The following is a 72089-nucleotide window of genomic DNA, read 5'->3' on the forward strand; positions in this document are numbered from 1 at the left end:
AGAGCAGCTACATAGGGGGCACAGCTGGAATAGAGATCTCAATGCTTACTGAAGACTCCACTGATAAGGCAAGCCTTCCCAACCCCAACCCCCCTTAGTTCTAGTGCCTTCTCTCTGTTAATTATTTCCTATTCATTCTCTATATAGCTTGCTTTGTATATACTTGTCTGTACCTTCATCTTTTGCCTCTTCTTAAATCCCCAGTGTTTAGCACAATGCCTGGTATTTAGTAGGCACTTCATAAATATTTGATTAATTGGTGGTGTGCCTCAGAGAAACATCTGATGCTTGTGTCTTTTCATAGCTAGGACATTCACACAGGAATATGTGATGAAAGAAAGTCCTCTTAAGTGTCTGGGATCTCTCAATCTAGATTACTTAACTCTCTCAGCACTCCCACCTGCTCACTTTTCTCCAACAGTGATCTGTATTCTCCTTGAACTTCATCTGGCTTCCTGACATTAACTCAACTCTATACTGAACCACCTCCCTTTGCCCTGCAATGTCTAGACTTCCTGGCATTTCAGCTCATCATTCTTGCTCATCCCTGTCACCATGTATTCCCTAGATTTTATCTCCCAGTGAAAGAGACTTACAGTTGGTGGCCCCTTTGAGCTGCCCTCCTCAAGAAATAATTTCCAAGCTTTCTGCAGCTACTGTCATAACGCTTCAGGCTGAATTAAGCAAGTTTTGAAATAGGTGGCCCTTTCTGATGAGCAAACTTCCACGTGAGATGGGAATAGCTGATCTCTCAGAATGACTGGCTTTGAGAAAAAGCATCTGGGTTTGTGGCAGTACCTTCTTTTCTCCCCTTAAGAATATGTAGGGTTGTAGGATGGGCCAGATTCTTTTCCCCCTTCCCTATGCAGGTTAGTTTACAACTCTTTTCTTAAAAGCCAAGGAAGTGTCCCCAAGACTGGATTCGCTAGGAGTGGGAGTGGAGATCAGGGAGAGGTTCACCTAAATCTGAAGCTGCTTAGCTATTAATGCAGCTTCTGGGTGGCTTCAGGGATATTGGAGAGGTTTCCTGTTCACTTCACATAAAGTGAAGAAGAATTTATTAAGCACCTACGACGTGCCAGGCATTGTGCTAAGTGTGGGGACTACAAATAAAGGCAAAATAAAATAAGTCTCTTTACTTTCGAGAAGTACACAGTCTAAGGCGGAAGACAACAGGCAAACAACAATGTACAAACAAGATATATACAGGATAAATTAAAAAATATTAGTATTAAGGAAACTCAGGAAAGATGCCTTCTAGAAGGTGAGATTTTAGCTGAGATCACTCCCCTCACACCTCCAAGGCAGTAGTTCACTATTCTGCGCTACTGCTGACCACAATGACCAAACACTAACCTTACCCTCAAAAGCGAATGCAGTGAGCACCATGAATACATAACCTCCCTCCTTACCACACCCACAATTACAGGATCAATGTATTCCCAGGGGCTCAATCCTTCTCAGGGCGTGAAACTCACCACGATGTGGGAAATCATAGGCACTAATGCTAAAAAGGAATTAATTCTCATCTTCTGCCTCCATCTTTTGTTTCCCAATACTGTTAAAAACAAAAGCAATGATCTTCAGTTGTGCCACAATTATTAGACCATTAATGCCACCATCATTATCGGGGCCTATATCCACTCTTTTTTGTTGCTGATTTTCTAAACCTCTTGAGGCAGGCCATGATTTTCACCATACTGAAGATCTAAAGAACATATGGCCTACTTTGTATCAAATGGAAACACAAATAGAAGATGCTCTTCCAGACCCAATTCAGGCAATAAGAATACTTTGTCAGGCCCTTTGGGCTCGATGATGATGATGATGATGATGAAATAGATAAGAATAATCTGGTGTATATATCACTTTACAGTTTGCAAGGCACTTTCCTCACAGCCACCTTTGAAGTAGTAAAAAGTATTATCCTCATTTCATATTTTTTATATTATTATTACTTCCCAATGACCCCTCTCCTCTCAAAGAATAATTCTCCCTTGTAATAAATAGAATAAAACAAATCAACCTTTAATCATGCCTGGAGGTATATGTGTCATTTCTTATCTATCATCTACTACCTCTCAACAGAGATGTGGGAAGAATGTTTATTGTCAGTTCCCTGAGGTCATACCTGCATTGCACTGATCAGAGTTCTAAAGCTTTCAGAGCTGTTTTCTTTTACATTATTGTGGTGTGATAGGACCAGGATTCTCTCCCCCCTTCCCTTCACCCCTTGCTCCATTAACAGGGAAGTTTTTCCTAAAAAACTAGAAAACTGATTGGCTCCCATCTTCCTTAACACAGCTTCCTGGTCATAAGGGCATAAAAATCCCATTCGTATTGAATTGTGGTCCCTCTCACATGGTAGATTTCTAAAGACCACAAAAGTCAGCACACTCTGCTTTGCTGACATGGGGCATTCTTCCACATGGAGACAAAGGTGGGAGGGGGAACATGTCAATAAAAGCTAAATGCCCTGTATCCTTGTTGCATATTCTTGCTGTGTTTGAGCTAAGTCAACCTCCTTTTGATAACTTTTATCCTGAAATCAAACCTGAAGAGAGTGTCACCGTGAGGCCAGACCCCTAACATGGTAATCATTTAAAGCAGGGCTGTCCAACCTTAGGTTTTTATTGAAACAATAGACAATATATTTTGATTTGCCATTTGAGTGAGAGCTCTGCGGTAGCTCAGCTTCATTTACTAAAGCATGTATGTAAATTTCTATGCTTGTAGGCAGGCCGCATAAATTGCACTGTGGGACAGCATTTTGGACAGCCCTGATTTAAAGTATTCTCCTGGAGGCAGCAAGGCAGTGCAGTGGATAGAGCACCAGTCCTAGAGTTAGGAGGACCAGAGTTCAAATTCAGCCTCAAACACTTGACACATACTAGCTATGTGACCCTGGGAAAGTCACTTAACCCCAATTACCTCAGGGGGAAAAAATATTCTCCTGGTTCTACTTAGTTATACTCTGTATCGATTCAGTCAACAAGCATTAATTAAGCACTTATTTGCCAGGCACCGTGCTAAGTGCTAGGGATATAATAAGAAGAAAAATTTCAAAGAAAAATGCATACCATATAAATGGAAGGCAATTTCAATGGGGGTAGGGTTGGGTGCAGGGTGACAAGAGGAAAGACGTTTTGCCGAAGTTGAAAACTAAGCTTCATCTTGAAGCATGTCAGGGAAGGAATTGCAGGCAGGGAAGGCAAGTAAGGAGAGAACTCTAGGCATGGAAGACAGTGGAAAAAGCCCAGAGTAGGGCTGTGGGGTGTCCTGTGTGAAGAACAGCAATTAGGCTAGTCTAGCTGGATCATAGGGCGTGAAGTATAAGAAAACTGGAAAAGTAGGAGGAAGCCAGATTATGAAGGGCTTTGAAAGTCATAGGATTTTATATTTGATCCTGGAGGTAATAGGGAACCCCAAGAGTTTATTGAGGAGATGCAACATGGTCAGACCTGAGCTTTAGAAAAATCATTCTGGCACCTGAGTGGAGAAGACATCTGAGCCAGGGGGACCAATCAGAAGGCCACTGTGATAGTTCAGGCATAAGTGGATGAGGGCTTGTACACTGGGTGGCTGTTAGAGTAGAGAGAAAAGGACACATTCAGGAGATATTTTGAATATACAAACAAGACTTAACAGATTGGATATACAGACTGTCTCAAAAGTTGTAATGCTTTAAACTCTATATAAACTTCCTTTTAACCTTATTCTGCTTCTCTCTGGAAAACTCATCCTTTAACACCATATCTAGTTCAGAGTCCTTCTTCCATGTCTCCCAACATCTTGGAGCACTTGGCATATATTTTTTACATTTAAACTTTAAAATTGCACTCAGAGTTTTGTATAGTACGGGGTGTTTCTAAGGTTTGGACACATAGGAAAAAAATGCATATTTTCAAGAAATGAAATGAACAAAAATTTTATTTAATTGGAATATTAACAAATAACATCTTTAATATGATTTCCATTATTTGTGATGCAAAGGTTGATGCGCTTTGCAAGATTCACATGAACTCGATGCAATAACTCCACGTTGCCGTCAATCGCCAATGTGTCCAGACACCCTGTACAAACAAGGCTTCTCAGGTTTCCCTGAATTCATCTTCTTTATAATTTCTTGTGGTAAATTATCATTTCATTATAATCAGAGACCACAATTTATTCAGCCGTTCCCCAGTGAGCACCCTTCCTTACTGCAGAATGTGCTGCTATATTTTACATATAAGGACCTTTCCCTCAGTCTTTGACCTCTTTGTTGTGCCAAGCTCAGAAAACTTAAATGCCTTGTTCAAAGTCACACAGCATGAAAGTATCAGGGGTAGGAACTCAAAAGCAGGTATTGTTTCCATAGTGCTTTTTAAAAATCTCACCACTTAGTTCTGTGATGAACCTACTACAGTTTGCTGTTTTTCGGTACTCTAAGACTTGCAAGACTGTGATGCGATGACATAGTTGGCCATCGTAATCTATTCAGAAGATTCCAAGCACCACACCAACTAATTTCTGTAGTCCTGACCTGTCTTTACAAACACTGCTTCTACATAAAGTTAGAAGGGTATCTGCTCCACACAGAGAGAATTTTGGGGCCAGCAAAGAGTCAGGATGATCTCAGTGGAAGTTCATGGTACTACTATGAAGCACTCCTAACATTGTAAAGATAGGGCTATTCTGGGGTTTGTGAGAATACTACATTTGTCTTAAAATATACTTAAAATATAAAATAGACCTTAGACAAAGATCTAGTGCAGTCCTAGACTGTATGGCTGAGTTCTTAAAGTATCCTTATACTTGGACTCCCCTTGAACTCCAGGATGAGGAACTGGGAGCATTTTCCACATGCAGGCTATCTTCTGGGTATTTCTCATTCCCCACAATCTTGGGACATAGCCATAGATTTTGTACCAAATGTTAATTTAATCCAGTGCCTGGGGAGTAGACCTTCAGATGTAACTCCAGCACCTCAGTGTTTGGAAAGCAAACACCATGTCCCTATCCGTCATCCCCAGGGACAGAAGCCTTGACCAACTGGAACTTCTCCAGCTCTAAGGCTAGCCAATTCACATTCTCTTGCTCCCCCAGTTTCTGTGATTCATAGTAAGTCTTCCAAGGTGAAAACTCCCTCGCCTTGTCCATAGTCTTGTCCTCATCTAGCTCAACCGTCCCTTCTCTTTTTTTTCTTCCCTTTCCATTGTTCCCTCCTTTAGATCCTTTGCTCTATAGTTAACCCTTCTTTGGATCTTAGGAGTCTTAAGGATGCCCAGTTGATCCACTGAACAATCAACCAAAAGGCTTTTTCCAAAAGCAATGGCAGCATTGATTTGATTCAGGATGAAGTGGAGTGGTAGTGGTGTTGATGATACTGGTGGTGATGGTGGTACACGCTCTCAGCACCATATTCAGCCTTGTTTGGCTTGGTTCAGTTTTAAAATTGAAAAGAAACAACAAGCAGAAGACCTTATCTTGGAGGTTAATAACCTTTAAATGTTCTCCAGGCCCAGAATTTCATGGCCAGCTACATAGTCTCAGTGAAATCAAGGTAAGGCTATATAGTAATGGTGGCAACAAGAACAATGTGCAGGCTCTTGTATGCCAACTCTACCTTCAATCCTTTGGAAAGACTCCATTTCAGACAAGCTTCTACAAATAAGGCCTCATATAATGAAGCAACAGGTGATGGACAGACAACTATATTCCATCTGTCCCATAATAATCAGACTACTGGACACAATGGAGTATTCAAAGCCCCGAAGTCGGTCACTTGGGACTTTGGGCAGCCACACATCCACAAGATGTTGGCACTAAAGATTTGGTTGGAAAATAGATCAGGCTTCCTATCAACACAGAATCCCTGGTCTTCCATATGGACAAATGCTATCCTAGGTCTGCCGTCTACTTTGGGACATCTAATTCAATTCAATAAATATGTATTAAGTAACTACAATGTGCCAGGCACTGTGCTAAGCACTGGGGATGCAAAAAGGGACAAAAGATAATCTCTGTCTTAATGGAATTTACAATCTAATGGGGGAGATGACATGCAAATAAATATATACAAAGTAAGTTACATACAGAATAAGAATTAACGGAAGGAAGGCATTAAAAGAAGTTAGGGAAGGCTTCCCATAAAAGGTGGGATTTAAAGGAAGCCAGGGAGGTCAGTTGTAGAATCAGAGGCGGAAGAGCATTCCAGGCATGAGGGACAGCCAGAAAAAAATGTCTGGAGCCAAGAGATGGGGTAGAATAGCCAGGAGGCCATTGCTATTGGATTAAAAAGTACCTGTTGGGGAGTAAGGAGAAGACTGGAAAGGTAGCTGGTTAGATTGTAAAGGACTTTGAATGCCAACAGACCATTTTGTATTTGTTCCTGGAAGCAAAAGGAAGCAACTGGAGTTTATTGAGATCTTTGTTTATATGAGACCTTTGTTTTAGGAAAATCACTTTAACGGCTGAATGGAGAATGGATTGGTGTGTGAAGGAACTTGAAGCAGGTAGACCCACCAGCAGGCCATTTCAGTAATCAAGGCATGAGATGATGAGAGCATATACTAGAGGGATGGCAGTGTTAGAGGAGAGTAGGGGGATGATACAAAGGTGAAATCAGCAAGTCCTGACAATAGCTTGGATATGGGAGCTGAGAGACGGTGAGGAATCCAGGATGACGCCTAGGTTGGAAGTCTGAGGGACTGGGAGGACAGTGTTGCCCTCTACAGTATTAAGGCCGGGGTGGGGTGGGGTAGTTTTGGACATATTGCATTAAGATGTCTACTAGACATCTGGTTCAAAATGTCTGAAAGGCAGTTAGAGATTCTAAATTAGAGGTCGGCAGAGACTTTGGAGAAGGAAAGATAGATTTGATAATCATCAGCATAAAGATGGTCATTAAATCCATGGGAACTGATATCACCAAGTAAAGTGGTATAGAAGGAAAAGAGGACCCAAAACAGAACTTTGAGGGACACCTATGGTTAGAGGGCCTGATCTGGAGGAAGATGTAGCAGACTAAGAAGGGGCAGTCAGATAGGTAGGAGGAACACCAGGAGAGAAGGGTCCTGAAAACTTAGAGAGAAGACACTATCAAGGAGGAGAAAGTGATCAACAGTGTCAAAGAGAGATCAGGGAGAATGAGGATTGAAAAAAGGCTATTGGATTTAGCAATTAAGAGATTATTAACTTTGGAGAGAACAGTTTTAGTAGAATGAGAAGCCAGATTGTAAGGGGTTAAGGAGAGGAAAGTGGAGGCAATTACTGTAGGTAGCCTTTTAGAGGATATCTACAAAGGGCAGAAGATAAATAGGACTATAATTAGCAGAGATAGAAGGATCTAGTAAGGTTTTTTTTTTCCATGATAAGGGAGACATAGACATCATTGTAGGTAGTAGGAAATGAGCCATCAGAGAGACAGATTGAAAGTAAGTGAAACAGTGGGGATAACATAGGGAGAGATCTGGTGGAGGAGACAGGATGGAAACACAATCACCAGAACAAGTAGAGAGTTAGCCTTGGTAAGGAGTAAGGCTATTTCATCGTGTGAAAAAGGAGAAAGTGGTGACAGGAGATGATGAAAAGGGGAGCAGAGTGGTATTTAACATCTTGATGAAAATGGCTCCTATTCTTCCCAGTACTACACCCATATCTTCTTTCAAAAGAATGCATTTGTTCCTCCAAGCAGTCTTCTGGTTTTTGGAACTTGCCATTCACTTCAAACCATATTTCCGAACCATCGTTTTTATTGCCCTTTCAAACAAAAATTCACTTATCACCTGTCATCCCCAATCTGGGTAGGCAGAAAATTTGTACTAATCATACCCCCCAACAGAATGTCTGCATCTTTATTTCATACAACTAATATGACTGACCTACTTTTTTGCCACCACAAACTTGTGTTATAGCAACACTACTCCTGCACCAGACACAACTTCCTTGTTCCAAATTCCATTCCCAGTTCTTCTCTGCTCTCAGCACTTGGACCAAAGTCCTGGAAATGGATGACTTTCTGGAAGAACTGGAAGCCACTCAAGTTTATCTTCAGAATATCCTAGAGGTCACCAAGGCAAGATACGTAAGTCAGCACATTATGCACAAATAGCTGTCTCCCTTCCTTTGAGTTATTCCATTTGGGATTGGAAGGAAAGGAAAATATGATCTTTGTATGTACCGTAGAATGTACCTCTAGAAAGGGTACCTGGTAATGTTTCTATCTGTGGGTAACAGGAAGACACCAGAGAACTGGTGCTGGGCTGGTCAGATTGCTAGGGGGTAACAGCTGCTGATAAGAGCTGGCCCCAGAGTCAACTAATTAGGTTCTTGTCTAATAGTGTGGCTTGGAGGCTTGCCTGTCCTTATTCTCAAGGGAAGAGAATAGTATCCTCTCAATTTCACTCCTAATCTACATTTACAGCAGTGTTAGGAATAAGAAAAATGAAAGGAAATTAAATTTAATTAGATAATTTAGTATTTATTGTAAAATGTATGGGAAGGAATAAAATGATTAACATTGTTTTTAAAATTATATGTGAGTTATTGAAGTTATTCCTCAACTACAATATCATGGAAAATCATCTCCAACTAAAACTTTCATTGATTCAACAAATAATTACTAAGTACCTATGTATGATATATATGGCACCGTACTAAGCATTAAGGGGAAGAGGGCAGGAAGCCAAGAAATATGAAAATATCCTTGTTCTCAAGTTTACAATTTAGTTGTAAGCAAACTCACATAAATGAAAACAATTTAAAATGTTTGTAATCAAACTAGCAATAAGGTTTTTACTAAATTTCTTAAGATATAAGCGAGTTTACAAAGTTCATTACCGGAGCCTAGGTCTCTTGTCATAGGTTTGTAAAGGGGATGAATACAGAGCAGAAGTCTCAATGTTCCACTGTCCAAGATTTAAAAAAAGAAAATCTATAGGGAGGCTTAAAATTTGAAGCCAAATGCTATTTAGTCATCAGTACAGAAAATTTCAAGTTCATTCCAGTAAAGGTAAGATACAAGGTGTCATAGTCAAATTTTAAAATCCCTTTTGTCTCTGTTAGAGGTATTAAGTCCCTCCCTGTGTATATTTTTACCCTTTCTACCTACCTCAAATACAACACCCAGTTCTTTCTGACCTATGATTTCTAACCTACTCCAATAAAACAATCAAAACCTTAGCTACATCATCCAGGCTCCTTCTGCTCAATTGTTCTGCCGACTGACCTTTGTACTTTTTTTTAGTGCCTGTTCTCTCGTATCTACAGAGGCATCCTAACTGATTTATTTTAACTTATTTGTGCCTTTTGCACAGCTATTTACACGCATGGAGAGCAATATGCTCTAAACTCATTTTGTCTCTACTCTTATTAAGGAAAGAGACTGCCGTTCAACAATGACTTCTTGTAAATTGCACAGGAAGATTACCTGACAAACTCTGGTTGAAATTCAACAGCAAATTTGTCCATTTCTTTCTTTGGACACTTATCAATTAAAGTGTTCCTACAATAGTTACTTATTTGTTCCTTAATTGTTCCAGCCAGAAGTCCGCCAACTTTATTAACCTGTCTAAAAAAATCAATGTCTAACAAATAAGTGAGGCATTAACTGTTTGAAAGATAATCATGTTAAAAAACCTATTTGGCTTCCTCAAATGAGTTGTCTAATATCCTTCTGTGGGCTGAGTACAAATTGCTTTTCCCATCAAACTACTGGAATATTCTGAGGAGTCATCTTGATTTATGGGTAGGAAAACAGACCTTAAAAAGGAGTTTCAAGTTGAGAGCAACTATCTTGAAATAAGTATAAAAAAGGAGGTCTAGGTTCTACCTAGACAAGCTTTTAAGAAGAAAAATAAAATTCATTAAAATTTAGATTCAGGAAAGCTGCCAGAAAATCATAATGTCCTTGGGTCTTCTGGAAGAACCTTGTCTTTACTAAGTGGATAAACCAAATTCTTTTCCACTTTTCTAAGATTTACTCATTTCAGTTGCATTTTGGCCGTAATGAATTCCAAATGTTCACTTTGCTTCTTCTTGGGTCCTTGGGACCGAAATACAAGGCCAGTAGGGGACAAATTCTTCTTCTGACCTTTCTCCTCTCTGACTGCTGCTGACCAATTTTGAATTGTAAATGAGTATATGTTTGGAACCCTGGCACTGCCTGCCCTTCTAGCTTCCTACATAGGCTTGCAGGTCACACAGTGACAGGCTCAACTGGTTAGACCGACATGGTAGTACATGTACTCTTCCTTATTTTCTCTTCTTATGGATTACTTCTCCAAATAAAGTCTTTGAATAATGCAGAAAAGGTTTCAGCAATGATGATAATAATATCTTGTATTTGTATAGTATCAGGCACAAAGTACTCTCATACTCATTATTTCATTTGGTAACTAGTATACGTCAACACCTTCACTTTAATGCCAGTGAATCTTAACAAATATCTGGTGAACCTCCAACAGTCGTCTATTTTTGAAAAGGAAATGGTGTTTACGGTTTTATTTGTAAAATTCCAAATAAATTGGGATAAGACTAGATGATCATCCTTAGCCTCAACCCTATAAAACAAAATTATGAACTACGCTTATCCTGAGGAAGAATATTGGGTATTCCTGAGCAAGTGGTATATTCATATTTAATTTCTACCTTAGCCTCATAACTGCTATATACGCTAGAACCAATATCTAATTTTAGTCTGGGTTCCCTTAACCTGTTGTTAGTGAAGGCGGGGCCTCTGTCCACCACGAACCACTTGTTAATTCATTTGAATCCCACCACTGCATGTAACATTATTTAATGTTCACTAAATCTTCACAAGATACTATGTAATTTTTAGAAGAAATTAAAAATACCCTATACTTGATGCCGATATTGGTTAAAAAACATATTAAGTTTGAGAAGGCCAGGACAAAGTCTAGGCCAGGAAGATTAGAATTCTAAACCCAGGAACAGGGAGAGAGAATTATAATCAAGTCTAGGGGCAGGAAACAGGTCAAGGAATGTGAGGCAGGTGGAAGATACTATCATATGAATCTTTCATAAGAAAAAATAACATAATTTACTTGTCTGATGTCATACAAGAAGACAACAGAATGACTGAGAATGCTTTTCTTAAATTTCAGTTAAGTGTTGTCATAGTGAGGCTAGACTTTCCTTCCTCTTCTCTTTTCTCCCACTCTGTTTTTTCCCCTCTCATTTTTTTGAGTCATGTATTAGGCTTGCCAGTGGTACCCCATGCTTAGGCCCACATGGCTCAAAGACTGCTCAGCTGTGGTTAGTCACCAGATCTTGAGCCCAACAATACTGGACTTTGGCCAGTTAGGCCAAAATATTAATGTGACTTTATAGCAGATTACCAAAGTTTTAAAACGATACTTTGCATAGGAAGAGGAGGCAACTGACACTATCAAGGGTAGTGGAGTGTGTAATATGAACTCTTTCTTTAGCTTCTGATTCATACACACGGTACTCTCATGATTATGCTCCTGCCTCTTTCACGGCTCCTATCTCATTTTCAGGCTCCTCATCCTTCTCTGGTGTCTTAACAATATGTATTCTCCAAGGTTCTGCCCTTAAGCATGCCTTCTATTTTTCATGACCTCATCTGTACCTGAGGTTTCAAATGAAGTAATATCGTCTGAGAGACTCCCCAAACATATATAACCCTAATGTTTAAATACATAACCCTAAATTCCAGAAGAATTATGCCATCATACATTTAGAGCTGGAAGGAGCCTTAGAGACCATCTAGTCCAATTTTCTTACTTTACAGATGAGGACGAGAACAATCAACTGACATTCCCAAGATTACAAATGGAATGGTGGTGGCAGAGCTGGGTTTCAAACCCAGGTCCTCTGCCTTGAAATCCAGCATATTTTGTTTTGTTTTTTACTGTACCATGACTGTTTCCTGTTCTTCTATTCACATCAATCAAGTTCCAAGGCCTGTTATTTCTACGATGTCTTGGACTCCTACTTGCAAACACACTGGTTTGGATCCTCATCTCTTTTCAGTCTGACTATATTGACAGCCTCTTAACTTGTTCCACTTGCCTCATTATCCTCAGACCAGTCGCCAGGCTGACTATTCTTACTAATAATGTACCACCATAAACATGTCATTTCTTTACTTTCAACGGCTTCTCACTGCCTACCAAATAAAGTTTAAACTACTTATGCTGACATTGAAATTGCACAATCTGTCTCCAACTTACCCATCCTGCTTGTGACTTACTACTCCTTTTCACGTATTTTATCTTCAAGTCAAACTATTTACCCTACGCCATTCTCATTAGTTCTCTTCTACCGACCCACCGTACCCAATTTTTTGGAAAAGAAACACCCTGCTCCCACCTCCATCTACTGAAGGTCCACCCCTCCTTCCTTTAAAGTCCAACACACATGTTCCTTTTCCACAAAGCCTTCCCTCTTCAAATTTCTCATAACACTTGGCCAAGATTTCCTTTGACTCTAATATATCTCACCTTGTAATATACTTGTGGACCTATGTCCTATTTCTGGCCCTGTCCTCTTCCTCCCCCAGCCCCAACTACGCTACAAGCTCCTTGCCCACAAGGACTGTCTTTTTTCATTTGTTTCCTCAGTGCTTAGTCTAGTGTCTTGCGTACTGTCAGTATATAATGTGAAATCGAATTTGTTGAGGAGTAGGTAGCGGACTTGTGTTGGTCCATTCATATTCTTTTGCTTCAATGATTTACAGCACATAATAAAGACATACCTGTATGACCCTAAGGTCTTGGAACTGAGTTTAACTATCTTAATGGTCTGGACTCACTAGCTCTAACTGAATGAGTTGCATCTTCCCACTTGGGAAGTAAATTTGTTGGACTTGGGAAGAAATTATGGGGGTGGTGTCAGGTAGGGGATTTAGGAGAGATGTGAGGGGATATGTGGGTCAGCCTCTCTTCAACCTAGGGCACTGATATGTTGCTTTATTTCTGGAGTAAAATTCTACCTTTCGAAGCACTTTAAAATATATTTGCTCATTTCATCTTATAGTGAGGTAAGAAAGGTGGGGATATACAGTTTTATAGGTGAACAAATTAAAATACAGAGAGGTTAGATGATTTACAAATCTCTTCTTATTGCATTGGCCCAACTACACTTTCAACATCATTTTTTTCAAGGCACGTTTTCTCTCTATTCTTCCACCTGAAATATAGGTATAAACTGTATTTTCTACACTGGGAAACCTCACCTGTTGCTGGAGTTACCTATTTATTCCATTTAGACCCTTTCAATCTGCCTTTCTGTTCCTAACTTCTGTTAACCTTATGACATCTTTTCTTGAAATATTGTTAAATTTAACTTTGCACATGTCTACCATGTCTTTATTTTCTCCATCAAATTGTGATAAGCTCCTTGAAGGTAGCAATCATCTTAATTTTCTAAAACACAGGTTCCTCCATATCACCTCAACCCACCTCCCCCTTAATGAACTCCAGTAGTTCCCTATTGTCTTTAGCATCAAATGCTAAATTCACTGTTTGGTATTCAAAGCCCTTCATATCTTAGCCTCCTCCTACCATTCTTCCTATACTTTACTCCCTGACTGCACTCTTCAATCCAGGGACACTGATTTCCTGGCTGCTCCATGAATGATACTATAACTCAGCTCTGGGAATTTTCTCTGGCTGTCCTCCATGCCTAGAATGCTCTCCTTCCTCACCTCAGCCTACTGGCTTCCCAGGCTTCAAGTCTCAGCTACAATTCCATTTTCTACAGGAAACCTTTCCCTACCCTTCTTAATTCTGGTACCCACCTCTGTTAATTATTTCTTATTTATGCTGTACATAGCTTGCTTGGTATATCTGTTTCCATGTCGTAAACTTCTTGAGGGCAGGGACTGCCATTTGCCTTTTTTTGTGTGTGTGTGGTATCCCCAGAACTTAGTGCAGTGCCTGGTCCCTAGTAAGCTCTTAATAAATGTTTTGTGATTGAGATTGCGCCTTACCTCCCACAGTACTTATATTACCTTGCAAACTGCAAATGCTTGATATTTTGATTGTTAAATTTGTCTGTTTTCCTAGCCAACCACGGCACTTTTAGTAGGGCCGCTTTCAACAAAATATAATAAAATATAATGCCTTAGCTCTTCCCAAAAGTTTAATATACGGGCACCCTTTTAAATATAGGGCTCATTTTCTGTACAGATTTGAAAGCATTCCATTAGAAGATGGTATATCTTTAACATCCTTTGTTACATTTCTAAGGCCTAGTATGAAACTAGAAACAATTTAGCATCACTTTATAAGAGATAATTTAGGCCTTTTTAACATTATTCACTTTGAATGAGTCATTTTCTCAGAATTCATTTAGTTGTTAAGGGTGATTTAAACATCCCACAAGGTGAACCCTGACCTCAGGGGAAAAGGAAAAAACCACTAGATTGGGCTCATTAGTGTTAACTTTTGACTGGTTCTACAACTTTACCACCATTCCCATACTGTGATTTCCAGGACTGCTCAGAGGCCCCAAATACTGTGACTGGTGCCTGTAGAAAACCATGGGCTCTTGGTATTACATAATACTAGAGTAGATGTAGCAAGTCTATAAAACCACCACTATTTAGGCAGAGGTATTTATAAAGGCATAAAGTAAAAGCTGGGCCTCTCATTCTTAACTACCTAGGCGAGGGGTGGGAACCTGCAGCTTCGAGCCCACACGTGGCCTTCTAGGTCCTTGGGTTCGGCCTCGTGACTGAGTCCAAGTTTTACAGAACAAATCCTTTTATTAATGGGATTGTTCTGTGAAGTTTGGATTCAAAGGGGCGAATCTGAGGACCTGAGAAAGCCACATGTGGCCTCGAGGCCTTGGGTTCCCCAACCCTGACCTAGACTCTTCGTGTTAAAGGTTCTACAGACCATTCTGAAACAACAGAGCAGGAAGAGTTCTTTCTCCCCTAGGACTCCATCTATTATGTTTAAGTATACGGAAGCAAGAGTCCGATTTTATATGTGGAAACGGCTTAAAACCCCCTAAACTCTCTGCTGTAGTCCAACAGAAGGCCTGCTAGTTCGGGTGGCACCAATACCACTTCCTCCCACCGGCTGCCCTTTTCCTCTGACCCATCTTCTCAATATTTCCTGCGGCCCCTACTGGCCCTAGGAATCCCAAAAGCCTTGGCCTTATCCGGCATCCCTGCACCAAGAGGCCTAACGGAGGGAGATGGCCCTAAAATCCTCATCTACGATAAACGGACCCCACAACGCCATGCTCAGGGCCAAGCTACAGGAAGAGACTCCCGCCAACTTCTTCCTCCGGCTCGCTTGGTTTTTCTACCAAGGACTTCCCTAACGTTCTTAAAACGCCGAGTCTGCTACTGCCCATCACAGCCTCTGCTTTCCAGCCCAGGTAGGCTCGGGTCTTTTCGGATTCAGAGGCCCTCTTCCTCTTCGTCCTCCTTCCGGCGAGAGGAGTCCTTCCCCTCGAGCTCATCTCCCTCCCATCCTTCTTCCTCCTCTCCACCTGGGTTTAGGGCCCACCCCCGTAGTCCTCTCCAAGTCGTCAATCCTCCCAGATCCCGAACTCTGGATTGGAAAACTTCCCTGTCACTCAACGCTCACTCGGGGGGTTGAACTCCTTACTTTCTTTTCCGAGCCTTAAAAGGTCACAAGGCAGCTTTCCCCAGTCGAGCAGGTAAAGCCGCGCCGGTGGGAAGGGGGGAGGGGAGGGGAAGGGAGGATTGGGCGGGGGAGAAATGGAGCGGGTAGTTGTCTACCCCAGGTCTACCCCGCCCCCGCCCAGCCAGGCCGGCCCCGCCCCGTAGATAGCATAGGGGGAGGGGCGAGGAGGCTCTCCCGCCCTTCCCCCACCCCTCCCCCCGACCGCTCCTGGGGGGACCCCCCCCCAGCCCCACCCCAATCGATCACAATGCAGGAGCTGAGGGGCAGCTCACTCAATCCGGTTGCTGGACCCAGCCCTGGGGGCAGTAACCGCGGCAAAGGGCGGGGGGTGAGGAAGGCTGGGGGAGTGGGTGGGGAGGGGGGAAGGAAGAGGGAGGCGGGGGGGAGGGGGTGGGGGAAAGGTAGAGTTTGATAGGCCCCGGATGTTGCTGAAACGCTGCCTCAGCCAGAGGGAGTGACTGGCGCAGGCGCTGAGGGACCTAGCGAAAGGCTAAGGTGGGGCGGCAGTTCTTCCCTCTAGCGGGGTGAAAGGAGGAGTTTCAGGGGCGGTGGAGGCGGAGGAGGAAAGGATTGTGAGGTTGGGCTGCGGTTGAAGAGGTGGCTAGGGAGGGTGTTGCATCCCGCGCAGGCGCTCACGGGACCAGGATAGGGGAGTGAGGAAGGAGGAAAGGGGTGGGGGCTGGGTAAAAGTCGGGTCGCGCGCGTTCCCCAGCCCCGCTCGTTCGCTCTTTTTCCTCGTGCGCGCGCGCCAGGGAGCGGCGGTTGCGCTTGGGCCCTGGAGCGGTGGGCACCAATCAGCGGTTGCCATAGCAGCGTTTGACGTCATCGTGCGTGTGGTGCCCCTGCTGCCGGGGCTGGTGATTGGAGGAAACCCCGTGTCTGCGGAGCGGCTGGAGCCTGTGAGCTGAGAGATATAGGGACACAGTCTCAGCCCCGCCGCTGCCACTGCCGCCGCCCAGAGACCGCTGAAACCCCCGTCCGTCCGTCCGCCGCCGCCACTCACTCCGGGCACAGGTAAGGATGGTGCCGCCGCACCCTGGCCTTATTCTCTTCTCAGTCCTACCTTGGAAGAGGGTGAAAGCGGGGTGGGGGAAGAAATCTTCCTCCCCTACGGCCGCCCCCTCCCTCCTTCCCCAGGCTGGCCGCCTGGCCGGGCGGTAGCGGCGCTGGGCTGAGGCGGAGTCTCGTCAGGCGGGGACGGGGCGGCGGCTTCCCTTCCGCCGGGCTGCGTTTGCTGATGCCTCCGGCTACTGATTTCGGGAGCAACAGTTTTTCAACGACTGGGCCCCAGATCTGCCCCTCTTCGCTCCCCTCCCCCCTTCGCCCACCACAAGAAAAAACGCGCCCACCCGGGAGATCCCCGGGGACAGGCGTCCGTCCTCGAGGCTCTGGGAGCGGGCGGCGGGGGTGGCCCCGTGTCCTGCCCTCCAGTCCCTCTCCGGGAAAAGGGGGGGAATGAAAGACTCTCCCTTGTTCCTCCTCCGTCCCGCCTCTCCCTGTGCCCAGCTACCTCCCGAGATAATTATTCCGCCGCTGCAGGCATTGCAGTAGCAGCGGCGGCGGCGCAGGTGAGGCCGCCCCCTCCCCTCTTCCCCACCCTACTCCCCCCGCCCCCCCCGCCCGCCCTCGCTCTCGGAGGCGCAGGCTCGGCGCTCTGCTCGCGGGCGGGGGCTGCGGCGGCAGGAGGGGGACCCAGCCCTCCCTCAGCCCATCCCCGAGGGGCTGGGGCGGCTGGAGGGGACGGGGAGTGAGGGGATCGAAGCCCTCGCGGGGCCTGCTCTGAGGTGTCAGGCAGGTAGCCCCGGGGCGAGGAGGCCTCGAATGCGGCTCGTCCCGCTTGGGTGTGGATGGGGGGGTGACTACCGCCCACCGAGAGTGAAGGTTCTGGGGTGGGGCGTGCACGCACTGGAGTGGAGCTGAATTGCCTCGGTAGAAGCCGTGGGAGGAGAAAAGCCGAGCTTTATCCCGGGGAGGGGTGGGGTAGGAAGGGAGTCTTGGGGTGCGTTTTTTTTCCTTTGGCTTTATTAAGGCCCGGGCGAAGGCGGGGGGGAGATCAGGTAGGGGAGGGGCTGGGCGTGAGGTCCGGGTTGGGGGGAGTCGGCGGAAGGACGCCCAAGCTCCCCTAGACCTCTGCCCTGATTTCTCGGGGCCGGCGGGAGTCGCTGCCGGGGTGCCCGGGGAAGGGCTGGCTCTCTGCCTGCCTGGGCGTGGTTCATCCGCCCTCTCCCCCCACCTGCTGCAGCTGTTGTGTCCTCAGAGCCTCGGTAAATGGGGCAGTGCGAGGATCCGCGGCCGCGGCGGATATCGCTCCCCGTGGGGTGTGTCCATTACCGGGTTCGTAGTGGTTCCGCTTCGGCGGGGCGGACGCTTCTGCCGCGCAGTCCGGCGGGCCCGAGCGGCGCCCCCTCCCCCTCGGGCGGGGGCGCGGGCAGCTCCTCCCTCTCGCTCTGGTTGGAGGGGGGAATTAACGCTCCCAGCCATGGGCTGGGCTCGGTGACACAGATCCGCCATGACAAAGAGAGGAGAAGAAGGGGACTTGTGCTTCTAGCTTGGGAGGAGTCAGGAGGAGCTTTTGGGCCAGGAGGATGTGGGGGGTCGGGCTCCTTGAAGTCCTGCTCTGAGGTCCATATTTAACCCTTGTTCTGTCCAGGCGTGATGGGCGAGGCCATGAAGAAGTATTGCCTAAAGCACCATTTTATTTCATCTAGGAACCTCCACTTACATTGGATCCTAGGGTTGGAGGATAATCCAAAAAAACTCTTCTGCAACTAGTTTTGAACGTGCACAATTTTATACCTATTTGGATGGTCAATATATCACCTTAATGAGTGATTTAAATTAGGTTTCTAGAAAATACCTTTGTCATAATACAATGTTTAAAAATCAAGAGGAGCTGAAACTGCATCAAGTGAAGTGTAGGCATTTTAAATATACCTAACAGTTCATGCTTAGGTGAGCACCTGCTTGAAGACAACCCATTTGTGTGTGTAAAAAATTGATATTTGGGGATTCCCGTGGTGGGGGATATCTGGTTTCTAATTAAGTGGGGACAAAACTGATCTTCACTTATTAACATATAAGAATTTCTTTAATCCAAAGTGACTATAAAATAATTTTAACCACTTAAAATTTTTTGTCAATTTGGAATACTGTTAAGTACATTAAAAATGATCACAAGGTAAATTAGGAATCAAGGGAGCTTTTGAATTAGGAAAAGGAAAGTTAGATGGGAAAGAAAAATGAAACAATTATAAAAGATTTTTCATTTCACAAACTGGGCATGTACACCTTTCTGGTCACTAAAGGTGATCCAAAAAAGTAATTTGCTAATTCTGTAGCAAATTCTAATAAAATATGAACCATATACCGAAACTCATCCATAAATTTTTTTAATGGAACAAGCATCGTGAACATAAACAGAAATAACCTGTGTAATTTGGACATAGTGTAAAAGTAACATTTTTTGGAAGGGTTCAATGAAATTTTCAAATCATAAAAAATGTAGCCAATATAATTTGAGACACCCTACTAGCAATTAAAAAAAATGATAAGTTTTTGTTTGGTGATAAAGTTGGAAACTGCAATTTTTGGCTTTTGACTTGATATAATAGTTCATACTTAAAGTACTGTCCATAAGTTAAGACAGTATAACAGCATTTGTACTGATGAACTTCCTAAGCTTTTGGGGGTAGCCAGAATCCAGATGTGTCTGGATAAACTGATAATTTAGCCGTTTTAATTTCTGATCATGCTGTCTAAGAATTTTTACATCCATTGGCAATGTGAAATTGATGAACCTTTTGGTTTTTTGTGACTAATTACAGTAATATGCCTCTATGGGATTTAGATTTTAATTTTTTAAAGTCTTTAAATGACATTTTTTTTCCTTCAGATCATTCAGTCATGGATAAAAATGAGCTGGTGCAGAAGGCCAAATTGGCTGAGCAGGCTGAGAGATATGATGACATGGCAGCCTGCATGAAGTCTGTAACTGAGCAAGGAGCTGAATTATCCAATGAGGAGAGGAATCTTCTCTCTGTTGCTTACAAAAATGTTGTAGGGGCCCGAAGGTCATCTTGGAGGGTTGTTTCAAGTATTGAGCAAAAGACGGAAGGTGCTGAGAAAAAAACAGCAGATGGCCCGAGAATACAGAGAGAAAATTGAGACCGAACTAAGAGATATCTGCAATGATGTACTGGTGAGAATCAATAAATATGTTCAATATAGCTTCTCTGTGTTGTAGAGGACATCAGATAAAATAAGCTTGACTGTGGCATTCTCCTGGTTTTTGTTTCCCACAAAATTGAATAAGATCCAAGATTCACATTTTTTATGGGATGATGTGTCCCTCTTTATATCTGAAATGGAGGAGAGAGTTGAAAAGGAAGTGAGGTGGGGGTATCTTTGCTTAAAAGAAATTTTAAAGCTTTTCAGCTTGTCACAGAACTTACCCTAGTGGTGTCATTTGGTACCTGGGATAGAAGACAAATTATATTTAGATAGTTATGAATAGAGTAATGGGACTTAAACATAGAGGTTTTGTATACCTGCTTTTCCTTGGGGGGTGGGGGGGAGTGTGTGTGCACTAGTGTGTGAAGTTATTAGAATTCTTGTGTATTGTGCTTTATGTAAGAGATTTGTAATAGGAGTCTCATTATGGATGTAGTACCCCTCCCTGGATTAGCTGATGTAATGTTAATAAAATGAGTCAGCCAAGCAGACACAGTGTTGCTATTGCCTTGATCATTGGAAGCTATGATAAAGATTCTGAATGCCTCAAATATGAATTTTCTACGTGGGTTGAGGTAAAAACCAAAATTCTCATTGTCAGCTTAATTCTAAGAAAGGATGCCTTCTTGGCCTAGAGAATACAGAATTTGATAATCCTTTTGTACCAGTTTATAGCACCTTTTAAAATAGGAATTCATGCTCACAGAGTAGCACATGGTCAAGTTTGCCAACTTTTTAGGTTAATTAGAATAAAGAACTAATGTTTTTTATAACGATCTATTGAAAATTTTTGCTATTGATACGTTTGTATGGGAATGATTTATGTGCTGAGAAATGACCACTACCAAGAGAATTGTTTGGTTTTTTGTATGTTCAAAGTATTTTGGGCATTTAAAGGACAATTAATATTTCTACATTAATGAATTGAAAATACAGAGGTACACTTGGAGTTGTAACTTTTTAAAGATTACTTCATATGAAGAGTCGTTCCCTAAAATAGAAGAAAAAGGACTCAGTGTTGTCTCCTTGGATTATTAAGGTGTAAATTTAAAAGCTTGAAAATGAGTCTATCATTCTCACTGTGGTTTCAGTTTTAATTATCAGCTATTATTAATGCACATATATAAATTAAGAATTAGCTTCATTTTCTCGGGTATCTGATTTGAATGTTTTCATTCAGTGTAAGATTCGATAATTCTCTTTGATTATTGAAGTTGCTCGGTAAGTTCTTTTTGTTTGTTTTTGCTGCAAACTTCCATTAAACAAGTCAGCATGAGGTTAAAATTTGAATAAAAGGAATGTTAACACATAACCCTACTGTGCTAAAAAGATAATCTACCTTTCCAGGTAGGTATTTATAGATATATTTGTATCTCAGGATGATACAGTATGTACAAAAGGTGCTGTTAAGTGCTCATCTGGTTTTTCTCTATTGTCCTGCTATCCAAAGTACATTTATCTTAAAGGCCCCTTAATTTATCAAAAACTATGAGTTCTTAATTGAATTTCAGTATTTAAAATGTAACTTCAATTCTCATTTATCCTACATATTTATTTGTCTTTGATTTTGAGATTATGTCAGGGTAATAGAAACTTGCCCAAAAAAAGTCATCACTACCATATTGCCCATGTATACTATAGCTAATAAAAGGCTTATCAAACAGAATACAAAAGTATACTATTGATCTTTCCTCATATGCAATTATATGTTACATAAGAGAGGGGCTCAACTCACCAGACTTGAGGTTGCCACTGATCTCCAGTATTACCATACATGAAAGACTGCAGTTAACTATCCATTATAAAGTTGATTTTTTTTTGCTTGTCATTTGTATTTAGAGAAGTGTTTGATTTGAGATCAATACCCCTTGAAATTCTTTTGACAATCAACTGAGTGAAGAGACATCAAGAGCATATGTCTTCATCATGTATTGAATAATTTAGCTGTGGGAATCACAATGCAAATTAAGTTGATATGATCCTTACACTCTTAAGAATTTATGGTCGTAAAGAGCAGTATAACATAAGCAGAAGAGTCCTAGCATTCTTACTCCTTTTTGTCAGTAGGCAGGTAGAGAAGCATGTGTCAACCGTTGACTCTTGAATTTCCTGCAAGATGTTGAGAGCAAGAAGCTCTGGGGTCTTTATTGCTTTTCTTTGAATATCCTGGGAATAAGTCTAGTATGTACTTGAGGACTCTTCATTCCTTTAAACAAATTTGCCACTTGGTAAAAAAATCTTGGGCCTGGCTCAAGATAGCAGTGGAGACTTGTGAAGATTCCATTCCTAAATGTTCCTCTTCCTAACATTAATAATATCTTTATCAACCTTCTTGATTATGAATTTTCATTTAGACATTTATTTTATCCATCTTTTTACACACACACTTTACCCCCAAAGTGCTTAGACCTCTTCCTTGAGTGCATATTAGACTCTCTCAGTAAATATATAATAAAATGCGCAGATTTGGTTATTTTTTAATCCCATAAGTATCCAGACCTTTTAAAAAAAACTTATTCTTTCCCCTTTTACCACTTCTCCTTGCTTGAACAACCCTTTCCTTAGGTTTAATTTCTGAAATCAATCCAGTATGGCACCTATTTATGAGACAAAGGGGATGGTCTCAGCTTGTGGTGCAGATTGGCAATGTTATCACTACCACAGCTTATGTATGCTTTGTTGTATTTAATAGTGAAAGTTGACTTCTATAAGCATTAGGTAAAGCTTAGTTGGTCTAAGTACCCATGAACTCAGCTTGAGTTTACATTCACATATCTGTTTGCTTCTGTATTGCTTGGTTCCTCTTGCCACTTGAAGGAAGCATAGGGAAAAAATACTTGTGTCAACTTCCTTAGGTTGACAATGGTGGCTGGTTAATTTGATATGTACTAACATGAAATCTTTATCAGCTGCCTAAATTCAGATCTGCTGAATACTGTTTAATAATTGTGCACTAGCTGGGCAGCAATTGTATGCCATCATGAAGGGAGGACAGAAGAAATAGTAGACAGACCTCAGTTTTGTGTACTTTATGCCAAATGTAAATTTCTTGAATTATATGATGTAATTATGCACATTGCCTATCTCCAGTAGTACAATAATAGAAGGTTAACCATGTATAGTGATTATGAAGTATGAGAACCCTCCTGTTGTAGGAATTGACACCCTCTAAAGCCCTAGAATACCTGCTACCACTAGGAGTAAGCAATTTTGCAGAAGTCATCTTGTTCTGGCATATCTGAGGGATCAGTCAGGGAATGTGATGAGGGAATAAGAAATAAAAAAGAGCAACTCAGTATGTGGTACAGATTGGCAGTATTGTCACTACCTTATCAAAGATTTGACCTATGCTCTGTTTTAATAGTGGTGGTCAAATCCATACTAGTATTCTGTCCTATTTATTTAGGCCCCACTACTACATAAAAATATTGAGAACTTGGGGATCATTTAATGACAGCCAAAAAGATGGCTGATGAGTAAGATTTAAAAACAAAAAAGGTTTAAAGGACAAGAATTATTGACTTTGAAACACAAAGTTACTGGGGAAAAGTATTCCAGGGACCCATTTATTTTGTCTAGTAAAGGAAGCGATCCATACATACCTTTCTAACAAAGAGATTTAGGTTAGAAAAGAGTAAGAAATTATTGTTGTTGTTGTTGAAAATGCCTATTGAAGAAGCTGGGGGTCATAGTGTGTTTTTTGAATGACCCTTGCATATAGTAGGCACTAAGTAAGTTTGTTGTTGAATTGAATGCCTACATATATGAAAGCTGATAGTTTTTTAAAAGGGGAGATAATTTGGTGTAGTGGAAAGTGCAGGATCTGGAGTCAGTGGATCTATATTCAATTCCTAACTCTCTTCCACTTAAAACCTGGCATCAAGTAAGCCATAACTTCCCTGGAACTCAGATTTTTTCATCTATAAAACTAAGTGATGGGACTAAATCAGTGGTGGGGAGCCTGTGGCCTTCTGGGTCCCTGGATTTTGCCTTTTGACTGAGTCCAAGATTTACAGAACAAATCCTTTTATTAAGAGGATTTGTTCTGTGAAGTTTGAATTCAGTTAAAGGACCACATTTGAGGACCTAGAAGGCCATAGGCTCCCTACCCCTGGACTAGGTGGACCCCTCAGAACTCTTCCAGCTCTAAATGTTATGTTCTTATGATGCTTTGGGGGATTGTTGGGTTTGTTTTTTTTTAAGCATTTGAAATTGTTTGCTTGCTTTAATTTAGGAAAAAGGTTCTTGAAGCCAAAAACCTTATATGTACTCTTGTCGTATCACCTATTCATCCCTAAGATAAATTGCAGAAATCTAGACTTTCCTAGCAGGCTACAAGAAACCTTTTCCAGACACCCTCTGTGATTATTCCTAATTTGTCCTGTATATCTCTTTAATTCTCTGCATAGTTCTCATGTTTTCTTTCTCATTGGACTGTGGGCTTCTTGAGACCAGAGACTGTTTTTGCCTTTTTTTTTTTTTTTAAATATCCCCAAAGTGCCTGGTACTTAGATTCTTGATGGCTTGAATTAACTAACTTCTGTATCTGGGTTTTGATTGTGGGTGTTACTGTCTGCTATCCAAAAGACAGGCTTCTATGTTTTGAGGATGAATTGTTAACCCTTGCCATTTTTTGGTTTCTTTTCTGAGACACAATGACTAGGTAGTCTTTTTTTTTTCTCTTTGGGGGGAGAGGAATGAGTATGTGTAGTGAGAGGAGCTCCCACTGGTCTGCTTAGACCTGGTCACACTTGCTAGCATGTGTCAGAGACAAGATTTGATTAGGTCTTACTGACTTCCAAGATGGACTTTGCTCACCTGAAAAATGAAAGGACTATAAGACCTCTAAGATCTCTCTCAGGTCTAAATCTATGATCCTTATCAATTAACAGTGTAAACAAACATTTCACACCGCTCAGCCATATTTTTTCCCCCTCCATTCCAAGGGATAGGTGCTTCCTCATCTTCGGGCGCCATGAATGGTCATGGAACTTAGATTATTATCCCTCTTTCTACTCTACCCCAAATATCATACATTCATCTATGACAAAACACTTATATCATCCTATTAAACTACTGCTGTAGCTCATGGGGGTGTTTTATTGCCTCCAGAGTGTAATAAGACATGATGGTGTAATAGCAGGAACATTAGCTTGGGCAAATAAGGTGTAAGAGAAAGAAAGTTGCGGTTTAAGTTGAAGATCTTAATTTGAGTCACAGACCTGACACGTGGTGTCACATAGTACCACCCTGGCAAGTCACTTAAGCTCTCTTATATCTCAACATCTCCATCAGAAAAATATCACCTACTTCATTATGTGTTTTGTAAACCTTAAAGTGACATCTGTAAAGTGAAGGTGTTAGATTAGAAACTATCTAATCCACTTACCTTTTGGAATTCCTTACTATTCCTGGACATCACCTCAGTCCTGGACTATTGAAGTATCCTGCTGGTAGTTCCACCTGCCTTAAGAGATTTCCAATCTCCATTCAGCCCCTGAAATGATTACCCTAAAGCATAGGTTAGACCATGTCTCCATCCCCCACCCCTACTCCCCCCCAAAATAAACTTAGTTGTTGTTCAGTCATGTTGTATTCTTCTGTGACCCCATTTGGAGTTTTCTTGGCAAAGAGGCTGGAATGGTTTGCTTTTTCCTTCTCCAGCTCATTTTACAGATAAGAAACTGAGGCAAGCAATGTTAAGTGACTTACCCAGGGTCACACAGCTAGTACGTGTCTGAGGCCTGATTTGAACTCAGGTCTTCCTGATTCCAGGCCAAGCACTCTGTCTACTGTGCCACCTAGCTGCCCTCTAATAAACTAGTGGTTCCCTATTGCCTCTAGGATAAAAACCAAAAAGCTCTGTTTGGTGTTCAAAGCCCTTGGTAACCTTGCTTCCCCTTTCCTACTTTTTTCTAATCTTCTTACACTTTATTCCCTGATGGGTCCTTGATCCACTAACACTATTCTGATTATTCTACAAACAATATACTCGATCTTTCAGCTCAGGGCTTTTTCTCTAGCTGTTCCCCTCCACTCTGTACTTAACTCCCTGCCTTCCTACCCCAACTGAAATCCCTAGAAACCTTCAGTCCCCCTTAATTCTAGTGCCATCCTTAAATTCACGTTTCAGTGCTTTTGCCCTGTCCTTTTCCCTAGCTTAGATGCCTTCTGACGCTTCAAAGCCACATTAATCTTTGTTTTGTATTCGATATTTATATTGCAACACTTTTTTGTCTTGTATAGGATTCTTAGGGTTTTTATCTATTCACTTAGTTCAGAAGTTATTGGAGGGTAAGGACCTTGTCTTGTGCCTATTGTACTTTTCCCCCAAGTCTAAAATTGCTATTAATGTGGTAGGATGGAAAGAGTTTCAGGCTCTGCATTTGAATTTTAGTCCTGCTACCTTTCCTATTTATGTTGCCTTGGGCAAGTCAGTTCACATCTGGGCTTCCAGGATTCCCCTTCTGACAGTGAAGGGATTGACCAGATGACCTTGGAGTCCCTTATAGCTCTCAGACATATATATGATCCTATGTTCTAATTTGAAGGATTTGGTCTATTCTTGTTTTCTAATAATAGAGATTTTTCCTTTGTATTGAACGTTAAGTAGGCATTTAAATGTTGAATTTGGTTCTGGGAGGAAGCATTTCTTCTGTTGACATTCAAAATCTGTCTTTTATTCTTTCTTTGACTTAACCTATCAGTTAAGTATTGTTGTTAGTTTGGTTCAGTTGCATTTTATTAAGATTAAGTGTCCAGAGTAGAATTAACATAATAGCCCATGGTAAGAGAATAATTTAACACCCCACATTGTTGTGGCTTCTTTTTGATAGAATTATTCTGAGTTTGCCCATTCCTCAAGAAAAAATCTAAAAATAAATTGTAGGATTTATACACACGCACATATGTAAATACATACTGGAAGGGACGTCTCTAGAGGCTATTCCTCTAGTCCAATTCCTTCTTTTAATTCAATGTGGCATTGGCAAAGATATTTCCTCTTAATCAAGGGTTCTTAACCTGGTGTCTATGAACTTTTTAAAAAATAACTGTAAGTGGTTTCCTTTGTGATTTTACACATTTCATTCATTTAAAAACCTAAATAAGTGGTACATTGCTCCAGTTGTTGGAAACATTTTATCCTCAGACCCTGATAGATTTACAATATGGCAAAAGTTTCTAGTTAAATCGGATGTTTAGAAATTTAAGATAATTCTTTTTGTGCCCAAAATGCTGTTCTGAATGACTTTTCCTAAGCTAACCATATGTACAAGATCCAATCCAACTTTAAGATAAATTTGTATGTCTATATAATAGGTAAAGTTGGCTGTTCTGGGCCCCCCTAGCAACCTAATTTTTTTTTTCCCCAGATAAGTATTTATTAAGCATCTGCTATGTGCCATTTCATTTGATCCTCATGACAGCCCTGGGAGGTGAGTGCTTTTATCATCCAGCCCCATTTTGCAGTTGAGGAAACAGATTAAGTGAGTTACCCAGGGTTAAATTTGAACTGGGGTCTTTCTGTCTCTAGGCCCAAATTTAGCTGTACCACCTAGCTACTGCTTAAGAAAATACAATCCATATTCCTAAGTAGAATGGCCTGGGAGTTAATTCCTCAATTTCAAGGGATAGTCTCTCCTCCCTGCCATACTGTCTCTTAAATCCTGACTCTGAAACCTTTCCCCCTACTCCCAGTAGTCTTAAAGGACTAATATTTGTGTCTTGGATTGCTTGTAATGAAATTGTGTTTGGGTTTTTGTTTGTTTTTAAGGTTATTTGCCCTCAGGGACTTGATCTGTAGGTATGGTGTATATATATTAAACATCGAGAAAACAACTGTGATTAAGTTACTGGCTTTGAGAGCTAACTTTTTCCTCCAACTTCTCGGAGACTTGCCTCTTAAAGAGAATCAGATCTCTTGACAATTTTAAACTGTTGCTCCTTGTCATGGGGTTTTTAAAAGTTTCAACTATGAAAAGTTTTTTTCACTACTCATAGATTTGTTATATTAAATTTTGGGAGTCACTGCCAAAAGGCACTCTTAAAACTAACCAATAGTAAATAGAAGATTGAACATTATGAACCACTTAGGTGAGAAATAATGCCTTGCCAGTAAAAGACCTTAAGTCAGTCCCCACTCTCAGCCTTCCAGAGTACGTCTTATTAAATGCAGCAAAGAATTTTTTCTTATAGAGGTGGTTAATATGTATACCACACCACGGTCCAGAATTTAGTATAAGAGAGTTGTCTTGGTCATCATCCAAAGGAGACTTTAATCCCTTGAAAGTATTGCAAAGACCTCATTATAATAGTAGTAAATCCAAATAATTAAATCTTATGTTATAAACCTTGACGCAGGCTTTTGCAATTTCACTCAGTCAAATATTTTAAGAATTCACCATTCACTAGAAGATACTCTTATAGATGTTGAGCAAAAGATAGCTCCATCACTAGATAAATATAAAGTCTAGTTTTTTAATTAATAGCTGCCACCTCATTTTCATTTAGAATAGAACTCATTTTCTTTTAGTCTTGTCCCTTTTCCCCACTTGACTTTCTGCTTACAGTAGTATTACCATTCTTCACAGTTAACTTGGACTGTTTTGTGCCCAAGCACCCTCATATCCAGTCAAAATCAGCTTTAATTATAACACGTGGGTAGATTTAATTTATCAGGATCTAGAAAACTTGGGATGTATATATAACAAAAAGATTGTAAATGCAGTAAGAAACTTTGAGAAAGGTACTTTGTTTAGCTCATCTTCAGAAATTGGAACAGGCCCATGGGGCCTTTGGACTAGGTGATTTTTCAAGATTTTCAGCCCACAATTTTCAGAAGAATCATCTTAGTACTTGTCACTGCACTGCCCAAACTCTATACTTGCTCCTCAGAGGGATTCGTAAATAATAGAAGTGAGTCTTAAAATTCCCATTATTGGTAGAATTAAGTTTATGGAACTTGGTTATTTGAGACTAGTAAATAGATCACTACATTTAAAGATCCGTTACTGCCAAGTTATGGGTGGGTGGGGGGGTACTGAGATTGTTGCATTTATGGGTTCATGAAACTTAATTTAGTGTTTGGATATAAATTGAACTTAGTGTGTCTTGGGCTTGAAATTCAGCATAAGTTCCAAGTATTTACTCTTCCTTTCAAAATTTTTCATCTCAATTTGCTACTTATGGGGGGCAGGGATTAGGTTTGTGGTTTGTTTTTGTTTTGTGGCTGTTTTTTTTAATTTTGGGGGTTTGGGGGATATACCTTACATAATATGTTTGGAACTAGAATTTTAGGAGACTTAGGATTCCTAGCCTCAGCTATGGCTACTGGCTTGCTCTGTGACCTTTAAGACTTCAGTTTACTTCTCTGTAAAATGAGGGCATTCTATACGCAAAGACTTTTAATATTCCTTTCTGTTCTGAGAATTTGGTTTTCTAGGAAAGGATAGCCACAGGAATGACTTAACTATAGTTTTACTCACCAAACAAATTTAAGTACATGCCTGTGAACTTTGATGGGAAAAAAATTACATCTTTGTTTGAATATAATTGGTTTTCTTTATATTTTATTACATTTAACAACACTGATAAAAGGGTCCATAGGTTCCAGTCAGACTGACAAAGGGGTCTGTGACAAAAAAAATTAAGAACCCCTTAAGGTGGGGGGAATACGCTACAAATACCAATAAATGCAAAGAAACAACTTGGATGTGAAACCAGGAAAGGCTTTCATGTTGTAGGTGTACTTGAATTTAGAGATTTGGGGGGAGTTATGGGGATTTTATTGTTGTATTTATTTTTTGCCAAAAATGAGGTTTTTATGATGTTGCATAAGACTATTAAAAATTGTAAGGCATCATGTAAGTTATAAGCTAATTATTAATTGTATCTTAAAGACAAGTAGTTATGTGTAGTCCTAATTTATAAAACTATTTCCCCAAAAGTAGATAAACATCTTAACATGATGAACTTAAATCAAACATCAGACACATTTAATCTGTCAGAAGTGAATCAAGTTCTTTTGATTCTGAGTCACTTATCTACCCAGTCCACTAGAAAAATAATGCCTTTTATGACAGAGGTAGATTTTTTTGTGCAGGCTTTGAGCTTAAACATGCCCACCCAGATGAAGAGTGGTAAAAGTGATGCCAACAACAGTTCTGATACTGGCTGTAATGTAGTCCGTGTCGTCTAAGCTTGTCATCTTTTAACATGTATAGTAGTAGTATGTTTTTCAGCATTGCTCAATCCCGGAAATAATTTACCAGATTTCTTACATAGTCCTAAAAACTAAAAGTACGCTGCAGACCACTGTAAATCCAGTCAAATATGAAGGACATAATTCAGATTTTAAAGAATCTGATGGAAAAGAATGCTGTTCCTAGTCTTGGCCTCTGCTCTGTCCTAGAATTGTATTTTGAAGCTTCATTTATTAAATACTTTCCATGTACTAGGTAGGCCCTGCAGATAAACAAAAGGAAAAAAAATCTGTGTCCAAGGAGATTCTGCTGGGGGTTGGGTAATACAAGAGCTGCAGCAGAGTTAAGAAAAGATAAAATACAGATTAAACAAGATTTGTACAAGCAACATTAAAATAGAAATACATGACTTCAGTTTTGTAGTATGATATTAAATTGCTGTTGTGGATGTACAAGCCCAGTTAATGCCATTCTCCTTAAAATTAGACACAGGTTCTCCACCCCCGGGAGATTTCCTAAAGACTACATTCATAGCCCAAGTTAGTCTTTCCTTGTAACGATGTGTCACTAACCATATCCATGTCCATTTAAGTAGAAATCAGGAATATGTGTCTGTAAAACAATGTAGTCTATATTTAGGTCACCTGTACTTGCCGTCAGTGGAACTACACCAAATGGCAGTGTTGTAGAACTGGAGACAACAGTCATGTTATATGCCCTTCCTTCTCCTCTGTGCACTTACCCTACAAAATCCTCCTCTCTCCAGGCCAGGAATTAACGTGTCTTTCATCTGATCTTAGTTGGCTTTTTCAATACCTTTTCTTCAGTATGGGCTGGATACAATTTACTGGACAATAGCTTCCGGACAACCATTGATCTTGTTACCAAGAATTAGAAATTATTCAGTCTTGGTGACCAGTTCATAGAGGTCATGTGGGCTTCCCGAATCCTAGAGGTGAGAGAAAAGTACTTAAGCTTGCATGTCAGCATTCCTGCCCTCCTCTAGATCACAAAAGAAGCCCCCTTTAGGAAAATATTAGTCAATAAAATGCTGAAGTAGAGCAGCTAATTAATTTTGGCTGGACCAGCCAAAGGCAGAGGAGAGTGCTATGAAATAAGATAAGAAAGAAAGGTTTGGACTTAGAGATTGAAGAGCTTAACGTTCAGTTCTTATTTTATCCTAGTGGCAGCAGGGATTCACTGAAGGAAGACTTGAGACCATCCAGGGTCATCCTTGAGCTTTAAGAAAATTATCTTGGCAGGTTAGAATGAGGTCCTTTGAAAGGGGAAGAGAGTGGAAGCAAGGAAGATCAATTAGACGATTATTGCAGTTGTCCAGGTGAAAGATGGTAAGCAACCTGCTCTGAATAGAAGAAATTCAAGAAGTAGATTAAAGAGGTGATATGGAGGTAAAATCAGCCAAACTTGGCACCTGTTTGGGTTGGAGGGGAGTAGAGTAGGCTCAGGGAAAGGGAAAAACAGTGGAAAAGTGCTATATTTAACATTAGAGTACTTATCACTTAGTGTACTTGTAACTTTGTAACTAGGGGCAAGTCGCTTAACTTCCCAAGGTCTTAATTCCCTAATCTGCAAACTGAGGTCATCTAGTGCAACTCTCTCTAGTGCATCTACCTGGAAACTCCCTTCCAGCTAAAAATCTGATTCTGTGATTCCCAGGTATTGAGCCTTGGTGACTGATTGTGTGGTGGTGGTGTCAGCAGATCAAAATTAAGGAAACAGTGCCATTAAAATTTTTATATCTTTAGTTCTTAACATCATTTTCAAATGTCTTCTCTCCATCCTCTTTAATGCTTATAACATATATAGTAAATGCTTTGAAGCTGCTTATAAACATTTCAGGAGACCAAAAAAGCTTAAAAATCTTGAATTGCTATTTGAAAAAATTTAATGCTTGTAAAATAGACATAAGCATGCAATAAATGAGTGTGGGGAGGGAAGCATTTCAACAAAATTAACCAGTGCATCAAAACATCAAGTGAATCTCATGTATTGGTCCTAAAAGGTACAGAACTAGGAGAAATTGAAAAGAGGTAAATTTCAGGATTGACATTGGGAATCCAGTAGAATGTAAAAAAAAAAAAAACCCATGCCCAGGACAGTGCTCGGAACCTAGCATAAGCACTCAATAAATGTTTGTTGCATTAACTTGAAGAGAAAACAGTGACTCGTGATACAAAAGTAGAATGGATTGCCTCAGGAGGAAGTGGCTGTACCCCTTTGCTTTTGGTCCTCTTGGTTATAACTGGATGACCAGTAGTTAGCAGATTCATGTTCAGTACTGATTAACTGAGATTCTTAATGTTACTGCTTCAAAGTTGCTTTATTGATTCTGGGAATAACCCCAAGAAATACAAGCACTCTTCCCCCCCCCCCTTTTTTTTTTATTTTGCCTAGGTGCTATTACTTACCCTTTGCTATCACAATTTGCATTGCCAAAATATGATTTCCCATGTCTCATTCAGGTTTTCCTACATAGTAAGTAAATGTTTTGAAACTGCTTCTTATAAACATTTCAGGAGACCAGAAAAACTTAAAAGGCTTGAATCGCTATTTGAAAAAACCTACTTCAAGATAGAGGTTTTTGGCTTCCCCATGTCATTTAAATCATTATCTGGTAGAAATAACTTCTGATTAGTCGTTACACCACTACTGAAAAAAATTAGACTTTTCACAAGAGAAAATGATAACATGAGAAGATGCTGCCAAAAGAATAAAATAATCTAAAACTTCAGGTGGAGTTCTCTACAGTTAAAATACAGAGTAAGTTCTTTAATTTCTTCTTATAAGTAAAGTGAGCAATTGTTTGGCTTTAGGGAGGAGGAGAGAAGAGTCTGTCAGCAGTTCTCAAACGTTTTGGTCCTAGGACCCCTGTACATAATTAAATTTATTGAAGACCCCTTCCTAAGAGTTTATGTGGGCTATATCTTCTGATATTTACCATGTTAGATATTAAAACCTCTTAGTCTTAGGAAAACAAATTTGACTTTATGCTAGACCTAAGCACTGGTATATGCTAACTCTGAGGTGTTAGTAACTTAGGTTAATAGGGGTATTCTTTACCAGTAACCTAAGTTCCTGTTATGGGGTCAACATTAGATAATACGAATGTGAGGAAATTAAAAGCACATATCTGTAGATTAAAGATTTGTATTGGGAAACATTAGGAGTAGCAGTTATTGTGACAGAAAGTAAGCAGACAAATCCCATTTTTCATATGGAGGAATGGACTTAAGACTATTTAACTCAAAAGTTCTGGGAGACTAAGAAAGATTCTTGGAATTAGCATTTGTTACATAGACTAATGTTATACAACACAGGTGTTCCATTTCCACATTGATGATTGCTGAGATTCTTTTATTTGATCACAATCTACTGTCATTGCACCTCTTTGCAACATCCCCTTCCCCCTTGAGCTTTATCTTCACTGTGACCTTCAATCCCTTGCCTCCTGAGTTCTTTACCAGGCTATAACTCCTGTGCTGGTTATGTTGTCCTCCCTTTCCCATTTTGACCCCTTGATGAACCAGTTCAACTTTATACTGTCCTCTTGTCGTGAATCCTTTGCCTCCTTATTCTGTCTCTTAATCTTGCCCTGCCAAGCTTTGGAATATCCTTGCCTTCATTCCTGCTCATGCGCTGCCAAATGAAGCTGGAGAAAATTGTAAAACTTTGATGATTGAATCCATTGTAAGCTTGTTACACAATTCTAATTGGGTCCTCACTAAAGCAATCATTTTATACCTTCCTAATTAATTCACTATTTCACTCACCACAGTAGCTTTTCTCCAAACATTTTCTTATATCCTCAAACATCATTTCTTCCCTAGCTGAGGCATTTGTCTCATTTCACTGGGGGGAAAAAGAAGGCTCAAAGGCTTCTCCTCTCCTTCATTTCACATCACTCAAAAACCCTCTGCTACTGTTCTTAATCCTTGTTTGGTCTTCGTTGCCAAGACAAACCCCTCTACATTCCTTGTACATACAAGTAATCTCATTCCATCCCATCTTCTCTAGTAGATTCCCCCCTCCATCATCCGTACTCTCACTAATCCTTAGTCACCCCCTGTCTACTGTTTCTCTGCTATCTACAAACACTCATATCTTACTTAGCTTCAAAAAAAAAAACCTCTCAATTCCTTTTAGCCCATTAACTCTTTGTGCTCCTTCTTGTGACTTGCTTGAGAGCACCATCTTTACCTCTCTTCTGCCTTTCCTGTAAGTATCTACAGTCTAGCTTCTGATCTGACCTCATCAGTCAACTACAACTGCTCTCCAAAGTTGTCAGTGATCTTTTTCTTCCCCCAAGAGCTCTCCCAGTTGTGAAATCTGATGTCCTTTTCTCAGTCTTCATCATTCTTAATCTCTCTGCAGCCTCTGATTTACCATTAGATCACCCTCTTCTTTGTTTGCTCTGCTTATTAGACTTTCATGACACTGCTCACTCCTTTCACCTGTTTTCTTCTATGTCTCCTTTGCTGGATCTTCATTCAGTCACCCCCAACGCTCTGTCCTGGGCCTCTCTTACCCCTTTGTACTATCAGCTCTCATGAATTTGTAGGCTCTCTGTATGTGAGCTCCTTGATAGCAGGGACTGTTCTGTTTTGTTGTTTTTCTTTGTGTCCCTAACATTTATCACAATACCTGATACACACTAGGAACTTAATAAATGTTTGTTGAGTAGTTTTTATTATCCAGCTTCATGAAGAATGTAGTCTCAACCCCTTTTTTTAATTTAGTCCTCATAAAACTCAGTAGATTTAAGTGCTTTTCTATAGCCTAGAATTCCATTCTTTGACCTAGAAGCATTTATGACATAAGCACCTTTTCTTAGATGATAGCCAGGAAGAAGGAAACTACTTGTTTTATGTTGCCACCTCTAAATTCATTGAAAGAGTAGAGGCAGCTACAAAGGAGAATGGCACACTAGTCCAGTTAATACGTCTGTTACTGCTTTGCTTGTGTAATTTATGTAGTAGTAAATGTTTGGTGATTACCTGTCCTGTCTTACCAAACACTATCAGAGTGTTAGCTCTTTATTATTGAAGGAGCTATGATATAATTGAAAAAAATGTTAGATTTGAAATCAGAAATTGTAAACAAGTCCATACTTAGAAATCCGCAACCTTGGCCAAGATACTTAACCTGAGCTAGTTTGATCATTTGTAAAATGGGGTGGGAGATAACTTGATACTTCACCAAATTATTATAAAAATCAGATAAGAATATAAGAGGAGTATATAAATTTCAAGTGGTAGTACAGCAACGTCAGGAGTATTGTGCTAGGACTAAGAAGGACAGTTAACTTGGAATTATGAATTACAGTGCTTATTTCTCTTTTTAGTAAGACTGATCTAAATGTGTTGCCCCTAAATTTTTTTAATATGACATTTTTTGCTTTAACAATAAAGATATGAGGATGTGCATAATGGTCTTGTCTAATTTAACCTTATTTTTAAAAAGGTAGGAATTTTGGCTTTAAAGTCTGGTTTTGTATAAGGTAAAAACAAGACATGTAGAATAATACCTTTTTTAGAAAACAAACTAGCCTTGAGACAAATGGCACAAAAGCAAAGTTGCTGCGTCTTGGGATTTTATACACTGATGATCATTCTTGTATATTGGATTCTTTGTCACACTTCTGTTTTCTTCTCTGACCATACTGCACTTTTTAGGCCTGAGGTGTTCTGTAGATGGACCAAGGAATGGAAGGAACACTCCCATTTTATCACTTAATCTGAGTTAATGGAAAAGAGGAGTAAAGAAGATAAATACTGCCCACTCTTATATCTTCACCAGCATATTTTTGTCCTTCCCTAATAATAATGTACCCTTTATCCTTTTGGTTTTTAGTTGACCTTTGGGAGAGATGTAGTCTAGATTTGAAGAGAAGTTAGGTTTGAAGAGATCATGCTGGGTTTATCTCCACTGTTTGTGGTTAATTATAACTCATGGTGGTGTTAAAAGTTTGGATTATTTTGAATTTCAGTCTAATGTTAGATGAGCAAACATTTTAAGTTGCCATATTCCTTACTAAGCAAAGAAAAAACTAACTTATCAATAATTCCCCCTTGAAAATTTTCCACCTTTTACATTACACACATGGAAAAACATGGCCATGATTTATATTTTAAAATGCTTTAATTTTTTAATTACGTGTGTTTTGAGAAGGTTCCCTCATTTTTAAGAATGATCTTTGGAAAATAGAGGCTCATGCCTAGTCCTCTCTACTGGATCACCTTTTAACTTTCATAAAAGATGATTGGCTAATTTTTCACTAAAGAAGCACCATTAGTGAATGTCATGACTTTGTCCTCCTGTTTGAGTCTGTCAAAAGGGAATACTTAAGTGATCTGTGAAGGTTACTCCCTACATACTATACAGATCCTGCTCCCTCTGCTCCTCTCCCCCCCCCCCCCCCAATCATCTCTGAAGAGCTCTGGACTGGTCTTTGGCAGGACACCTTAAAAAAATATATATATATAGAGGGCCAACTTGATGGAACACCTGTTGTGTCCTGTTAGCCGGGTAATCTACATTCCAGTATGAAGCATTAAGAATAGGGCTTCTAGGGAAGGGTTAGGAAAAAAATTAACCATTAAAATTGAGCATTTTGACATTAATTACCAAGACTCTCAAGGCAGTAACTATTAATTGCCAATGTCTATTGGCTATAAACCAGTTGGTGGCTTCAATTTTTTTAATGTAATGTAATCTCTAGAGGCAATAAACTGATTTTCTGAAATCGGTCGTGTTCTGCTTGCATTTATTTGATCTTACTTTGAAATGGTGAGGCCATTTCTCATTTTAAGTGTAGGAGACAAGATTAATGAGTCATAATTTTCACTTGGAAATTAGACTCTTTAATTGGCTTCTGGTATAAAATTGAAGCTCAAAACAACTTGTAAACTGTTACATATTATGGGTGACAGGTAGTCATCCAAAAATTTTGTAATTGGCTACTCATCTTAAAAACTTTAAATAATTAGAACCTAAAAGTGTAAAGTAGGATTATTTGCAATTAAGCCAGGAAAGATGGTAGAATTTTGTGGGACTTAACAAACAAGAGAATTTTATTTTATCCTTGGATGATCTTGAGCCGAGTAGTACTAGGGTCAGACCCTTTTCTTCAGGAATACAAATTTGGCAGGTGTATTGGGGTGGGAGGAGTGGAGGCAGGTAAAGCCAATTAGGGGGTTACTTTAACGGTTTGCAGGCAAGGAGTGATAGAAGTCGTCTCTGAGCTGTTGGTGGTGGCATGTGAATGGAGAGAAAAGAAATGCAAGCTAAATTGCAACACCAGTTGTGAGGGGAAAGGAAGAGGGAAGATTTCAAGAGTGAACTCATTGCAGACTTGAAAGATGATGGTGGTACCATCAAGAGAAACTAAGAGAGAGGATTTTAGACACTGAATTTGAGAGCCCTGTTGGAGCTGTCCAGTAGGCAGTAGGTGATTCTTGAAAGGGAGGAGGGCAGGGATAGCATGGTGCTTTAGTTCAGTAGAGGGACTGTGTGTGTCTGTCTGTGTGTCACCCACGGGGAAGTTAGAAAAACATTTTCCAGATCTACATGTTAATTCTGTATATTTGCTCTAAAAATTATAAGGAGGAAAATTTATGTATTATGTATTTTTTAAATGCTGCTTAAAAGTTTTAATTGAGATCATGTGACTTAAAAAGCATTTTTCTTAGCATGGTCAGCATAAGATTTTAGAAATTAGTAAATTTAAATACTTGTGGCTAATTGAATTGTGATTGGTCTGTTTTCTGGAAACCATTCTAAAATACATTTGCAAAGGCAGGAGACTTCCAGTACTGTATATTACATGTTATTACAATTTATACAACTTAAGTATATTTATTAGATTACAATTTTAAACCTAGAAAGGACAATCATCTCTTAACTTTTTCATATTTCAAGTGAGGAAAGAAAATAGTTTTGTTTTTTTTAATTGCCTACATGGCAGAACCAGGACCAGAAGAACCCAAATGCCTCCTGACTTAATTGTTTTCTCTTTTGCAGACATTGTTTTAACTTTTTTTGAATCACAGGTCCCTTTGGCAATCTTGTGAAGACTATGGGACTTCTAGTGTTTTTAAATGTATGAAATAAAAGACATCACATTACAAAGGAAATCCCATATATTTTGAAATGCATTTATCAAAAAAAAAAAAACAAATCATTTTTAAACCACCAAGTTCACAGGCCTCAGGTTAAGAACCTTCCCCCTCTGTCATTGCCTCGTATCTGTAATTCAGGGATACAGGAGATTGCATTTTTAAAATCTTCTCTATCAGTTATATTTTCTTCTTCTACTTTCAAGTCTTATAACTTCAGTTTGCCTCCAAGATAACTTGTCTGTTTTCACCTTGTCTTGTTGATTTTTGTCCTATCTGCCTTTTATACTATAACCTCCCATTTGCTATTGTGTCCTATTTCCCTTCTGTCCCTTTGCCTTATTTTATTTTCATTGCTTATAATGTGCTTTTTATAGGACTTGGTGGCTCTTAGAGTGGCTTAACTTGCTAACCACAACCAGGCAGTGTTCTTTTATGCCTTATTGAACTTATTTTGAGCTTTTGATTTTCTTATCCCATGTTATTATAGAAATTTGTAGCTAATTCTTATCCTAGTTATTTTTAGACAGGAAAAGACAAATGGTTTTCTCATTTTTTTTTCCAGCTCGCAGTTTTGTAATTTCAAATTAATTCAGTCCTGGGGGGAGGCGTGGGGGTAGTTTAAAATGTTTTGCAGAGATTACTATGGGGGGGGGATCTCAATTTTTAAAAATGTCATCTCATTTAATAGTCATCTAAAAGCCAGGCTCCACAGTATTACTTCAGTGGATTTGTCTTTGGCCTGGAAATGTATTGCAAACTTAGGGGCAGACTCTACTTTTAGAATGTACGTATAGTACTATGATTCCCTCAGGGAGAAACCTGATCGTGAGCATTCACTGTCACTTTTTACGTATTTGTTTATTAAGAAGAACAGGGTAGAGGTTACAGACAGGCATAGTTCTGCTGATGGGAAAAAAAAATCTGAAAAATTAGAACTTATTGGAAAGCTTATTGGAAGTTGAATTGATTATCTACGTCAGGAGATAGTGTGTTTCTATCTCACCTGGAGACCTTCAAAGAAACACCAAAAAAAAATTGTCAGAGATAGTCCAGAAAGATCTTCAGGTAGTGTTTATTCCTGAAGCGAAAGTTCATTGCTCTATTGCACCATGAAGTCCATCCGTAGTCCATTAAGCCAATCCATTAGCATGATCTTGAAGTTCTTTACCATCCTTGTCTTCCATGTTTAAAAACCAAGGATTATTGTTGATTCTGATCCCTAGTCTCAGTTTTGAGAAACCAGAGTTTCTAAAGATTTGTTAGGTAGTATTAGCAGTGGGTAGTTGAAAGAATCCTCAATTTGGAGAGTCAGGTTAAATCTAGTCCTGAAACTTCAATACTTGTGTGGCCTTTGGCAAGTTTTTTTTGTTTTGTTTTGGTTTTTTTAATAACTGTCTCTTGGATGATAAGCATTGGACTACATGATTTTGTTGCTCTCACTTTGGCAGTCTCCCATCTTTGTCTTTTATCCATTTGCTACTACCTAGTACCTCATTATCATCCTTGCAGGCTATTGTAATTCCCCCCCCACCCCCCCAAAAAAGCCTTGCTGCCCACTATCCATTCCAGTCTTTACATCTTCAACGGAGTATCTTACAAATCTGATAAAATCTCCTCTGCTCAGGTCTTTTGTGCCAGTTAAGTTCAAGCGCAAATTAAGTTCAAACTCCTTTGGTGTGAAGCCTTCCTCATTCTGGTACTTTCTTTTTACTTTCCTCCATGAATGAACTCTTATGATGCAGATAAACTGGGATGCTCTTTTCTCCCCTCTCTCATCCCCCTGCCAAAATTTAAAAGAAATAAATGTAGCACTTTCCTACCTCCATACCCTTTGTTCACACTTTTCCTAATGCTCATTACCCCACCTTCTCCAGCACCCTCTCCCCTTTCCACCCAAATTCTTCCATAACTTGTAAAATGCAAATGAAAATGTTCTTCCAGATAGTGCAGTACTCCCTGATCTCAGTCATTCATTCTTACCTTATCTTTTCCACATTCTTCCTCTTCCACCACCTTGGATACAATAACGCTTTCCTCAAGTCTCTGCGTTTATATACAATATTGTGTTTTCATAGTCATCTGTGTCTTACTAGATTTAAATTTAGTAGAGCAATGATTGCAGACACTTGCCTAAGTTTCGTATCTTTACTACCTTCATTCCTCAATGCCCTTTACATTCAAGGTACTTGATAAATATAGTCTGTTCATTGCATTGAGTTATTGAATAAAAGCAGGGAACTGTATAGCATGGGTCTCCTTATTAAAATTAAATTGATAGATTAACTTAACTGAAAATAAAGATTTCTTTACAGAGAAATAATTATGTAGGTATTTGGTTAGTTGTACTAAGTAATGAAAATTAGAGAAATGAGATAGAGATGTTACAGAATGCCACGGCTAAAAGAACATATTGTCTAAATACTTCAAATTGCAACTCTGCCTTCCATAAAGCCTTTCTTGATTTTGTACCCTTCTTGAATATTTCATAGTACTTTGAACTTTTCCTTTTTATTTAACCTAATTTATTTTAAAATTATTTGTGTGTTTCTTTCCTCACTATATAGAAGTTCCTTCTCTTCCTCAAGCCAAACTGATGCAGAGAATATAAAATTACACCGTGCTTTAGTTTGACTATTTCTTTTTAAGTTTTTAATTTCATAGAATAAAACGTCTCAAATTCTGCTATACAATATAGTATCTCCCAGGTATATGTCAAAATTATTTAAAATCCCTTGATATTACAACATTCTAATCGTTCAAGCCAGGGAGAATACAGAGACATGTAGTTTCTACATGAGATGTCAAGGTCCTCTAGATCCTCCTATTTGCATGATGTTTTGAATAGGAGCATCAAAGCCTGAAACTCTCCTAAGTGAAAGTAAAGTCATATGACTTGGCCTTACTGTAATCCTGGGAATAAAAAATCAGGTAGATAAATAAATGCCTATTGTCCAGCCAGTGTGCAGTTGGATGACCAACCTATAGAGTCTGTCAGCGTGTGTGTGTGTGTGTGTGTGTGTGTGTGTGTGTGTGTGTGTGTGTCTTAATCTTAGACAGTGGTTGAACACATAATTGAACAGGAAGAGAAGCTGGCTTTGGGAAATAGAAAATTTTTTTTAAAAGATCTTAGTGAGAAGAGTAAGAAGTGTGGGAGTTTCTGGGTAATTAATAATCAATAATAAGATTTGGGTAATTAAAATCAGTTTATTAATTAGGCTAGCAGATAATAAATTGAGGTCAGTGATTCTTGATAACCAAAGACTCCACATGAGTTCTCTTGAATGTTTAAATGCCTTTAGAAAAGGGGTTGTCCCTGACAGTGGAAATCAACTCTAATTGGTTAACCATTAATGAAAGACTGGGTATTATAATGAGAGGTGGGCCTTTTCTAATGATGACTGGGTACCTGACTTGGATCATGTAAATGCTTTTGGACGAAGAGACTCATCTCCATCCAGACAACTTAAGTTGAACACATTTGGCCAGCATTCACTTAGATTAGATTTCTTTACCCTTAAATCAGCAATAAGCTGTCCCAGTTGGTGGGATCCTGCCCAGGATTGAGAATGTCTGGTCAGCTCAGTCATTCACAAGGACTGGGCTTTGAATAAGGAAATAAAAAAGAAAAACTACTAATAACTAACCTACTAATACTTGATTATTAATAATCAAAAAAAGGATCTTTTTATGCCAATGTTCTCCCAGTTGTGTAGCACAAGTCATAAAATGTTAGTCTTTGAAAGATTTTAATTGAAGTTCACTCAACGGGGAATGGAAAAGGGCTATGGTAGTTATGAGTAGTCTGTAGCACATTACTGATAATATATTATGAAAGAGGAGATGAGGGATAAGTTATCAAAGGCATATAAAAAAATGGACTTGGTCACATCTTGAGCACAGGATTGTCTGGACAACCTGTGAGCTTAGTAAACTCATGACATCAGAAAATGAGAAAGGGACCTTTGCACAGCAGGGGTGAATCCTCCACGTTGAACTTAAGTGAGAGGACATTGGTTAGTTACACAGGATGGGCCAGAATGTATTAGCTTAATTGTTAAAGAACTAGTTACATAAATGATATTATGGTTTGAGTATCGAATATCTTTTCCCCTTTAGTATTGCACTAATAGAAAAAATAGTCTACGTTTGTTATTTCTACTTTTTATTGCCTACTCATTTCACTTCTCAACTCTATATGATGTGGCTTCTGATTCCCTGACTTGATTGAAAGAAACTACTCTCTCAAAGATAACCCAATGACCTCCTAATTACTAAATGCTATGGTTTTGTCTTCACCTATTTCTGACCTTACAGCCTTCAACAACTTTCTCACTTGAGGAAGTACTAACTTCTTCCTCCATGAGCTTTTAACTGCTCTTTTACCTATGTCTCTTAACCTTTGCTTATCTGACTATTTTTGGTTTCTTGGAATTTCATCATTTCACATTCTCAAGATCCTATTAGGCTCTCTTCTTTATTCTTATTGATTTACTCTGCTTCCATAGTTATGCGTCCCAGAACTTCACATTCTTTATGTATACCTTTTGGACCATATGTGCCTGGATACCCACCAAGCACTACAACTACACAATGTCCAAAACCTGAATTCCTCAAAATGCTCTTTCAGTTTCCCTATGTCTGGATAACTGTATTAGCCTTCTAATCAGTCAGGTTTAAAACTTTGGTGTTACATTCTACTCTTTCGTCTTCTTCACCCCCATAGCAAATAAGTTACAAGTTCTTTTAATTCTACCACTGTAGTTCTCAGGCCTTCATCATCTCTCACCTAAACTGTTATAATAGCATACAGTTAATGTCCCAACTTGACAGTGTCTTCCCTCTTCAGTTTATCCTTCATATAGCTGCCAACATAATCTTCCTAAGAAATAGGGCTATGTCATCCCCTGTGCTCACAAACCTTGAGCAGCCTATTTACCCTTAGGATGAAATATGATCTTGTTAGCCTGATATTTAAGACCCAGCAAAGTCTGGTTTCAGTGTCTGGCAGCTTTATTTCACGTTATTCCCTTTCACACACTTTGTTCCAGCCAAATTAAACTATGCTGGTCTTCACATGTGTTATGGCAGTCCCCTATGCCTGGAATACAATTCTTTTTCAATCTTTCCCTGCCTTTCAGAATCTTCCTTTCTTGAGACAGTGTGTGGGATACTGCAGAGTGATGAACTTAAAGTCAGGAGAGAGACCTAGACCTGTTTTGAATCTCCCTCTGATAAACTTTCTTCATTCATTCATTTATATAGTGCAGAATAATACCTGTAGTATTTAATCTCACTAGAGTTGTTATGAGGATACTTTGCTTAAACATAAAAGTTCTTTATAATTCAAGGTTCATTTCAAATGCTATTACTTCTGTATTGTCTTTCTGTATTTCTTTCCCTTCTCTCTCCCGCAAACTAAAAGTGTTCTCTTCAAATTTCTTTCAGATTGACGCTCTCCTTTGTCACCCACCTTGCTAAAAACTATACCAGTGTGTTTGTCTCAATCCCTCAGTTACCAATAAATACTTGGAGCATTGTTACTTTTTGCTTTTCACAAGGAGTACATTTAGTTGAGAAAAAAAAATGTAAATTCAAACTAAAAGTTTGAGCTAAAATTTACTGTATGAAATGTAGCAAAGGCTCATGTCAGTCTAGCTACATCTTTCAGGGTTCCTAGGATTAACTCTGAAGGTTCAAGGTGTTGACTCAAGCCTCTGTTCTGAGTTCTCTTCTCCTCTCTCCCCGCCCTTTTCAGTGATTAACTTCAGTTAATATTTATAAAGGGATATTTACTTTGAAGACTTGGCAAGAACTGACATTAACATTTCCCCTTAGCACTTTGGGGATCTCTTAATCAAAGGTGTCAGCATGTGTCCCACAACACTTGAATCCTCAGTGTGGCTTGAACCAAATTCCAAAGTAATTCAGAAATATTTAGCAAAGTAAATAAAAAATACATTAAAACACAGATAATATTACATTTTTCAAAGCAAGTCACTAGGGAACTCACAGGGATCCTTATGTGTGGATTATGTCCCACCCCCCTTTCCTATTTGAGTTTGACAGTATTGTTCTATATGATCTGAGTCACTGGGGAGAGGGAGCTCAGTTTCTCCATAGCCTTGCATCCCACCAAGTTCACATTCAAATGCTGAAAAAGCTGCCAGGTGAATCATCATCTCAGCTGGGATGGGTCATTTCACTGCTTGCTTTTCAGAGCATCAATGCTGGGGACTGGCTGCAAAATTCATCATAAACTCAGATTTTTGGACTCTAAGACCTCAGCTGGCTCACTGTCCTGATAATCTCAAAACTCACAAAATCTCCAGATTAATCATCTTCACTCAAACTGAGCTGATACAGCGGTGCTCCCTATGAATCCTTGGATAGATGTGGGCATGCCCGCCTGCCCTGCTCTTTTGAAGAGGGGTACCCCTTTGCAAAACATTCCTTCTGGTGTGATTCTTGTCCATGTATTGCCACAGATCTCTAAATAGAAGATAACCACTATACTGGAGGCCTTCTCCCCCTGCCTCCCTTGTTCTTTTAATATAAACAAAGAGTGAGGGGAGACAGAATTTTTTTTAAAGGAGTGAGAAACTGTCATTTTTATATCCCCAGACTTAGCACATGCCTTGCTTCCAGTGGTGCTAAATGCTTACTCGGTACAATTAAACTACTATTTTAAAATGCATATAATCCATATTCCACAATAAAGATCTAGTGATCTTTAAAAAATTATATTGACTTTTATTTTTAGAATGCTGCTAATTTGAATATTTTAAAAAATGTAATCTGTGTCCTAAATTAACCTCATGGGGAATTACATAGTTTTTGTTTCGGTGCTTAACTGTTAACATGCTGCTTACCAAAAGTGATATAGGTCATACCAAAGCCCAGTTTTAAGGCATTTAGTGTATCCATTTGACCTTAAATAAAGTATGATTAATCTACCATTAAGGAAATGCCTCCATTCATTATCCCTTGAGGTGGTTTTTCTCAACTTTGCTGCAGTGCCCCCCCCACACACACATACACTCACCCATTTAATTTGGTCTGCCTGATCCTCTGCCCCCAAAGCCTATTTATTATTTAACTTGTGTTACAGGATTTAAAAAAAACAACATTTTTAGACATAAAGAGGTATAAATGCTGAAAGTGGAACATGGTTGACTAGAAGCCAGATATCTGGGGTATAGTCAAGCTCTAACCTGCTGGGGGCCTTTAATCAGGTCATTTTAACCTTTCTGGGACTCAGTTACCTCTCTGTAAAACAAAGGATGGAACTAGCTTAGCTGATCTATAAAGTTCCTTCTAATAATTATCATCCCCTTCTGTTCTTGTAACCCATGGTTCAGAAGCACATCTTGAGGTTCAATCTTGAAAGCTTCTCAAGAATAATATAATAGTTTAGATTCTAGAAGCATCTTTAATTTGTCTGGTTCCTAGCTCTGTGTTAGGGATGTTTAATTCTTTTATAAGTATTGAGCTATTATATTAGCATTTATATATATGTAGAAGAAGTGTATTAAAAAGGACAGTCTGTCTGGTTAGTAGCAATGGAGTTATTATAAAGCCCCCTTTCCCATGATGGCTCTTTCCTTCTTCCCTTTTCTTTATTAATAAGTGCTTCTTGACTCTTGTTCTATCTCCATCTTTTATCTGTTGGTTCTATGATTCTTTTGTTTTTTGCATAGCATTTTGCCAAATTGTAGTAACTCCCACAGGTCCCAACTTGGTTCTGGAGCTTGTTTGGTGTTCTTGACATCAGGCTCACTTCCTCCCGTGCTTCCTTAATCAAGAACACCTTCCTCCATTTATAACTTAGAGCAAGTAGGTGGCACAGTGGTTAGAGTGCGCAGCCTGGAGTCATCTCTCTGAGCTCAAATGTGTCCTCAAACACCAGTTGTGTGACCTTGGGCAAATCACTTAACCCTGTTTGCCCCTCAGTTTCCTCATCTGTATAATTTGCTGGAGAAGGAAATGACAAGCCACTGCAGTATCTTTGCCAAGAAAACCCCAAATGCTGGTCACAAAGAGTTAGACAAGACTGAAAAACAATAGCCCCAAATTTCTGCTTAGAGATTTTTTTATGTGTATGCACTCTAGAGCCTTTTCTTCTCTCCTACTGTTTAAGGAAAGGAGCTCCCTGATTTCCCAAATTCTTTTGTGTCAATCCTCTCTGCACGTGGCTTATTAGAGCAGTGCTCTAGCAGTTAATTTCTAACATGAGAATAGCTATAATGACAGTCCAATATTCTTTCCTCCTCCCTTGTGACTCCCCCAACTGGATTCTGACATGTTAGCTGAGCTCTTGATAAAGTTTCAATAAGAAAAACATTCAAAATGTTATAGAAGCAGTAGAAACTATACTCTGATTTAGAAATAAAGTAAGCTCTGACTTTGTATGATAAGCAAATATTCAAAAAATATGCAAGATCAGTAATGGAGAATAAGCTTCTGTTTTGAAAAATAACCAAGGGCTAATGGTAGGATTTTCAGGAAACAAACAGTACCATTTAGTGGTTTTTTTTTTGTTTTGTTTTTTGTTTTTGTTTTTTTTGTAAAATACTTACATGAGTGTATTAATACAGTTTGGGAAATTAAGGTCTAGAGAGCTTTAAGTGACTAAAGTTTAGTTGCCTAAAGTCACACAATACCAGAACCAGAATGTCTCTTACTATTTCTGAATACAGTGTAGTGTTTTGGTTTTTTTTTTTACTCTACCATATTGCTTCTACTGTTTAAAAAAAATTGTGTTTCTGTTGGCTTCATTTGGTTTCCTTTGTAATCCTATGAATTATTTTATGCATTTAAAAACATTCAGCGAAGAGGATCTCTAGGCTTCATCAGACTGCCAAAGGAGTCCATTACACAAAGAAAATTAAGAACTCCTAAGCTGGATCTGCTAAGGCCTTTTCCAGCTCAGAAATATGATATTTGTGTAATTCTTTGCATGAAAGTTTCTCAATATAATATGCATCTTTGTTTTAGAAATTATCAAAATCTTACCTTTCTGTGTTTCATTGTCATGAAAATTAGGCTTCCAATTTATGTCTAATGCAACAGAAGGCTTAATATAGTTTTAAAAGACACTTCTATTAGTAAGAGTCTTGTATATTTTATTCCCTCATAGTTTTAGATGGAATCACTTTGCAAAAGTAATATTCTGTTTACTGGTTCTGTACCAACAACAGGGAGAGCAGGGAGGGATGCTGTTTTTTACTTGGTACTCCTACCATCACATCTTTTGAATCTTTCTTTCATCTGTTTAAGGAAACGATTGATAGATTGCTTTTGTCTTTTTAAGAAGCAAGTGGCAAAAGCCATGAGTGGCAATTTGGCCAACAAGGATGGGGATGCAAACCAAAGTTAATCACTTTTCCTTATCCCCCATTTCCATTAGGGACTAGTGGAAACTTTACCTATCAGAGAAGTGGAAATAAATGTTAACATAGTGAAAAAGAAATTTGGGTGGGCTCATTCCTTGGATTTTGTGCCTTTGTCTTAGGGGCTTTGTTTAACAAATGGTTCTCAAATTTGTTTCAAGCCCTGATTTTATTTCCAGATGCTAATTGGACATCACCTGGATATCTTTCCACAGCCTTCAAAATACAGCATGTCCTAAAGTCATATTAATTTCCTCCATCCCATTCCTCCATCTCGCTGTTTCTGCCAGTGAATCACTGTTCTCTAATACGCTGGTTAAGACTCTTTAATTCGCCATGTTTTTACTTCCTTTTGGAGACAGTGTTCCCCCCACCTTAGTTGTTTCTGGTTTGTTTGTTTTTTCCCTTGTCATTTTTTCTGGTTACTTCAAGTCATCACTAATTCTTATCTAGGATGTAAGAGTAGCTTATTAACTAATATTCCTGTCTCCTCTTCCAATCTACTGTGACTAAAGCCACGAAGTAATCCTTAAAAAAAAGTTTTTTTAGCCTCATTTTAAAACTGACTTTTACCTATTTTTCTTTTCTTCCTCCCACTGTCCTTCATATACCCTATGTATCAGACAATAGATTCTCCATCCTCTAAACAAACTTTAGGTTTCCCTTGTGCTTGTTGAAAACCCTACCCATCCTTCAAGGCCCAGCTCAAATATCATCTTTTCCATAAAGCTCTCCAGGTTCCCTTCTTTGATTCCCTGCTACAGGTAGTTTAGTTTTCTCCTTCTGAGCTCTTAGACCCCTGCTAGCAAATCCTTTTGATTAGGAATCAGCTAAGTTCATCTGGGGTTGTCCTTCATTGGTACTTTATCTGGCTTTTGGTAAGTCACTTGACAATTCGATGAGTCTTATCATTTGTCTCAATTCCTTCATTTTACAGATGTCTGGCCCTGTTGTCAAAATTCTTGTGTGTTGCTTCTAATATCTTCTAGAAATGAAAACCTAGTTTCTAAGCTCCTTCAGCATAGGTTTCATTAGTCTTTGCCTTTTATCTAGTAGGCTCTTAGTAAAAGTTTATTGATCCTAAAACATTGTGATCTTCAAGTTTGATTATGCAGTAGATACAGATCACTTAAGGACTTGGAAAGGATCCATTTATTAAGTCTAAAAGGAAAAAATGCTATTTTTATATATGTTAATATCTGTAAATATAAAATTTTAGTATTTGTTCGGGTTTAAATGTTTCAACAACTTGGTAAAGCTTTCTGAAATGTATTTAAGCTTCGCTTTAAATAATGAATATCTGATCTGATTGGTACTTTTCTTCAGCCCTTTAAACAAATAACATCATATTAAAATGTGTCCCTTATTAAGTAACAAGGTTAGCTTTAGCTTCAAGTTTGTAGTTAACGTACTATTATAATCCATCTTTCATTTGGATTCTAGGTAGGGGTTTGTGTTTTTTTTTTTAATTTTCTAAACCTTTATTCTTATTTGGATTTTTTTCCCCCTCTTTTCTTTCAAAGTCTCTATTGGAAAAGTTCTTGATTCCTAATGCTTCACAAGCAGAAAGCAAAGTTTTCTATTTGAAAATGAAAGGAGACTACTACCGTTATTTGGCTGAGGTTGCTGCTGGTGATGACAAGAAAGGTAGGTCAATGTTAAAAATATTCTAATAAGTAATATTTTGAACTCTGGCTTTATGCATGCTTTAGTGGGAAATTGAACTACATATATGCGTACATATGGATGTACATCTTAATACATCTCTAATACTGTCAGGAGGGCCTGTGGAAGGAAGATTTATGGAGAGATTGGGTTGCCTGGAGAAGTTCATCAGCATTGTTTGCCAGTTTCATGATCACATGCCCACACATGTTCCAAATGAAGGGAAGGATGGTACTCTCACACTTTCCCAGAGACCAGTGAAGTGAAGCAGGGACGCATTCTTGTTCCCATGCTCTTCAGCAAAGATGTTTTCTGCATGGAGAACAAAAATGGCATCAAGATCAGCTTCCACACTGATGCCTTGAAAAGGCTGTAGGCCAAAACCAAAAGCGTAGGGAGAGTCGGTGCAGGACTTGGTTCACAGGTGAGTTTGAGAGACAGCAGAGGATGTGGATTGATTCTCTGCCGCCTGTGCTAATTTTGGCCTGACAATCGTCTAGAAAACAAAAATTGTTCACCAGCCAGCACTGCAACATCCATTTGCGGAGCCATTGACAGTAAATGGAGAAATGTTAAATGCTATGGCAGTATATTCTCCAGGGCTGTACACATAGATGATGAGCTAGCTCAGTGTTTGAGAGGCTCCAAACGAAAGTATGGGAGAGAAGTATTAGGCAGCCTACCAAACTGAATATTTACAGAGCCATCATGCTGACTCCACTGTTGTATGCCTGTGAAACCTACACAATCTGTCCAGCCATGCCAGAAAACTGAACTGATTCCATGTGAATCATCTTAGGGGAAGATCCTGACGATCACCTGACAAGATAAGGTACTAGACTCTGAGGTCCTCTCTAGAGCTGAACTGCCAAGCATTCAAACTACTGTAGAGAGTACAACTCTGATGGGCTGGCCATGTAATTCTTATAACAAACATGGTTGCCTAAAGACTATTTTATGGAGGACTCACACAAAGAAAGCACTCAGCGTGAAAGTCAGAGGAAGCTATACAAGGACACTCTCAAGGTCTCTCTGAAGAGTGTATCAATTGTGTAGTAGTGTGATAGTATCGATTGTGAGGCATGAGACTCACTGGGACAGGACTGCCCAGCATAGCATGCTGTGCACAGACTGTGCTCTATGAACAAAGCAGAATCAGAAGCATAGAGGAAATGTGAACTGTATAAATCCAGAACCAGTTCCACTCTAAATGTTCTAACAGAACACTTGCGGTAGAGCCTTCCAAACTCTTGTTGCTCTGATCAGCCACAGCTAAACATACCTTACCCTGACTCCAACATATTGTGATGTCGTTGGTCCTATCCAAAAAACAAAGGACTAATAACAAAATTTTAGAATGACAGTCCCAAAATGTCAACTCAGTAGTACTCTGTAACTATCAAAAGCTGACCATGCTGCTGAAAATCAGTGCTAGCCTGTCTCCCCCTTCCCAAGTGTAGTGTATACAGTTTAGAGTCACTGTTACTGCCTTAAATTACTCTTTGGTCACTCTGAATATAAGAAAATAGGTGAGAATTTCTTTTTTTTTAATAAGTTTCTATGATACCATCACTTCTTCTTTACTACTTGATATGTAGTATCATGAGGCATGGGTAAAATAAGTATCAGTTCACAAGTGTAACTTTTTCATTCCTCAGGAATAGTGGATCAATCACAACAGGCATATCAAGAAGCATTTGAAATCAGCAAAAAGGAGATGCAACCAACGCATCCTATTAGATTGGGTCTGGCTTTGAACTTCTCTGTGTTCTATTATGAGATCCTGAACTCTCCAGAGAAAGCCTGCTCCCTTGCAAAGACAGTAAGTTTGGTTTGCTGTGCAAACATTTAGTAACTCAGTTAGAACTCGAAAATTAAATTTCTTTTTCATGTTACAGGCTTTTGATGAAGCCATTGCTGAACTTGATACATTAAGTGAAGAATCATACAAAGACAGCACACTAATAATGCAGTTACTGAGAGACAACTTGACAGTAAGTACATCACCATTAAAATTGTCTTATTAACCAAAATGATGTTGTGCTTGATAAAGTTAAGAAAAATCACTTTAGGGTTGGTTACTTTAAAAATGAAAGTGCTGATATTCACTTTGCTTCACATCTGAGTTAGCTATTGTCCTAAAACAGTTTCTAGATTGATTAGGATTTTGTAATGGCAAATTTTACGAGCAAGACTAATTTTAAGTTTATAGTTCAGTTATCTAATTAGGATATACTAAAATCTCATGTATACATTTTAAAATCCTATCTTAGAGGGGAATGCATTTGATAAATAGCTAAAGAGGTAGGCATAAGTAGCAGCATTTACAGATGACAAAGGAGGTCATAACTGACTTCATTGTATATTGAGGGGAATATGAACTTCAATAATTTGTGATGAATGTACTCTTTGGGCTATATGTAAATCAGATGAATTTATCTCAGTGGGGTTTCTTTACGATTCATTTGCTGATTAGAGCAGAACACTTAACTTTTTTAGTGGTCTTTAGCATGGAGGAGTTGACCCTCTTTTCATAGCTCTTTCTCATAGGGGTTAAAACTGATAAGAGCATATGACCAAGATATAGCATTAGAGCCATATTAAAACCAAGTGTGCGTGCAGTAGTAGCACAAAGTTCCATACGTCAAAAAGGCCTGGTTGGCCTCTAGAGAGTGACCTCTAAATTTTAAAAATGTGTTTGTGGAGCAGATAAAACATCCATCAGAACATAATTTTGCATATGATAAAACAATCTGTAGCGTAGGAATTAGTCTTGCGGCCCCACCCCCCCATTGCAGAAATACAAAGTGTTCTACTGGGGTATCAAAGCCAGTAGGATATGATAGGCTCAGTACCTAGTTGGGATGAAGAGTGATTTCCAGTAGCCTGTCCCTCAAACAGGGTCTATAAATATACCCTGCATATTTTCTTGCCCTCACATTTCCTTAGACCCTTTTTCCCTATTAACTCTTTTTCTAGTTCATTTGCCAAGTTAGTAAGGCTGTGTAACAGACCTATGTAAAGTGATTTTTACATAATGCAAATTTGCCCCCAGACATGGGGAGGGGAAGAAAGAAGACCAGCACAGTTAAAGGACATGTGGGGATGGGGCAGAGAAAGGAGCGGAAGTTAGGAACTTGGGGGCCTGGCTAGAACCAAGAAGAAAAAAGCGTGTGGGGCAGACAAGGACACAGAGAGGCGAGAAGGGGCAGGGACATGGAGGGGGGTGGGGTGTGGAGGGAGTGCATATGAACCCAGAGTAACCAACAGAAGACAGACATCCCGGCAGGTGGGAGGAGCAGGGCAGAAGGTCTCTTCTCTCAGCTATGGAGGTTGCAAGTCAAGTATGCCCTTTTCTCCCCTCCCCGCCCCCCCTTTGAGGGGTTTTGAAGGGGTGGGTAGGGTTGAGAGGCCTTGGATTGCCAAGCCAAGGGGCAGGAAGGGGGAGAAAGAGCGCTGTACTTTAACATAGGTATTTTTTTAGAATGCAGATTTCTTTGAGAATTTTTTATGTAATGTCAGATTTACATAAGGTGAGAGCTATGTATTGTCTAAGGATCTTCTGGCTCTGAAAGACTTAGAACAAAAAAGTTTATCAGTATCTTCATGAGTGTCAACCCTAACAATAAAACAAATCATGTTTGGGGGATGGGATGATCCAGGTTCCAGTTGAGAAAGGAGCTTTATGGAAGTTAAAAGGAGCTTTTAAAGCCTAAACCTTATGTTTGACTAAATCGTACTTGGGGAATTTTTCCTTGATCCAAGGATCAAGTGGCAATTAGTGAATTGATTCTTTCAGCTAAGATGAGGCAGCATACAGTAGCCAGTAGAACTGGAAGATCTCTTTTCATCAAGTTAGACATAGTATGTGACCTTGAACTCCACTATGTGGAATTGAGTTTGCTTTCATATCAGTATGACCTTTGGGCAAGGGCTATTTGATGTTATAATTCACAACAATCTTTTTTAGGTCAGTTTGAAAACGTATAAAGATTTGACAAAACATAACCCGCTGTGTTACTAATCTGCCAACTTAAAGACAAATTATGGCCCCTGGTTACAGCAACCAGTTCTCTATATCTGAGCACAGGGTAGAGGGATGAAACCCTATTGTAAGTCTGTCTTACATGTTCATGACAAAGATTGAACACTGAGCTTAAGTTTCCTTTGTGTCTTAGTTAATTGAAACTTAGGTCAGAATAATCCCTTCATTTTGAATCTTTTTTGTGGTTCTGTAATTGAATGTTATCAAGTATACTGTTATTAGATATAAAATTGAATGATACCTGTATGTATATCCTTTAGTTCTCTCCCCACCTGACTTATTGACATTTTTTCTTTCCCCTCTGTAAGGTAAACTAGAGTAAATATGTCATCCTTAGTTCTGGTCTTGTTAACATGTGGGGAGTGAGGAATTTGTTTGATATCTTGTGTGAAAAGAATTGACCATAAATTTTAGCTGGAGCTTTTTATTTTGTTTTGCTTGGTTTTTTCCTTAAAACTATGATTATATTCTGGTGTAAACATGAAATTATGTTCTTATAAATATGAAGTGTCTTGGTCCTTGTACAGACTGGAGCTCAAAATATGGCAGCTTTGGGGGCATGATTATACTTTTTTTTTTTTTTTTGGAGGGGGAAAGGCAGGGCAATTGGGGTTAAGTGACTTGCCCGAGGTCACACAGTAAGTGTGTCAGGTGTCAGAGGCCAGATTTGAACTGAGGTCCTCCTGACTCCAGGGCCAGTGCTCTACTCACTGTGCCCTATGTATCTTATTCAGCTGAGTCTAATTTAAGGCTGTTGGTGTTTTCTGGTCCACATTTCTGTGTGTGTGTGTGTGTGTGTGTATTTATACACATATATTTTCTACTCTGTTCATTACTTCCAGGTTTATGCACTCACTGTTCATTGAACCTGTATGTTGATGAAAGGGATGATAGAACTTCTAGGAGTTTCATCTCATAACTGCTAATGTCTGAAAATGGTTTTTTTTAATAGTCTTTCCTATTGGGAAGACTGATGAAGTACTAACTTGGTTACAGCAGTATACTTTGTCCTGCTTGATTGATAGTGATAATTGTTATGTCATGTTATTAATTACTTTTACTTAGACATTAAGTTGAAGAAAAACATAAGTTATAAGCAGAATTTTTTTTTTACATTTTCAAATTGTAGGTGCTAAACTTTTTTTTTTTATTTTTTTTAATCAGTTGTGGACATCGGACACCCAAGGAGATGAAGCTGAAGCAGGAGAAGGAGGGGAGAATTAACCAGCCTTCCAACTTTTGTCTGCCTCATTCTAAAATTTACACAGTAGACCATTTGTCATCCATGCTGTCCCACAAATAGTTTTTGTTTACGATTTATGACAGGTTTATGTTACTTCTATTTGGATTTCTATATTTCCCATGTGGTTTTTATGTTTAATATTAGGGGAGTAGAGCCAGTTAACATTTGGGGAGTTATCTGTTTTCATCTGAGGTGGCCAATATGGGGATATGGAATTTTTATACACGTTTTACATGTTTGGCATAGTACTTTTGGTACATTGTGATTTCACAAGGCCAGTGTTAAAACAGCTTCCATGTCTAAGCAAAGAAAACTGCCTACATATTGGTCTGTCATGGTGGGGGGATAAAGGGATAATTGGTTCCAGCCACAGGTGTAGTTATTGTGGGTACTTTAGGGTTGGAGCACTCAATGGCTGTGGTAGAAACAGATGTCCCATAGATACTACATGGCATTCCATGTGTATCTGTGGAATACACAATCTCAACGTGTACACCTTTATGATTGCAGTTGCAAAAGTGTTCCTTAAGACAAAGTTTTAACCCAGTCAATTTACTCTGGAGAAGGGCAGAAAACGGTTCACATTCCATTATTTGTAAAGTTACCTGCTGTTTGCTTTCATTATTTTTGCTACACTCATTTTATTTGTATTTAAATGGTTTAGGCAACCTAAGAACAAATGTACAAGTAAAGATGCAGTAAAAATGAATTGCTTGATATTCATAAAGTCACTGTATATCAAGCACAGCAGTAAAACAAAAAACCCATGTATTTAACTTTTTTTAGGTTTTTTGCTTTTGTGATTTTTTTGATACTTGCCTAACATGCATGTGCTGTAAAAATAGTTAACAGGGAAATAACTTGAGATGATGGCTAGCTTTGTTTAATGTCTTATGAAATTTTCATGAACAATCCAAGCATAATTGTTAAGAACATGTGTATTAAGTTGATGTACGTGGAATAAAAGTTTTATGAATGGACTTTTCAACTACTTTCTCTACAGCTTTTCATGTAAATCATATCTTTTAGTTCTGAAACTTCTCTAAAGGAAATTGTACATTTTGAAGATTTACTTCCCACTTGGTAGCTATATAATGGGCTTTAAAAAAAAAAGTTTAAGTACAAAATTATCAAATGGCAAGAGTTCCATGTGTTCCATATTGTTCCAAACATTACTCCCCTCTCCACCACCCTGATTTTCAGTTACTCTTTTAAAACAAAGGGTGGTGGTCTGAATAAAATCATATGTTCCACTTCAATTTTTGGTATGGCATTTTTCTAACTTACGGAAGCTACAAGTCTCATGGTCTTGTGGTGACATTGGTTAACTATCAGGTTTGTGCTTCCAAAGTCCCTCTTTAGCAGAATTTGTTGCTATTCTTATGGTCTGCCTTGGATTTTAATCCCATATTCCAGTTTGTCAGGTATACCTTTAGCCTTTTCTCCTTCTGCCTTGTCACCAACCACACTCCTATTCTGGTGGTGGAGGGGGTGGAGGGTGTTGTGTGGGGAAAGATAGCATGATATTTCTGGCTTCGGTATCTGAGACTCCTTTCTTCCTTTGCTTGCATCCCACAAACTTCTTGCCTCTATTCCTATTTCCTACAGGAAATCTTCCCTTAATTTAGTGAGATAGTGGCTTTTTTAAAAAATCTCATTCTAAACCCTACCCTGAATGGTCTGTTTATTGTCTGCCTTAAACTCTTTCCCTTAACCCAGTCCTCTCACCAAGTGATGGTGGGGCTAAGTTATACCCAAAGCTCAAGCTGCAAAATCTTCCCCTCACTACCCTTGTAGAAAACACCAAACACAAAATACCATTTAAAGAGAGAGGTGTATTTTTTTGTTATAGAATGTAAGCTCCTCAAGGGCAGGGACAATGTTTTTCTGTATGTTCTATTGTGCCTAGTACACTGTAAATGCTCAATAAATATTGATGATGGGAGGCAGTGAGTCTTTATGATAAGCAGAGGGGAGAATCTTGCACTGAAATCTCAACTAATGTTCCATTATATCCTTCTTAAGTTGATCTGGGAGGTGATGACCTAGAACAAAGTGGAGGCTTCAGAGTATTTTTCTTTGGAGCAGAGATTTCAACTTTGGGATAAGTAGATCATCTTCACTCAGCAGCCCTTTTATTTTACCTGGGCGATTGACCTTATCTCTTTGAACTAAAAAAAAAAAAGTTTCTTAAATGTCCGAGAGAAAGAAAGTATAGCTAGACTGAAGCTTACCTTAGCTATTGCATAAAATCTGAGAATTGTCATGAATTTGGTTGTTCTAAAGGTATTTTTTTTTCTATAAAAAACCTATCTAAAACCTAACAAAACTAAAAGGGCTTGATTTGGTTAAATTTATCTGTTAGTATTCAATTAGTGAGCTTTTTGCTCTCTAGACTATAAGCACTAAGGCTGGATACTATTCACTTTATTTTTATCAATTAAATCTCCACAATATTTAGGTTTGACTCCCTCCATTGCTCTAGGGCTGTGTGGGGAACCTGTAGCCTCCAGGCCACATCCTTAATAAAAGGATTTGTTCTGTGATGTTTGGTTTGAGTCAAAGGGCTGCTTTTGAGGACCTAGAGGGCCACATGTGGCCTTGAGGCTGCAGCTTCCAGTGTTTGGAGTTGGTACAACTTTCATTTAAATAACTGTTCCTGTCCTCTGTTAGCATTACTGAGACTTTGTGGCATATTATGCAGCTAATCATTTCCAAAGGTTCAAAATAAAATGCTGTGTGTCAGATGGATGTAGAAAAGGTTTGCAAGAGATCATTTAAAGAAAGCTACCCAAAAGGATGACATTAAGGTCTAAAGAAAGAGAAAGAGTTCAGTAGGCCAAGAGTAAGAAGAGGGAATGATGGACAGTGCATGGGGAAGTTGGAGCAAAAACATGAAAACACAGCTTGTGTTGCGGGTAAAGTGCTTTAAGTGGGTTAGCTAATAAGATTTGTTCTATTTGAACATACTATAATTAATGTCCCTCAGTTTCTGAGGACAGGAAAGAGGGTACCTGGTTTTTTTATGTGTAGCTTCCCAAAGGACACAACAATTACTTGGATGAATACTAGTTTTTTTAAAATCAGTTAAGAGACAGATTGATAAAGCAATTAGAGGGCAGAAAAGAATCCCTTTGGGAAATGTAAAAAAAATTAAACACAGCAGTCTTCTAAAAGTTTCTGGAGAGTTAAGGAAAAAATTGCACATCTTCACATTCAGCACCCCACCCTAGCTGAGTCTTGGGATTGGCTCTTGCCCAGAGGAAAGTTCTGGAATATCTCTCTCTCTAAATTCAACAACCATTACCAACAAGGTCTGACATCTCAGCCTGGGTCATAAATCTTGTTTTCCCAGACCACAAAGGAAATAATATGTTATCCATATACACACTCCCTTCCCCCACTTGCATTTTTGACATCCTAAGCCTTAACTTTCTGTAAGATTTGGCTAGTAAGGAGGGAGGAGGTTGAATGAACTGTAGATATTTTTAGGGGAAAATACTCTTCCCCCATCAATCTAAATCCCTTGAATGGAGTTGACCCCTCCTTAAAATGGCCTGTGTTCAAAATGTCTTCATTCTTTGATTAACTCAAAATGGAGGTGGAGACTTAACTTGCAGTGGCTGCAGCTGATTCCTACCTTGGCCTCTGGCAGGGCAGAGCCTCAGTGACTGGGCCTTGTCCACCCCCTTTTGATGCGTAGGGTGTGATCAACTGGTTATTGAGAGAGTAAGGACTAAAGAATAGGACACCTGCTCACAAATAGTACATGAAAGTTTATAGGATCCTATATTTACATACGTGACCTTATTTTTGGCCCTTACTACATCCCTGTGAGACATTGGGTGGATTGTTTCAACTTCCATGAGAAAAATGGACCTTAGTAAGGTTAAATGGTTTGTTTCAAGTGACACAACAGCAGAGGCAGGACTTGAGGCAATGAACATGTATTAAGTGCCTAATATGTGCCTGGCACTATCCGCTCATAAGTGTTGCTACTCATGATGGAGAAGAAGAAGAGGTATTTCATTGGGGTTCCATACATGCATGCACACGCATTACTAACTACCAGAACAGAAAAAGTACGCAAAGCAAATTACCAAGTTCACAAAGCAGATTATTGATCTATGTGTTTACATGTTGATAGGTAAAGATTTTCTCCGTGGTTCTGTGAAAAGCACAATGCAAGTTTATACTCTAACACAGGCCAAAAACAAAAATACCGACATGATCTATAAAGGGGTTTTATGAGAATTATCTATTGAAATGGGAGAATAAAGATCAGACACTGAACTGTAGGATAACCTGCATGTCCCTTGCTGGGCTGGGTGGCCTATATGTCTTTTGGCTCTAAATCTGATCTGAAAAATGGTTCGTTGCACCTTCTGTTTACCAGTCAAATACTAAAAACCAGGTGTGACAAATTGTGGTTTTTTTGGACAATGTTAACTTTAACCAGGTTTTCTTGAAAGCAGCAGCATGGTGTATAAATAAAGAATATTGCCCAGCCTCATTTCCATTACTTTGCAGTATGACCTTGGGCAAGATCTCAGGAAATAGAAGTCAATGGAGAGTTTCACCAACTATTTATTAGATATTTCTCAATGGATGTCCCATACATATCCCAAATAAAACAGGCCCCAAACAAAATCAATACCCCTACCAACAACCCCGTCCCTGACTTTACTTCTTTCCTCTAAGGGTACCACCATTCTTCTAGTCACCCAGACTCATAACTTTGGAATTCCTCATCAGCACCCAAATCAGTTGACATGACTTGATTCTTTCTCAGTATCTCATGTCTGTTACCTTCCTCTCCACTCCAACCCCTATCATCTCTTGCTTAGACTTTTAATAAAATCTAATTGGTATTCCTCAAATCTGTTTTCCACATATCTGCCAAATTAATATTCTAGCTCGGGACTGACTGCTCAATAAATTCCAATCTATTACCTCTAGGAACAAATATGAAGTGGCTTTTAGAACCTGACTCCATCCTACCCATCCAAATTCATGCATCAACTTCCTTCACACGCTTCCCATCCAGTCAAACTTGCCACCGTTCCATTCTTCACGCGTAGCATTCTATCGTTACCCTTTTGCATTGGTTATCCCCCATGCCTGGAATGTACTCTGACCAATCTTTCCTTTAGAGCGCTGCTAAATTGCCGCTTCATGTGTTAAGCTTTTCCTGATAACTCCCAAACAATCCCCACCTGCTAGTGCCTCTCCCTACTCCTAAAATTACATTGTATTCATTTGTTTTGTATATACTTATGTTTGTACATAAGGGCAACTAGGTGGCACAGTAGTTAGAGTGCCAGGCCTGTAGTTGGGAAGACCCATCTTAGATCAAATCTGGACTCAGATACACTAGTTGTATGACCCTAGGCAAATCACTTAATCTTGTTTGCCTCAGTTTCCTCATCTGTAAAATGAGCTGGAGAAGGAAATAGCAAGCCAGTCTAGTATCATTGCCAAGAAAACCCCAAATGGGGTCACCAAGAGTTGGACACAACTGAAAATGACTGAACAAGTATTTGTACGTTTCCCTTGGTGGAATGTAAGTTCCTTGAAGTTAAGGACTTCATTTTTGGCATTGTATTTGCAACAGTGCACATAGGTGCTTAACAAAGGGAAAATAATGAATGAAATATCTCCAGGTGCCCTTCTAGCTCTAGAATTCTGCTATCTAGAAGTCCTTTTTCGATATCCAGATCAACCTAGCAGCATGATATTCCTTTGAAGCTTGTTGACTCTTGCTGCTACTCCAGCCTGTCTTAGCAGCAGCATTTCATTATCCATGCCCATGCTTCTGCTCCCAGATTGCTACCTATCACAGAGCTATCCTTTGGTATGCTCATTTATTTGAATTCACGTTAGTGAATTTTCTAACTTTAAATAAATTCACTAAACATGTCTGAGGCTCTGGGTTCCTGAAGTTGTTTTGAAGAAAACATTGTAAACTTGAAAGCACTGTTATAAATGTGTGGTATCACTACTATATTATAGCAATGTGGGTTATACTACTGCTGAGGCCGTCTAGAAACTTTGATATGTGTTCACCTATTTCTGTTACTTGAAACTCCTCAGACTTTTATTTTGATGGAAGTTACTTAGACCTTCCTTCTCTTTAGGTGCAATCTCGGGATTTGTAGTCAGAAGACCTGGACTCTACTACTTAATGGTGTGTTCTTGGGCAAATCACATATACGTGGCCATTCAGAGCTATTCACATTAGTATGTTGCTCTGAATAGGTCTATCTTAATCAAAATAAATAGGATGGGTTTAAAAAATAAAAGGTGAGGTGGTTTGGGGAGGTACATGAAGTAGAGGATTGGGTGAAATCAAGGCAGAACCATCAAGGTTACTACTGACCACCAGGACAGAAAGAAAGTTTAGAAAACAGACTGCAAGCCTAGCAGAGAGGCATAAGGATGATGATAGTGGTACAGACTTCAGGCATCTGCTAGATACTCTGTCAAAAGCAGAGCAGCTAATGACTTATTGGCCTTCTTGCGTTAATAGTTTTTTTTATTCTTCACAAAGAACCAACAAAGGTCTCGGGAGCGGGAGGGGAATTAGATTCTAGGACTAATTCTCACAAGGAGAAACTGGTTGCTATGGGTGGATATAAAGGAAACCGTAAGGGAAAGTGGCCATCTCTTCCTTAAAATGAGAGAAACACTATAGTCTGAAATGCCCCTAGATTTTGGAAAAGCAGATTTCAAAAGATTCAGAATAAAAGATCTGAATTAAAATGCCTGAGGGGAATTCAGCTGAGAAGGAAAGGGAAACTCAAGTTTGAAATTCTGTGGACACAAAAGAAAGTAGAATGGAAGAAAAGTCTGGAGGCACTGAAGTGGATGCACTGAGAACTTACCAACAAGGATTTTTTTTTTTTTACTGTGGCAGAAACAAGCAGGTAACAAAGGATGAACATAAAAGCATGCCAATTTTTCGAAGAATTGTGTCAGGAGTACTAATGCTCCGAAAGAGCCAGGGCTATCTCAGAAAGCTAGAGAGAAAGGAATTTTCAAGTTATATTAAGGGAAAGAGGAGGATCAAAGAAGAGATAGAACCTCTGCCAGAGTGCCATGGATGATTATAAATGACAGGATCACTGCTCAATTAATTCTAACTTCACAATGGGGAAGGACACAACAAATACATCTGTTAGGGATTTGGTACCCAAGTTAAGTTAGGAAAGTGAAAAGACACACAATTGCCATGGAGAAATTAAAGTCATCTTTCTCAGATGAACTATATTCCCAGTACTGAAAGAATTGTTGCCAGATCTGGCTGATATCTGAAAGGTTATAGAGAAAAAGAGAGGTATGACAGGACTAAAAGATGTTTCAATTTTTTTTTTAAAGAGGAGAGTACAGTCTACAAGGGCAGCCAGGTGGCACAGTGACTAGAGTGCAGGGCCTGAAGTCAAGAGGACTCGTCTTCCTTGAGTTCAAATCCAGCCTCAGACACTTAGTAGCTGTGTAACCCTGGCCAAATCCCTGTTTGCCTCAGTTTCCTCATCTGTAAAATGAGCTGAAGAAGGAAATGGTAAACTACTCCCATACCTTTGCCAGGAAAATGCCGAGTGGGGTCACAAAGAGTCAAATGCTGCTGAAAAATGTCTGGGGAAAAAGTCTACAAACTATTAGCCAATAAGTTGATTCCTCAGAAAAATTGTAGAAAAGGTTGTTAAAAACCATGATAAGTGAACATCTAGAAAAGGCAGTGGTGACGAAGTGGTGACCAAGCCACCGTGGATGGCTTCACCAAGGATCAGATCAAGTTGTGGCTTTAAGCCTGTGATCCCTACAAGCCAGAAAGGCCAAGGCTGTTGGAGGATGATGAGCTCAGGTGCTTTGAGTGGACTAAGCCAATCTGGAGTCAGCCCTAATGTGGTAAGCTCCAAGGCGCCTAGGGAGGGGCAAAATGATTCAGGTCAGAAATAGCATGTCAAGTGTCCCTTGATGATGGGTAGTCAGGGTCAGGCCCATGAGTGCCCCTACACTTTACAGCCTGGCAGAGACAAGGATATTCAGGCCAAAAAAAAAAATATATATATATATATATATGTATGTACATTAATATACACATGCACATATATTAGATAATGGCGTTACAGCATGTTTATCAAATTTACAGATGACACAAAGCCAGGTGAGATAGCTACAACAGTGCACTAGTCAGAATTTCAAAGGATCTCAGCAGCCTAAAACATTGGTCTGACTCTAGTAAGAGGAAATTCATTAAGGATGAATGTAAAGTATCACACTTAACTCAAAAAGTCAATCTCACAAGTATGAGACAGGAAGAGGCATAACTAGCAAATTGCTGTTTTTAAAGATCTGGGAGTTTTAGTATACCACAAACTTAATGTGAGTCATCAGGGTGAGGTTTCAATCGTGGAAACCAATGGCATTCTGAGGCAGCCTCTGGCCACAAGGAAGCTCTCTTTTTTTTTTCTTCCCCAGTCAGATAACATCTACCACAGGGGTAGGGAACCTGCTGCCTCAAGACCACATGTGGCCCTCTAGATTCTCAAGTGCTACCCTTTGACTAAACCCAAACTTCACAGAATAAATCCAATTCCCCACCTCTGATCTGTAGTGTTGTGCTAATTTCTGGGTGCCATGTTTTAGGAAGGGGATTGGTAAGCTGAAGAGCATCCAAAGAAAGGAGACCAGGATGGTGAAAGCCTTGAGTACCTATCTACTGATAATCAGTTGAAAGATTTGGGGCTGTTTACCCTGGAGAAGAGATGACTTTGAAGGACTTTTATGTGGAAGAGGGATTGAACTTATTCCCTTTGGCTCTAGAGGGACTTTGGTGCCACGATGACCTAGGTCCAAATTCTGCCTCAGTCTCTTTGTCTACTTTGTGACTCTAGGCAGGTCAGTTAGCCTCTCTGAACCTCAGTTTCCTCATCTATAAGATAGGGATTATAATAACATGCTTTAAAGAGTTGTAAAAATTAAATGATGTATGTAAAGCAATTGCATGCTTAAAGTACTATATTATGTAAATATGAGCTGTCATTATTATTATTTTGCTGGGATATCCTGATTCTCCAAATTCGTACCATTCTCAGGTACTTATCCAACCCTAAATTGAAAATATGTAGAACTAGGAATTCAACAGACTGCGGCACTTGATACAATAACATTACTTTTGTTGTTGTTTTGTTTTGTTTTTTAGAAGTGATCAGGGTTAAGTGACTTGCCCAGGGTCACACAGCTAGTAAGTGTCTGAGGCCGGATTTGAACTCAGGTGCTCCTAACTTCAGGGCCAGTGCTCTATGTACTGTGCCACCTAGCTGCCCCTACAATAACATTTCTATCACTTGGCTCGTTTCCTTGAAATCTGTTTCAACTAAAGAATTGGCATTTTATAGTTTTGTCATTTAAATGATAAGATCATCGATTTAGAGGTGGAAGAATCTATTGGCTCCAATCCCCAGATAAGGAGACTGAGGCTTAAAAAGATTAGATGACTTGGCTACAGTCACACTGCTCACAAGGGGCTGGCTGAGGCAAGATTCATGACTACACATCTAGGGCACAGTCCACCACACCAAGAGATCTGGCCTTGGAGTCAAGCAGACCCAGGTTTTATGTTTTGCCTCTGACATAAACTAGCTCTTGAACTCCATGGACGAGTCACTTAACCTGCTCAGTGCTATAGGCAACTTTCCGACATTGAATTACAGATGATTTTTTTGCTGATCCTCAAGCATCTTTCTTTGTATTCTTAGTGCTTAGCACAGTGTAGGGCATATAGAAAGCATTTACTAAATGCTTATTGATCACTGGATGACTAAATGCCAAAGACTTTATATTAGAGATAATAGGGAGTCACTGAAGTTTATTGAGTGAGGGGCAGGTGGGGGGGGGGGGACGGACATGGTAACATGGTCCTATTTGTACCTTAGGAAAATCTATTCATAGAGGTTAGATTGGAGTGGAGCAAGAAGGACTCGAGTCAGGCAAACCATCTGAGGTAAGGGGTAATGAGTACCTCTACTAAGATGGTGGCTGGATGAGTAGGGAAGAGACGTATACCAGAACTGTCACAAAGATAGAAAAGGCCAGATTCGGCAACCGATTAGATATGTGGAGTGAGGAAGAGTGAGCACTGGAGAATGACATTAAATTGTGAGACTGGGAAGGATTTTGGTGCTCTCAAGAGAACGAGGCTAAATTGGAAGAGGGGTGCCACAAGGAGAGAAGGCAGCTAGGTAGCAGAGTGGATAGAGGAGTCTTAGAGTCAGGAAGACCTGAATTCAAATCCAGCCTCAGGCATTTATTAAATGCTTTTTGACCCTGGGCAAGTCGCTTAACCTTTGTTTGCTTCAATTTCTTCATCTGTAAAGTGGGGATAATAATAGCACCTGCTTCTCAGGGTTGTTGTGAGGATCAAATAAGATAATACTTGTGAAGCGCTTCACATAGTCTCTGGAACAAAGTTGGCGGTATATAAGTGCTAGCTATTATTAGGTAGGGGCAGGTAGGTGGTGCAGTGTATAGAGGGAAGGGCTTGGGGTCAGGAAGACCTGAGTTTCAATATGACCTCAGACACTATGTGACAGCGCCCCCCCTCCTGCGAGTCACTTAATCCTGCTTGCCTCAGTTTCCTTATCTGTGAAATGGAGAAGGAAACGGCAAACCGCTTTGTTGAGACCCCAAATAGGGTCTTGATGAGTTAGATGTGACTGAATAACAACTGTATTATTATATTTCTGCATCACTGCCTTAAGTCTAGGCAATCAATCAAACAATAAAGCAAACCTGATTTGTGGCTTTTACTGGTTTCCAAGATGTAAATGTTCATGCTGAGAAATTTAATGATCAGTTCTGATGAACTGGTCTAAGTTGGCTCCAGCAGTGTCCCCGCCCAGACCTACATAAAGCTTTGTGAATAACCTTATGTTCTGAGGTGGTTTTTGCTTTGCCTGCCATGTCCCTTCATGGCTGAGTCAGTTTCTGGTTCATCAGAGCTGATTGTTAAATTTGCAGCTTTCCATAGGACACTTTGGTATAGTAAACCAAGTCAGGAAAGACCCGGGTTCAATTCTTAACTCTGATACTAGTTCTGTGGCTTTGAGTGGATCCTAAGGCGTCTATGAGCCTCAGTTTCTTCATTAGTAAAACTGAGTTAATAATATCTCCAATATCAATTCCACAGGGTTACAGAAAAGAAAATGCTTTGCAAACCACAAAGTAATATCATCATCATCATCGTTATTAGTTAAACTTTTCCAAGGAATGGTGGGTAACAGGAACAATATCTTTAGAGATGGCAATTGTAATGTGATAAAAACGCTAGTCTGGAGTAAGGAGACCTGGCTACGAGTTCTTGTTCTGCTACTTATTACCTATAATCTGCAGGTGTCACTGTGGAGAAGTCAGCTGACTGACTGACCACTCTTTTTACTCCCTCAAAGGCACACATTGACTTAGTTTCAAGGATCTTATCAGATTTTTCCTTTGAATGCTCTACTTTTTTTCTCTCTTTTAAATATTTTTCCCAATTACATATAAAGACAATTTTTAACATTCATTTTAAAAAACTGACTTCCAAATTCTCTTCTTTCTTTCCTCCCCTCCCCCTTAATGAGAAGGCAAGCAGTTTGATGTAGGTTATACATGTGCAATCTTGTAAAACATTTCCATATTAGTCATGTTGGGAAAGAAGACACAGACCAAAAAAAAACAATGAAAAAAATAGAGAAAATGAAAAATAGTATGATTTAATCTTCATTGACTCCATCAGTTCTTTCTCTGGAGGCAGATAGCATTTTTCATCATGAGTCCTTTGTAATTGTCCTAGATTATTATATTGCTTTGAATAGCTAAATCATTTACAATTGATCATCGTACACTGTCACTGTTACTGTGTACAATGTTCCCTTGGTTCTGCTCATTTCACTTTGCATCAGTTTATATAAGTCTTCCCAGGTTTTTCTGAAATCAGCCTTCTTGTCATTTCTTAAAGAACAATAGCGTTCCATCGCAATCACATACCACGATTTGTTCAGCCATTCCCCAATGGATGAGCATCCCCTCAGCTTCCAGTTCTTTGCCACCACAAAAATAGCTACTATAGATATTTTTGTATAAATAGGTTGACTTTAAAAAAATCTGCTTGGGATACAGACCTAGTAGTGGTATTGCTGGGTCAAAAGGTATATGCACAGTTCAATGGTCTTTTGGGCACAGTTCCATGATGGCCTTTTGGGCACAGTTCCAAATTGCTGTGCGTAATGGCTGAACCAGCAATTTTCCCACATCCCCTCCGATATTTATCATTTTCCTTTTCTGTCTGTCATATTAGCCTATCTGATAGGTGTGAGGTAGTACCTCAAAATTGTTTTAATTTGCATTTCTCTAATCAACGATGATTTAGGGAATGCTCTTCTTTTTCACCTTTGGCTGCAACTGCCTTTAGATTTGTCTGTTTACTTACTTTCATCACAGGCAGGCTGAGTCAAGGTGACCCAGGGGCGCATGTTTCTTGTTACTGAAGCTTTGCAAGAACACAACAGCTGACTTGCCTCTAGAAAGGGAGCCTTCCCTTCAGCTGTCACATCTAGGTGCTGCTTTCACTTGTAGTGAGAGGGTCAATATGGATATGGTTCAATCTCCTCCAGAAGTGTATCAAAAACCACACTTTTAAGAGAATCAATAGTTAAATTAGTGTCTATAAACAGTCTAGGAACTGCATGATTCTTCATGCCATCTGTTTCTTTTTCCTCAACACTCAGACTCCATCGTTGCAGAATTATCTTTCTGTCCCGTGGCCAAAACAATTCATCACCCAGTGGCAACCTCAAGATAAGCCTCTCTGTATGCAGCTGGGCTGCTTCTTGAAGAAGGGACCCAGTCCATTCACTTCTTTAAAAAAAAATAATTTTTTTGATGAAAAAAATTAATTTTCTCTCTTTCCTACCTCTCCCTCTTCTTCAACTGAAAAAGAAAAAAGAAAAAGAAAACTCATGTCACAAATATGTATAGTCATGTAGGTCTTTTCCATGACATCATGAAGCACTGGAGACAGACTTTGGTGGATAAGGAATTTGTGTTTTGAAATGCAGGTCTTAGTAGACTACAAAATCAGTATGAGTCAATAAGCTATTTTAGCAGCCAGCTCCTTCTACCAAAAACAAAAACAAAAGAACCATCATGATATGGTCCTGCATTAAAATACTCCCCTCTCCCTCCGGCCACACCAGGAGGGTTTTCAGTCCAGGCATCACATTTTAAGAAAGACAGTGATAAGAAAGAGAAGGTCCATATAAAGGCGACCAGGATGGGGAGGACCTCAAGATCATGCCATGCAGAACTCAACTGAAGAAAGTGGGAGTATCATCCAGCATGTTAACTGTCCCAGCTTTGGGTTTTCTGCTTTCCTTGTGTTATGTGTCATCCAATGAACATAGTCCATCTATGCCTTTATCTAAGTCACTATTAAAAAACTGTTAAACAGCATAGAGTCAAGCACAGATCTCTAAGGTACTTTATTGCCCTATTCAATCAATCAGCAAACATTTTATTGCTTACCTATGATGTGCCAAATGCCAAACCAGGTGCTGGGGATACCAATACAAACAAAAAAAAGAAACAATTTCTCAAGGATACAAACACAAAAATCCGAAACAATTCCTACTCTCATATATACATGTATATGAATATGCATGCACACACACATATATGTGTGCTTGTATATATATGGATATATACATGTGTATGTACCTGTATATGTGTGTATACATACATAAAATAAATTAAGGTAGTTAAATACAATGGAGGGAGGGAAAGAGAGCACTAGCATTTGGGGGGATCAGAAAAGGCTTCCTATAGCAGGTATTATTTGAGGGGCATCTTGAAAGGCAACAAGGATCCATGAGGTCGAGATGAGGATGGAGTGTGTTCCAGACACTCATGTTGACAGTGAACCGCTAACAACCTCACTTGGAGTCTGGTCTGGCCATCCCACCAGTCCGTTTGATTATCTAGTCCACATCTTTTCATCTCCTCCACCAGAAAGGCAAGAGATGTTTTATAAAAAGCATTGTTAAAATCTAGGGAAAGTATATCTACAATCTTCCTCTCATCTACCAATTTAGTAACCCTGTCCTGTCCCTGTACCCCTCAAAGAGAGAGCCAGAGAGAGAAGAAACAGAGAGACAGAGACAGAGAGACAGAGAGAGACAGAGAGAGAGAGACAGAGACAGAGAGAGAGAGAGACAGAGAGAAGATTAGTCAGGCGTAACCCTCAGTCACTACTATGTTAGGTTCATGTTTGAAGAGTCAGATTTTCAAATAGTCCAAGTTTGTAGTAACTCTGCCCTCAGAAGTGCGATAATGAAATAACTTGTGATTGTTTATGCTCCCAGTTAGAGAATTTTGGGCTGGAGATCCCAGCCCCACCCCAGGAAAGCTTGCTCTCGCCCAGATATCCCACACCCTCATGCTGCAAACAAAAGAAATGTGAGGACAGCTCCACAAGAGGTGTTTATGAGCAATAAAATTCGGTCTAGCAAATGCAGTCTTTAAGGGAATTTTTTTCTTTTAAAGAGCGTAGTAAGAAATGGGTGTCCACAGCACCCAGATGAAGTAAGGCAAAAGGAGTTGGGAGAAAGAACGCCATTTCCATGTTATCTGTTTTTCTCTCAGTTCTTCAGCTACCAGAGCAAACCACCATGATTTTAAAAATCCAACCAAAAGAAAATAGCATAGCTATATGCCTCTCCTCTTTTCCATTTGGAGGTCACTGTTCATGGTCTGTCATGGAGGTTTCAGTTTGAAGAAGGGAATTACGCATGTCCTGGTACCCCCAGCCACTGTGGTTGCTATGGCTGTGCTGTTCTGGACTCCATGCCTCCTGGGGTAGTCCCACAATCTTCCTCTCTCAAAAGAGCTCCTCAAAACCCCTGCTGTAAGGGGGGACGTGGGGGGGAGGGGAGCACCAGCCTCTTCTAAGCTCACATATGCTTCCTCTCTTCTTAAGACATAAAACTCCCCCATGATCTCTGCTGCCAGCCCAGGCTTTGCTGGAGGGCCCTTACACCAGTGTGTTATGTTCTTCATTAAGCTATGCTGGCTCTTTGTCCTCACTGCTTCCTTTTATTTTTCTTTATTTCTTTGTTTTGTTTTTCTTTTTTATGATCTTTTGTTTTTATGTCCCCATCATTTCTTGTGGGCCTCTGTTCTGATTGGTGAGTCACTGACTGGCCCTAATTTATTTCATAAGGTGCCATGGAAATGGATTCCTTGATTTGCTTGAGCCCTCACCCCTACCCCCACCCCACCCCCCTGCAATTATCCAGGTAACTAGAAGAACTGTATGAGGACTGGCTGTATTGGCTTGACATACCAACAGTCCTTTGCAGTAACAGAGAGTAAACTCAGCTGGAGGTGCAGAAAATCATCAACTCTAAAGCCAATTAAGCACCTACCAGCTGTGAAGCAGACAGGGAGCCATTTGATGGTTTATGGACTTACAGCAGACACCTTATCTCCAGAGACTCCCCTAACTTTGGTTATGGGGCTCTCAGAATTATCCTGTTTTTGGAGACATCTCCTTATCAAGCCTTGAACTATGGGCTGCTTATCACCAAGGGTGCCTTCTGATTTGTGTATCAAAGGGCAACAGTTTTGACCCCTGGATTTCCTCTGGGTCTCACTGATTTATTCCTTTCTAAGCCTATCTTTCCCCCCAAAATTCCTTACCTTCCTTTGTTTAGTAGGTATATAAACCCTTCCCATTTATTACCTGGTGTCCTATTCAGCACAGGCTGGATAGTACCCATGTGCATGTGATTTTTTTCTTCTCTGTTTAATAAAACCTTTCTTCAATTTCACAGACATTGTCTGGTTTTCTTCCCTTTAGAGAAAAAGGGGATTTAAATTTCAAGAACTGGCATTTGTGTTTTCCAGGGGTCTTTCCCTTTGAGGGACAGAGGGATCTAAATTCCCTCAAGAGAGAATTTGCCTCCATTTGCAGTGCTTAGGCCATGCTTACATCAGGTCCAACTGCATTTATCAGTCTCGCTCTCCATCTCCTTGCCTCCTCCATCAGTCTTATCACCCTACTGCCCTCTGGCTTTCTCTTCTGATTTATTGGTCCCTTGCTCTAACCACCATTTCATGAGATACTCATTCCTAGCTCCACTCTTCACTCTCCAGACTTTTCTACTTCCTCTCCAACAGCCTTGCCTCAGCATTGGTACCTTGCTCTCCCACTCCCTTCCAGCTCTCCTTATGTGTTACTTCCCCTCTTCAAAATTTAAGTTTCTTGGAGAGTAGAGACTGTCTCTTTTGCTTATATTTTTATCCCTACTACTTAGCACAAGGCCTAGCCCAGGGGTGGGGAACCTTTGGCCTTGAGACCACATGTGGCCCTCTAGGTCCTCAAGTACAGCCCTGTGACTGAATCCAAACTTCACAGAACAAATCCCCTTAAGAAAAGGATTTGCTCTGTAAAACTTGGACTCAGTCAAAAGGCTGCTCCCAAGGACCTAGAAGGCCCCATGTGGCCTTGAGACCACAGGTTCCCCGTCCCTGGCCTAGCACATGGTAAGCACTGAATCAATTGTCTGCCTATCATCTATCTCTCATTCCATCCAACACATCTATCATCTATCTTTCTAAGGTATCAGTCTATTATATCTACCTGTGCATCTCACTATCATGTATCTATTCAATGTATGAATCTCTTCTCTATCCATCCATCCATCCATCCATCCATTTATCTATCCATCTATCTATCCATCCAGTTTATCTCTCCTCCTTCCCCCTCCCAGAGAGCCATTCCTTGTAACACACAAAAAAAGGAAAAATTCAGCAAAATTAACCTACACATGAACTTAATCAAACATTATATGTAATTTCCACATACATAGTCTCCCTCTCTGCAAAGAAGGATTGATAGTGACTTAATCAAACATTATATGTAATTTCCACATACATAGTCTCCCTCTCTGCAAAGAAGGATTGATAGTGACTTAATCAAACATTATATGTAATTTCCACATACATAGCCTCCCTCTCTGCAAAGAAGGATTGACAGTGCATTTTCACATCTCTTTTGAGGGCCAAGCTTGGCCTTCGAATTTTTGCACCATTCTGTTTTGATTGTTTTGCTGATGCTCTTCCCATTTTATTGTTGTACCTCATTATGTATGTAGTTTTCCTACTTTCCTACTTCATTTTGTATTAGTTCAAGTCTCCCTTACCCTGTCTATATTCATTGTATTCATTGTTTCTTACAGCACATTAATATTCCATTACTTTCATGTATCACAATTTTTTGTGCCTTTCCCCAACTAATGAACATCTACTTTGTTTCCAATTCTTTGATAGTACAAATAATGATGCTATAAATATTTTAGTGCAGGAGGCCTTTATTTTTATCACTGACCTCTTTGGGTTATGTGCCTGGCAGTGGAATTCCTTGATCAGAAGGTATAGTTAAGGTAGTCACTTTCTCAGTGTAGTTCCAAATTGATTTCCACAATGGTTGGACCAATTTATAACA

General features: G+C 39.6%; 1 protein-coding gene across 1 annotated transcript; it reads left to right on the forward strand.

Moving 5' to 3' along the window:
• Positions 1 to 16326: 16326 nt before the first annotated feature.
• Positions 16327 to 55803, forward strand: YWHAZ (tyrosine 3-monooxygenase/tryptophan 5-monooxygenase activation protein zeta). The gene is given in 7 exon segments (XM_036755606.1): positions 16327 to 16646; positions 19525 to 19754; positions 19756 to 19830; positions 49115 to 49238; positions 50915 to 51078; positions 51155 to 51250; positions 54466 to 55803. Coding segments are annotated over 6 exon segments (738 nt in total). The 5' UTR covers positions 16327 to 16646; positions 19525 to 19535; the 3' UTR covers positions 54526 to 55803.
• Positions 55804 to 72089: the final 16286 nt, after the last annotated feature.

The sequence above is a fragment of the Trichosurus vulpecula genome, chromosome 1 (assembly GCF_011100635.1).
Source record: "Trichosurus vulpecula isolate mTriVul1 chromosome 1, mTriVul1.pri, whole genome shotgun sequence".
Classification (NCBI taxonomy): Eukaryota; Metazoa; Chordata; class Mammalia; order Diprotodontia; family Phalangeridae; genus Trichosurus; species Trichosurus vulpecula.